We start from the raw sequence: 55,982 nt of genomic DNA, 5'->3' as shown, positions 1-55,982 counted from the left end.
ACTGAAGCGCCCCTTTATAAGAAATGGAATCAATAGTGAGAACTAATAAGACATCTTCCTACTAACTTCGGGTTTAACATGGCATCTTATGAGTTATGTAAAGAATACTCACTCCATCCCGGTCAAAGTGTCTTAGTTTGAAAAATACAAGGTTTAAGATAGATTAAGTTATTGTTTTTTTTTCTATTTGATTACTAAATGACAATAATGCCCTTAAAAATTGGGTTCATAAATATTATTTATTAATATTAGTTGTGTGTGTATAAGGGTAAACTTGAAAATTGGTTAATAAATTTTGAAAATGAACATTTATAATGGGACAAATAAAAAAAGAAATATGGACACTTTAACGGGACGAATGGAGTATTAGATTTGCGCCGTGTGTTGATTTTTGATACACTATTCCTTCATTCCACTTTGCTTTTGAAGTTGTAATCTTTGGTGGAAATACATGAAAATTTGCAAATCTGCCATGTTTGCTAGTATTCACAAACATGGAGGATTTAATATTAGTGCTAGCATTAATTTCCTTATTTATCGTTTGTAATTGTAATTGTGTATATATCTTCTTGAGAGATTACCGGAATATAAAAGGTCAAACCCTAGCTATTGTGCCTCATTGCCGCTGTCCTTAGCCATGCTACATCCCATTCTTGGCCAATTCATAAGTTGGATATTAAGAACGTGTTTTACAAGGTAACTTAAAGAAATCAACAACGTTTTGCCACTCCTGAGTTCGGAAATCTTTATACGGTTTGAAACAAGCTCTGAGGGCATGGCACCAACATTTTGCCACTAATCTCATCAAATGTGGGTTCAAAAGTGTAGTTTCCAACACATCACTATTCATTTAACACAAGGGAAATCAAGTGGCATACTTATTATTATTATACGTTGATGATATTATTTTAACCGCATCATCGGACACACTTCTGAGCGGTGTCCTCAAATCTCTATTTACCAAAGTCGCTATATCCGATCTCAGTCCACATCATCTTTTCCTGGGCATTGCGGTTACTCGAAATAAGGGGATATTTTTCTTTAGTAAGAAACCTATGCCGAAGACATTCTTGCCTGCACCTATATGACTAGATGCAAACCAACAGCTACAGCTGTGGACACTTCGTCCAAATTATGTGCCACTACCGATCCACTACTTTGTGGTTGTATCCCTTTATCGTATATAGTACTCACTATAGTGTTTGTATACACATATACAATATATATAGGGTTTGGATCAAATACAAATGGAATTAACGTGCTAAACGTGAGAATCAAGTAGAGTAATTATATATACAAGTAGAGTAATTTTGTAATTACTTTATGATAATTACTATACGATGTAATTATAATAAAATGATATTTTCAATCAAAGGTTATTTGTTCACATTGATATTACAAACAATATATACACATTTAGAATCTTATATTACGGAATGAGATTACAACAAAATAGGAATGATATCACAAAATGATTTTATCTAAAAATAACAAACTCTAATATAAATTGAAGATATTATTCCTTTGGAGGGAAATCTCTAACATGGCCCCGCAAGATGGACGATCGAAAGAGTAGTCCAATCTTGGATAATAGACTGTGAAAACGTGGCTTTAGCAGCGGTTTAGTGAGAGCGTCAGCGAGTTGATCATCACCAATATTATCCATTGAACTTCAGTGGTAGTGGATGCAATAGCTCGGAATTCTGCCTCGGTGGAAGACCTTGCTAAGGTTGGTTGTCGTATGGAACTCCAAGCTACCGGGTTTGATCCGAGATAAACAATATAACCAGTGGTACTTCTATATGTTGGCTTATCACTAGCCCAATCCGCATCAGTAAAGGCATGAAGATGAAGTGGAGAATTGTGTTTGAAAAGTAACCCGTGATGCAATGTGCCATGGAGGTAACATAACAATCTTTTGAGAGCAGCCCAATGTAAGTTGGTTGGAGAATGCATGAACTGTGAGAGTTTGTTTACCGCAAAGGAAACATCGGGTCTCGTAAGAGAAAGGTATTGCAACGCCCCAACAAAGGCACGGTATTGAGTTGGGGATGAAAGAGGTGTGCCTTCGGTAACGGTAAGACGGTCTAAAAAAGACATGGGAGTGGACGCCGGCTTGCAATCACTCATGTTTGCTCTAGTTAGCAAATCAAGTATGTATTTGGATTGAGATAAAAAGAGACCATCGGTGTGAGGGATAACTTCAACACCTAAAAAGTAGGATAAAGAACCGAGATCTTTTAAGGAGAACCGAGAGGCAAAAGATGAGATGAAGTCATTTACCAGTAAAGAGTCGGGACTGGTAAGAATAATGTCATCTACATAGACGAGGAGATACATGGGGGATTTAGTGAGGTGATTTACAAAGAGAGAAGGATCAGAAATAGTCGGTTTGAAGCCAACCGAAATGAGGTATGATTTAAGTTCATCATACCATGCACAGGATGCTTGACGAAGGCCGTATATGGCCTTGTTTAATTTGCAAACATGATTTGGAAAGGATGGATCGACAAAACCGGGTGGTTGAGTCATGAAGACATCCTCGGCTAAAGTGCCTTGAAGAAAGGCATTATTGATGTCGCGTTGACGAAGACACCAATTTTGAGAGGTCGAAAGAGAAAGGATGAGGCGTAGGGTGGCGGGTTTTATAACTGGGCTAAAAGTTTCAACATAGTTGAGGCCCGGACATTGGTGGAAACCTTTAGCGACTAATCGAGCCTTGAGTCGATCGACTGTTCCATCTGGTTTAAATTTGGTTCGGAAAACCCACTTGCAACCAATAAGATTGGGTGTGGATTCCGGTGGAACATGTCACACCCCAACCTACGACGGAAATGTCGGGGCGCGAACTAATTGTCACAGCTTTCAAGGTTACTATCATGCACAATATTTAAATGACAATATCTATTAATTGAATTCAATTATTAAATAAATCAAATACAAACAAACAAGTACATAATTCATACAAAAATACAAATTTTATATTTCTTGATTAAAATATTCTTCTAGCTAAATTCTTCACTAAGTCTTCACCAACCTGCATATGCGTATAAAATAAAGTTTTGTCAACAACACATGTTGAGTGAGCAACACACCAGTTTAGTTGTACATATAGTATATATAACAAAATACGTAGCTGCAACAAGTCATATGAGAATAACAAAATAACCAAATGAGCAAGTATAACAAGTATAACTGAGATGTCGAGAAGCACAAGGCTATAACGACTGGCGTATGATCATACTAGACTAAGATTATGTTGGACCTCTCCGAATGCGAAAGCATACAAAGCAAATAAGCACATAAACAAGTAAGGTATAAGTTGTTAACAATAAGACAATAGTTGTAGTTTTGTGTATAAGTATATATGAGAAAGTATATTTACGCATATGTCCCCAAAACGTGAGAAAATAAGTAAAATAGGGGAATGTGGTACTCACCTCGATAGACGAACAAAAGTAACAAGGAAATACTAAGAAGATGATTGTGGAAGTCACGCGTTGACGACAAAGCCTAATAAGGAAAAAGAATACGAAGATACGCTAAGTTAAAAAACTAGATCGGATAAGCGAGTTCGATAATAAAGTCATATTATATTCTTTTTAGTCATAAATAATTTAATATTTATTATATACAAAGATATTATATAAGTAAAACACATCTTTAATACTATTATTAGTTTATTAATCCATTTAAAAGTATATTATAATATTTTATTTTATAAAAATATTATTTAAGTAAATTACATCTTTTTAAAAATTATAAGTTCGTTAAAGCACATAAATATATATAAAGTTTGTCTTTCGTATATATGTATATTAAACCAAAAATATGAGTTTACGTGATATTATATATATGTCTACATACTGGACGAAAAACGAGAAAACACAAGTTCAATAATTGGTTTTATAAAAGACTGTTTTACTACTAGTTATTATTATAATTATTGTTTTATAATCATGGTTAAAAATAAAAGATACCAAAAATAATATCATAAACGGGATGGCAGGGGTTCGAACCTGCGACCTGCCATTCCGTAACCAAAGGTATTAACCAACTGCGCTGACCAGTGCAAGCGATAGAACTGCAGCTATTAAATATAAGACAGACGCGACAAAACATAATCAAGAACAAACCCTAACAAGATTAATCAGTTAATCCGATAACTTAGGGTTCGATTAACGTTAGGGTTAATGTATAGTATATCACGACGAGTTGAACCATGCTTTGAATTACCTTTAAAGATGCTTAATTATGGCTGATTGTTAAGAACAGAAGCCGACCACCACGTGACGAAGAACAGGAAACAAATGGCGACGAAAATCAAATTAAGTATAGGGTTAATGGTGGCGAAGGGTTGGTGATGGTGACTGCAAGATTAATTGAGTTAATAAGATCATTTATATGTATAAAGGAGTAGGATTAGGGTCGGCTAGGTGTATTATCATCTGCAGATTCGTTTATGATTCATTTGACGTAATTGAGATGTCGGTTTGATCAAATTAGGTATGTATAACGTGACTTTGATTCAATTTCCATATTCACAACGAGTATTGAGGTCCAAGAAATCTCAAATTTGGAATCGGGTTTGCAATACGGGTCTGGGTAAACGGGTCTGGATTTCTTAAATGGGTTATAATATAATATTTACCATTTAGACCCTGGAGTAAGATGATGGAAACAAATAAAGATAAAATTTTATGTTTGGGGTTAAAATGTATATGTTTCAAAGTTAAATTTATATAAACTAAATATAATAAATAATAATATAATAATCATTAAATCTTTTTGATAAACGCGATATGAATAGCCCGAACATAAGAGTGGGCCGGGTTTTATGAGTCCGAGTTGTTACAGAACAAGAGACCAAGTTGAGTTACGGTGTAGGGCGTCAAACTCATCTTGCATTGATTTGCGCCAAAGGGGACTTTTTAGAGCTTGAGTGATTGTCAAGGGTTCTTTGGGGTGAGTAGGAGTAACATTATAAAGGAAGAAATTGTCATTGCGATATTTGGGATTTGGTTTACGATTGGTACGAGTATGAGGCGGAGAAATGGGAGGATTGTCAAGATGTTGAGCTGGGCTTTGGTGAAAATTATTTTGATTATTAGTTGGAGCGGTGGATGATTGGGTGGAGTTTGAATATGGGCTAGGGGTTGTGTTGTGTGGGCTGGAATTTGGATCGAGATTCGGTGTAGTTTGGGCTTGAATATCAGAATTGTTGATTGGGCCGATTGGAGTAAAGGATGAGGAAGTGTGCTGGTCGTATATGTTTTGAGTATCAGATGAGGTGGTCTGATTGTTTGTTGTTGTAATAGGTGGGATATTATAAGTGGACTTAAGATGAAATTGGATGTTAAAGGGGATCCAATCATCGGGGTTGGGTGGAGGGGGGTTGACCGATTGATTAAGTTCTCATAGGGAATTTGATTTTCAACGAAATTTACATGACGAGAAGTGTAGACTTTTTCTGTTATGGGATCTAGAAGGTAGTATGCACTTTGAGTGGAGAGTAACCCACAAAAATACATGGTTTAGATTTAGGGAGAAGCTTGTGGGTAGAATAAGAACGCAACCAAGGGTATGAAATGAAACCAAAACTACGCAGTTTGTCATAGTTTGGTAATTTTTGAAATAATCGAAGGAATGGGGAATCATTGTTTAGAGTGGAAGTGGGTAGTCGGTTGATTAAGTATGTTGCGGTGACAAAGGAAAAGGGTCAAAATTTAAGTGGCATTTTGGCATGGATTGGAGGCTAAGACCGGTTTCAACTATGTGTCGATGTCGACGTTCGTCATAGCCATTGTGCTCGGGTGTATGTGGTGGAGAGGTTAGATGAGAAATACCACATGAGGCAAGATGTGATGCAAGTTTAATATATTCTCCACCGTTATCGGAGAATAATTGTTTAATTTTGCATTGAAAATAATTTTCAACTAGCCGTTGGAAGCTAATGAAAATATTTAAAGAGTCGGATTTCTTTTTGAGCGGGTATATCCAAGTATACTTAGTATAGTGATCAACAAAAATTATATAATATTTGAAGCCATCATAAGATATAATAGGGGAGGACCAAACATTAGAAAATAAGAGTTGTAACGGTGCATTTGAAGTAATAAAAGAGATATGAAATGGAAGCTTGTGGCTTTTATTAACGCAACAAGAATTACAAGATTCATTAAAATGAGAAACAAACGAAATAATTGAAGATAGATGTTTCAACACTTGTGAATGTGGGTGTCCGAGACGGTGATGCCACAAGGTTGATTTATTCTGAACATGAAAAGCAGAAGGTGGTGATTTAGGTCGGAGTTCATAGATTCCATGTTTAGCTTGTCCCCGAAGAAGCGGGAGGTGGGAGTGGCAATCCTTGATAACAAAATGAAGAGAAAAAAATTGGATTAGTATATTGTTATCTAGGCATAAGCGTGAGATTGATATTATATTACGAGAGATAGATGGAACACATAAAACGTTATGCAAAACAAATGAAGTAGAGCCAAAATGAAGAGTTAATGAGCCAACATGAGTGATATTAAGAGACGAACCATCACCGATGACAAGTTCTTCAGTGCCATCATATGGAGCATGAAGTGATAGGGCGTTGAGGTCATTAGTGATGTGGTGGGAAGCACCACTGTCAAATAACCAAGGGCGATTTCCAACTGTGGTAGCATCCGTAGCGGTTATCATGTGTGCCTATGGTGGATTGTTTCGGTTGCTTTTCGGTAAGGGTGGTAAACCGATTTGGGGGTACATCTTTTTAAAGGCAAGGCACGAAGTAAGAGAGTGACCTTTTGTAAAACAAAACGGACATTTACCCAAAAATTGGCGGCCTGTGGCGTTTGGGTTGGAGGTGGCTGGAGGTGTTTGGGGAGTAGGTAAGAGTCCACTGGTTTGTGAAGTATGCTTGTTATGCCAAGTTTTGTGTGTTGGGCGAGTGTGAGCAGCAAAAACAGTGGTGGGATTATGCAAGTTAGAAGCAGGGGATGGTTTTTGAGCCAGTGTCAACTCTTGGTTAATAAGTTTCTCATGGAGCTCATGAAATGATATAGGAGTGTCCCTTGCATGAACCCCTTTTGATATTTTTGTATGAGGACTGATCTAAACCATTCAAGATGACATCAATGAGATCTTCCGGATCTGGGGTTTTGCCGAGAATTGAGAGTTCATCGGCGATGGTTTTAACCGATTGCATATACTCGGTAATAGTTTGGTTCGGGCTTTTAGAAGATTGTTTAAGTCGATGTTGGAGTTGTTTTATATGCCCACGAGAGGTTGAGGAGTAGGTATCGGGAAGAATTTTCCACGCCTCAAAAGAGGATTTGGCATTAGTGATTAATGAAACCAGGGGAGGGGAAAGGCTACCAACAAGTGCTCCAAACAATAAACGATCTTGACGAAACCAAGCGGTATATTCGGGGTTAGGGGTAGATTTACCGTTGGTATCGACGACGGGTGTAGGTGCAGGTAGAGTACCGTCAATATACTTGAAAAGATCGAGGCCATATAATAAGGCTTCGAATTGCGTCTTCCAGCTTAGATAGTTCGTGGCAGTGAGTTTGAGGGATGGTGGGAAGGAGACGAGGGTGAGAGATGAAGGAGTTTGAAGGGGTATTGTGCCGATGGTGGAAGAAGTGGGAGAGCTGGTTGTGGACATGGTGGCCGGAAAAATATTAGCGATTGATTGGAATGTGGTTAGTGGCTTGATACCATATAATAAAATGATATTTTCAATCAAAGGTTATTTGTTCACATTGATATTACAAACAATATATACACATTTAGAATCCTATATTACGGAATGAAATTACAACAAAATAGGAATGATATCACAAAATGATTTTATCTATAAATAACAAACTGAAGATATTATTCCTTTGGAGGGAAATCTCTAACAGTAATTACATAAGTACTCTAGTTGCATATATAATTACTCTACTTGATTCTTATGTTTAGCACGTTAATTTCATTTGTACGTTAACCTTCCCCATATATGTATGTTTGTATATATATATATATATGTATGTGTGTGTGTGTGTAATATTCCAAGCATACAAAACATTAGGCTCTAAGAGCAAATCATGCAAGTCCTACAAACATTGTTCAACATTTGGCCTACATAAGCCTGCAAGAAATAAAGTGCAAATCCTAATATTGTCTTAAAACAAATTAGTGCCATGGCCAAATTAAACACACGGCCATACCAAACTGAAGTATAAGAAGAAAATACAACCGTGAAAATGTTTTTATTATACTTCCAAAACTAGTTATTAGTAGGTGAAGAAACACTAAGTGAACCCTGGACAGATTATAGATAATCTGGGGGTTAAGTAATGTTTCCCACGGATGAGGTCTAACTGAGAAGGCTGTTCTTCAGGAGACCTGCAAAACAAACACCGTAAGCTCGTCACTGAGAAGGGGGGGTTCCTCCTTGTGACCACCCTCCGGCGTGAGAATCAGACTAGATTGCTCTGAATATAAGTGTATATTAAGAGATTGCTAGATAACTGGGTAGCAGATGATCTTACCATTCCAAGATGTTGGAGTATTTATAGCCGAAGGTAGGTTTCCAAGCAGGTACAGCCGGCTGAATAGTATTCCTGTTCCACCAACAGTGGACTATGCACAGGCCATACTGGTTGGTGGGTAGGTTACGGCCAACAGTGACAAAGTCGGCTGCACTATTCCACCAACTGTAGATTATGCACGTCCCACCTACTGTGGATTGTACGCAGGCCATGCTGGTTGGTGAAAAGGTTACGGCCAATAGTAACACTATTCCACCAACTGTAGGCTGCGCATGTCCCACAGTAAGGGTTGGTGAGTAGGCAGCGGCTAATAGTGACAAACAGTACTAGAGGGTGCTCCTCCTCGCACTGTTGTCGGTGAGCTGTCACCCTGTGATTGGCTCATGGGTTGTTCTGGTCAGATCGTCTGTCCTATCCATACCTTGGTAGGTATAGTACAAAAGATCTTTCAGAATCATACAGACTGGCTCATTTAGGCGGGATTGTTCCTGCCTTGCTCATTCATTCATGTGACTACTGAAGTATCTATTGTCTTGTGCGTGTAGCCCTGCTGTCTGCGGGTAGCCTTCCCTGATGGCTTGTATCCGCAACTGCGGGAACAGGCGGGGTACTTCACCATTGGGAGGCTTTTCACGCGTGTACAGCTTGCGTACTGCGCGTAAGGTTCTATGAGCATGGTGGGTCCTGCGGGAGCAGATGGTCTTTGCGCCGACGTCCCTGTTCAAGGTGAGTCTTGCGGGACCAACTGGGTTCTGCTGGGACCTACCTCTTCATGGCGCCATCCGTGGGATTCGAACCCACGACCACGTGGTTCCAGCAGAACCCAGTTGGTCCCAGCAGAACCCAGTTGGCAGAACCCACGTGGTAGGTCCCAGCAGAACCCAGTTGGTCCCGCAAGACTCACCTTGAACAGGGACGTCGGCGCAAAGACCATCTGCTCCCGCAGGACCCACCATGCTCATAGAACCTTACGCGCAGTACGCAAGCTGTACACGCGGGAAAAGCCTCCCAATGGTGAAGTACCCCGCCTGTTCCCGCAGTTGCGGATACAAGCCATCAGGGAAGGCTACCCGCAGACAGCAGGGCTACACGCACAAGACAATAGATACTTCAGTAGTCACATGAAGGAATGAGCAAGGCAGGAACAATCCCGCCTAAATGAGCCAGTCTGTATGATTCTGAAAGATCTTTTGTACTATACCTACCAAGGTATGGATAGGACAGACGATCTGACCAGAACAACCCATGAGCCAATCACAGGGTGATAGCTCACCGACAACAGTGCGAGGAGGAGCACCCTCTAGTACTGTTTGTCACTATTAGCCGCTGCCTACTCACCAACCCTTACTGTGGGACATGCGCAGCCTACAGTTGGTGGAATAGTGTTACTATTGGCCGTAACCTTTTCACCAACCAGCATGGCATGCGTACAATCCACAGTAGGTGGGACGTGCATAATCTACAGTTGGTGGAATAGTGCAGCCGACTTTGTCACTGTTGGCCGTAACCTACCCACCAACCAGTATGGCCTGTGCATAGTCCACTGTTGGTGGAACAGGAATACTATTCAGCCGGCTGTACCTGCTTGGAAACCTACCTTCGGCTATAAATACTCCAACATCTTGGAATGGTAAGATCATCTGCTACCCAGTTATCTAGCAATCTCTTAATATACACTTATATTCAGAGCAATCTAGTCTGATTCTCACGCCGGAGGGTGGTCACAAGGAGGAACCCCCCCTTCTCAGTGACGAGCTTACGGTGTTTGTTTTGCAGGTCTCCTGAAGAACAGCCTTCTCAGTTAGACCTCATCCGTGGGAAACATTACTTAACCCCCAGATTATCTATAATCTGTCCAGATTATCTATAATCTGTCCAGGGTTCACTTAGTGTTTCTTCATTGGCGCCATCCGTGCATAAAAGCTAGAACTATTTTAGTTTTTTCACAATCTCTGAAGAAATGGTTAACGTTACTCCGGTTCAAAGGCCAGTAACCGACCAAGAAACCCCGGTAACAACCCCAGCAACTGGGGGGAACACCGGCGGTTATACAATCCTTACGAACACTACCCCGACTACCCAAGCCGGGGCAAGTGGAGTAAATATTCCATTGGGATTCTCCGATACCCAACTGGAAAAACGAACGAAGGTCCCTCGCCAAACACTAGATCAAGTGAAGGCGTGGGCCGAAGCACGGCAAAGAGAATTCCAAGCCGAATTGGACGAACGCTTGCGTTCAGTTCAACAGGCTGACGAATTCGCCAGTACTCGCCAACACCTCAATATGAGCAGTGACTGCGAGTACTCAGACGACGAGTTGGAATCCGACACCGTCGCGAACCCTCGCCATAAGGCGAAAGGGAAGCGTAAGGAAACGGACGTCCAACCAAAAAGGAATTTTGGGGAAGCCTTTAAACCAATCGCGGAGAGAAACCCGCGTGACTTTTCCAAAACCTTTAGACCAACTGCTACAAATGCAGGGAAGTCAAAGTTCGCAAGGGACATTGCGGAAGCAATCGCCCCGAGAAGTGCCAAACAAATGTCCAACATTGGCACTTATGATGGTCTATCCGACCCAGACGACCATTTGAACAGGTTCATTGCGGGGGCTACCGTCAGCAACTGGACGGAACCCACGTGGTGCTACATGTTCCAGATGACTCTGGTCGGAGTGGCCAGGGCATGGTTCGATCGTTTACCGATCCACCACATATATGACTGGGCGGACTTTCAGAACAAGTTCAGCCAGCATTTCAGCCAACAGAGGAAGTACACTGAAGAGCAGTGGACGATCCTCAACTGCGTGAGAGAGGAGGATGAATCTTTACTAGACTTCATCACTCGCTTCAATTCCAAAAAGCTTAGTCTCGGCAACATAAGTGAGGATCTGGTTCGCGCCGCCTTCATCCAAGGCGCCGAATACCCAGAACTTATCCGCACATTGACGGGTAAGGATGGCATGCCATCAACTTGGGATGCCATCATGACGGCGGCAAAGCGCTTTGCCGAGACGGAAAAGCAACTGGGAAGGGATCTTCCCCAGAGTACACACCTCTACACGCAGAGGACCAGAGAGAACAATGTCCGGATCGCCCGGCAGAACAAAAAGAGGAGGCTAGGTATTTGGCAGTCAAGGGTAAACTTTGACACCTCATCCAGCTCTCACCCTCTTGTTGGCGGAAGGGACAACACACACCCTTCAAACCGAAAACACCGGTGGACGCCACTCACGAAGAGCGTCACGGAGATATTTGCCACGGAAAAATTGCCATGGCCTAAAGCCCCATTGATCCGGCAGAAACCTAATGCGGATCAAAGCAAATCCTGTGATTTCCACGGGACAAAGGGTCATGGTACTGAAGAGTGCACATCCTTGAAGGATATTATTGAGACATTTGTCAAGGATGGAAGACTTGCACATCTTGTGGCATCGATCAGCAAGGGAGGAAGGAATGACAACCGGTACAGAGGTAACGGACGAAAGCCCGTCGATATCAGCATCAACATGGTTCATGGCAAGGTCAGAGGAAGAAAAAGACGGGTGGCAGAACCATGCGCGTGGAAGGAAGCTGAGGTGCGCTTCCCGCGAGTGCCAGGAGGCCCCAGCAAAGAAGGCCCCATCGTCATCAGAAGCCAGCTGGGGCACTACATCACTTCACGCACTCTTGCTGACAACGGCGCTTCGTCGACAGTGATGTACAGGCAGTTCTTTGATAAGCTGGATGATGAAGACAAAGAACGCTTGGAAACGGTCTACGCTTCAATGGAAGGGTTTGACGGAAGTACAGAAACACCCCTGGGTATCCTATCTTTCCCCGTTACTCTTACTGATGGGAATCATTCACGCACAGAAGACGTGGATTTTGTCGTGATGAAAAAGCCACATCACACGTACGACATCCTATTCGGAAGAGACGGGATGGCAAGATTCAACGCCGTGGTATCTTCAGTCCACGGCATGATGGGATGGCCAACAGCTGAGGGTGTAGCGATGATCTCTGGCATTCCCCAGGTATGCATTGCATCTGTTTCATCTAAACCCAAACCGAAAAAGGCTAAACCAACCATCACTGAACCAGAAAAATGGGCCTTCAATGGCAAATACCCCGACCAGGCCGTTACCATTGGACCAACAATCGTTGATCCCACTCGCACCTTACTCAAACGCTTACTGCAGAAAAACGCTGACATCTTTGCGTGGGCACCAGCTGACATGACTGGTGTACCCCGAAGTAAGGCGGAGCATAAGCTCAAGTGCGATCCGGCTATTACGCCAGTCGTACAAAAGCGCAGAGTAATGGGGCCTGAACAAACTAACGCGTGTAGAACCCAAGTTAAGGAACTCCTTGACGCAGGCATCGTACGCGTTAGTAGATATCAAACATGGGTTGCAAATCCCGTAATGGTACCGAAGAATGACAAACAATGGCGCATGTGCATAGATTTCAAAGATTTGAACAAAGCATGCCCCAAAGATTGTTATCCGTTACCAGAAATTGATCTCAAAGTGGATTCGTTGGCACCATTCCGCCTTAAATGCTTCTTGGATGCGTATAAGGGGTACCACCAAATCCACATGGCCATTGATGACCAGGACAAAACCGCATTTCGGACGCCCGATGGTACATTTTGTTATAAAATGATGCCATTCGGACTTAAGAATGCAGGGTCCACGTACCAACGACTAATGGACAAAGAGTTTCATGCCCAAATCGGGAGAAACTTGGAAGTCTATATGGATGATTTGGTCATCAAAAGCCTCGAGCCAGAGGCGATGTTGAAAGACATTGAAGAAACTTTCAACACGCTCCGAAAGATAAACATGAAGCTCAACCCGAGCAAGTGTTCATTTGGGATGGAAGAAGGGAAGTTCTTGGGAGTCATTGTTACTAAAGATGGCTTTAGAGCGAACCCTGAAAAGGTCGAAGCCATTGTTAAAATGGAATCACCTACCACAATCAAACAGGCTCAGACACTGAATGGACGACTAGTCGTACTTAATCGCTTCTTGGCAAACCATGCGGATAAGTCGTTTCCTTTCGTGTCAACATTGAGAAACTGCTTGAAGAAAACGCACTTCCGCTGGACACCAGAAGCGGAAGCAGCTTTTCAGGAGATTCGGTCACGCCTGATCGAACTCCCAACACTTACAGCACCACAAGCGGGAGAGGAGTTAATCCTATACCTTTCCGCAACAGATAGAGCAACCGGGGCAGTCCTGCTAGTAGAACGAAATGGCATCCAGATGCCAATCTATTATGTTAGCCGTGTACTAACAGACGTAGAAACCCGGTACTCTACCCTCGAAAAATTAGTCTTAGCACTTATACACGCTTCACGCAGGTTAAGACGATATTTCCAGGGCCACCCAATCACCATTCTCACCAACTTCAAACTCTCAAACGTTCTAGGCAAACCCGAATTATCGGGACGTCTAGCCAAATGGGCGATTGAATTGGGAGAATATGCAATTAAGTACAAGCCAAGACCAGCCATAAAAGGCCAGGTCCTGGCCGATTTTATTGCAGAAGTCCCCGCTTCGCGGGAGAAAGAGTGCCAGGAGGAGGCTCAACCCTCCCCAGCACAGGACGTCAATGATGTCTGGCGACTCTACACTGATGGAGCGGCCAGTAACGAGGGTTCAGGCGCAGGGTTAAAATTAACCAACCCAGCAGGCCAAGAATATACTTACGCTATTCGGTTGGATTTTCCAAGTACGAATAATGAAGCCGAATATGAAGCATTCTTGGCCGGTTTGAGAATTGCGCGTAAGATGGGAGTGAAAAACTTGGAAGCCCACGTGGATTCCATGCTGGTGGCCAACCAAATAAATGGGACGTACACGGCTGTGAACGACACCATGGCCCTGTACCTCGCCCAGGCAAAAACCCTTATGCGTGATTTTAGTGATTGTAAAGTCATACACGTCAAGCGCAGCGAAAACAAATCTGCGGATGCGTTAAGCAAGCTTGCATCACTAGCCTTCACCCACTTGGGAAAGGACATCCGCATTGAACTCCTCGAAGCACCATCAGTCCCGCACAAGGAAATTTGTGTCATCCAAACCAGTACAGAAACGTGGATGACACCAATAATAAATTACCTTGCAGCAGGAAGACTACCAGAGTCAAAAACAAGGGCAAGAAAACTACGCTGTAAAGCACTGAATTATCAACTAGTCAATGACATCCTTTACAGACGTAACTTTCTTGGCCCACTCTTGAGATGCGTGGACAACCAAGATGCCAACTACCTCCTTAGGGAAGTACACGAAGGCATCTGTGGGGTACACGCAGGTCCCCGCGCTGTTGTAGCCAAGCTAAACAACGCGGGATACTTTTGGCCGGGGATGCATACGGATGCACTGGCATACATCAGAAAATGCAGGTCTTGCCAGCTTTACGCACCTAACACGCATCGCCCGAAAAACGAACTGGTTCCAGTCACTTCTTCGTGGCCATTTCAGAAGTGGGCCATCGATGTGACAGGCCCATTTCCTACAGCAGCAGGAAATGTTCAGTTCCTAGTGGTAGCCATCGACTACTTCACCAAGTGGATAGAAGCAAAACCTTTAGCCCAAACAACCGCAAAGCATATCAAAAAATTTATTTGGGAATTTATAATTTGTCGTTTTGGACTTCCACAGAATTTGGTAAGCGATAACGGCACCAACTTTGCTGACAAGAAGCTACAACAGTGGCTAAAAGAACTTCAAATCACCCACACCTTTACCTCAGTGGCACACCCGCAAGGTAATGGTGAGGTGGAAAGAGCAAACAAAAGCATCGTTGATGGCATAAAGAAAAGACTCTCGGAGCACAGATCCGGCTGGGTGGACGAGCTTCCGCACGTCCTTTGGGCAAACAGAACGCTGAAGAAGGCCAGTACGGGAGAAACCCCGTTCAGCCTCACTTATGGCACTGAAGCCATGGTCCCGGTCGAAATTGGTCTACCCTCACCAAGGGTCTTGAGTCAGCCAGAAGACAATGATGCGGAAAGACGGTTGGATCTTATGCTAACCGAGGAACGCAGAGACTTAGCCGCAGTGCGTGAAGAGAACTACAAACGACAAATGCAAAAGTACTACAACACGCGGGTAAAACTCTGCAACTTCAAGGAAGGAGACTACATACTGCGCAACAACGAGGCTTCAAACCAAGAGCGCTCAGGAAAGCTGGCCCCGATCTGGGAGGGGCCATACATTATCAAAGAAGTCCTGGGAAAAGGCGCATACCGGCTTGAAAGGCTCGATGGCACTCCTATCCCAAGAACATGGAATGGAGCTCAATTACGCAAATGTTATATGTAGATCAATTCCAAACTTGTAAAGAAAAGGCCTAGAGCCACTTCTAATGGAAATGATTCTCCTTACACAATGTGTTGATAGCCTTGCCTTTAACTTATGAACTTCCCATGTGCCGGTATTCACCGCACCAATGCGTGAAGAAGTAAGTAGTTGCGTGTGGAAGGCGGCAAAACCAGCATAAACACAACGCTAAAAATGTTAAAAAGTTCTAAGGAAAACCTACACGCAGGTCAGACGTAAGTTAAGTTTAGTCATCCTTGTAAGTGCAAGTGACGGTCTTACCCGCACAATCACGAACAAGGAAGCAAAACTTCAACCTATCATCTACCACGTTCAAGGGTTAACTTATACTAAATAATAAGGAAAGCCTACACGCAGGTCAGATGTAAGTCAAGTTTAGTCATCCTTGTAAGTGCAAGTGACGGTCTTACCCGCACAATCACAAACAAGGAAGCAAAACTTCAACCTATCATCTACCACGTTCAAGGGTTAACTTATTCTGAACACTTAGAAAATCTCAAGGAAAAGATAAGGAAAACTTCCACGCAGGATAAATGTAAGTTTGGCCATCCTACTAAGTGCAAGTGACGGTCTTACCCGCACAATCATGAAAGAGGAAGAAAAAATAAACTTATAATTTACCATGTCAAAAAGTTAACTTATCTAAGTACTAAAGAAATTGCCAAGTGTAAACATGCGTTAAATAAAGAAAAGGACAAACACATTCTTTATTTCAACTTGAATATTACAAACATTGCTGGGTATATACCCGCATATAAAAGAAGTAAGAGCAAATATCTACGCTAGTGGTGGAAAGGGATCTTTTGGATCATGCTTCAGGACCACTCCCACTTGGACCCGCACCATCAGCAGAGTGTGACGGTTCAAGGAAAGCTCTAAGGACAGCAAGCCCATCATCAGCAGCAGCAATTTCATTTACCTTCTCCACCACCGGATGCGGGAAGGCAGCATAATGGTTCACTGCTTGGTCATAAATAGTTTCGGTGTCCGCATTATACAGAGGGAAGTTGGAAGGCGGGACGCCTTTCTCAGCAAACCCTAGACCAAGCAGGAAGCCGGTCCGTTCCCCATCCTCATGAGAAGCGTTGAGAGCTGCGCTCATAGCATCGTCGTAAGATGTCTCTGAAAAGACCCGATGCACAACCTACAAAAAATGTACAAGTATAAGAACTATTCTACAAGGGAAAGCGTGACGACATAAAGCTAAAATACCTGAGGCAACGCTTCTCGAAGAAGCCATTCCTTGGCAGCCAGAGCTTGGGTGCAGGCGCGTTCAGCTTCGTTCTTATTAAGATTGGCGAGAAGCACATCCTTTGCGGCGGCCTCTTCAACGCCCTTAAGCTTCCGCTCGGTCTGCGCAAGCACACCCCTCTGGTCCAGGATCTCTTGAAGCTTCTTCGCATCCTCCATAGCCAAGGCATCATGAGCCTGTTGAAGAGCCTCTAACTTAGCTTTAAGTTCTTCATTCTCCAGGCGGAGAGGCTCAGCAACAGCTTCAGCCTTGGTGGCCCTCTCGGTCGCGTTCCTCGCAGTCTCCTTAGCTAGCCGAAGCTGTTCGTTAACAGCTTGGGCAGCCTTGGAGCGGGCCTCGAGTCGCGCTTGAACCTCAACCTCGAGGGCCTTGAAGGCCTTCTCCTTCTCCGCAGATACCGCGGTCAGTTTTTGGTTCTCCTCCCGGAGAGCAAGCGCCTGAGATATTTCTTTAACACGAGCTGCTTTCAACTTGTCGTTTTCACGACAAAGCAGCTCGACGCGTGGCTGCATCCGGGCTAGGAGAACCCGAAGCTCGTTGGTTAGCCTACCCTCCTGGTAGCTAACCATGGCTTCCCCCAACGCACCCTGGGGAGCAGCGTGGCGAGCCCAGTCCACGCACTCCACAGGTGTACGAAGGGTTGTTCCTCGGCGTATGTTCCATCTTGGAACATACACTTCATTGGAATCCGACACTGCAAAAGAAACAAAGCAGTTAGGAAAAGATGATAAAAATTACATAAAGGACAAAAGAACCCTACGCACATGTAGGGTCGATCACAGGCCGATAGCCACCGAACCCATCACCTGAACCTAAGGGAAATCCATCCAAAAGGTCAGGCAGATGGGAAGGTAGCAAAGATCGGCGAGAAGCCCCGCGCATACCTGAAGGTCCAGCCGTTGAGGCCGATGGCGGAGGCGGCATGGTTTCCGCCGCAGTCGATGGCGGAGGCATGGTGTCCGTCGCGGACGCCGCCGAATAGTCAGCAGCAACAGTAACCGCCGGCTCGGTGAACGATGCTGTAAAAATTGCACTCACCGCCGGCGGTGACGTCATCTCGGCTGGAACAGTCGGCTCAGAATGAGCAACTGAACCAGCGGAAGCAGACGCAGGCGCCTGGGTCGATGCCTCAGGTAGGCTGACCAAGCCTACCGTCATTGGCGGAGAGGTTGTACTCGGCCCCTCACCTGGAATGCGCCAACATCCACACCTGCGTAAAGAAGAAAAGTGTTAAAAAGACTTGAAGATTACTATGAAAATAAAAGCTAAGAGTTATACTTACAGGGTTTCTTCCGCTTGAACGTACGGACGGGCGGGGACGAACCCGATGGAGCCGGTCTCTTGATGCCGGTCACCGTGGTTGTCATTAGTTCTCCAGAGGTAACAGTCGTAGCCTCCGGAATAGTGGTCTTCTCACCACCGGGCTTCCCCCCCGCCTCTTCACTATCTGACTCAGTGTCAGATAGGAGCACTGGATCGGCTGTGGAGGCCGCCTTCTCCTTCCCTTTCCCGCCGGCAGCCCGCTTCTTCCGCACTAACGAAGGACCATCTGCGGATTCCTCAGAAGAAGACAGGGTGTAAGGAATTCCAGCAGCGGGTACAGCACTGAGGGGTGGAGGGGAGAATAACGCCTTACCTGGTCGCCGGTGGCTCAGGATCTCGTGGCCCAGCGGATAAACCTCCACAAACTGATCCGCTGTTTGCTCCAGGATGGGCAACTCGTTCTCATCAAGAGCACGAGTACCCATCCGCACAGGATCGTCAGCTTCCCGCGGGTACAGGAGCGACTCCAAATTGTTCCCCTCTAAGAGAAAAGAAACAGTTAGAAGACAAACTCATATCAGCAAGAAAGACAAGACGTACCATAAGGAGTAGAGTTCAAACCGTATTCGAGAAGGATGGGAACCTGAGACGCCTCCTTCCACACCCGGCTCATCCCCAGCATCACCATCCCGGACTCCGCAAACCGGTAAACCGGAGATTGGACCAGGGATATCTTCGAGAACCATTCCGCCTCCTGGTAGTTGGGGGCGTGAAGGCTCGGAATTGCTTGGCCATTTTTAAACTTCATGGCAAGGGGGACGGCGCGGGCGGATATGTAGAAGAACTCCCGCTTCCACGATCGGAGACTACGCTCGGTCGCACAAATCTTTAAACCCTTGATACGGGTTGTCAGGGTGTACCACCCCTGGATGCACCTCCAGGTATAGAAGGTCATCAGGCGGTCCACATGGGGCTCGATGCCCAGAATCCGGCACACCCACTCGAAGTGGCGAATCTTGGCGACCGCCATAGGGTGCAGCTCGGTCAAATGAACACCGTGCCTCTCAAGGACACGGTAAACAAATTCTGTCAATGGGAATCTAAGATTCCCATAAACAAAAAATGCAGCATAAACCCCGATCTTGCCTCTGGGGGCATCGTACACGGTCTGGTGGGATTCAGGAAACTCAGGCTCGAGGGGATCGAGCATGAACTTCCTGACAACATACCGGTACTGATCGCCAGGCAGAGCACACTGGCACTCGCCAGCAGTACTCCTGTCGTCGGCCACAGCTTCAGCATCACGTGAAGACATCTTGCAGAGGAAGAAGAAAACGATTTCGAGAGAATGCTCGATTAAATAAAGGAGTATTCGCCGGAAATCGCCTTAAAGATGAAGAGAAGAGTGAAAAGTGTGAATTGCAAATAACCCTCTCCCCCTTTATATAGTAATCGCAATTAATGCGGTGAATTTAATGCGGAGGAGAGAGAAATCGAAGGTGCAAGGAAACTATGACACGTGGCAAAAAGCAAGCTGGCAACAGCTGTTGACAGGACGCGTGCCAGTAATTTCGAGGCCACGCGCCCGAAAAATCGTGCCCACGCGCCTGAAAAAGCGACTGGAATGACCATGTTCTGTCACGTCACCATAACTTCCTGCACGTCCTGACACAGTCAGAAGAAACCGTCGCACGACGTTTCAGATATCTGGACTGTTCTTATCCTTACCAACCTTTCGAATTTCAAAATTCAAAATTCAAAAAGATTCAAAAGTAAGCGGGAAAATACCCCTTACCTTGGCAACCAAATAACCATAAGACGGATGCGGGTACAGTGTTCAGGCAAAACCCTTCACATACCTAGCACCCGCAGGGAATTGACGCCAGGGGTACCTTGAAAGTAAAGTAACTGTAAGACGAGCGCGGGTACAGTGTTAAGGCAAAACCCTTCACATACCTAGCGCTCCGCAGGGAATTGAAACCAAGAAGGACCTTTTGGGCAATGCTTGTGGAAACGGAAATAACATCCCCGCATAGCGGGAACGTCGAGAAATACATTGTTTTGAGGCTCCAGGATGGAATTGGTGGTTCAAACATAATTGATCACTATGTTCAAAACCACTAAAACCTCAAGGAGAATCCACACAAGTGAGACTCAACGCTCCTGACTTGCGAGAAGGTTACATACCTACCCGCATCATACCCAAAGATCAAGCAAAAAAAAAAAAAAAAAAAATCGGGAATTTTTGCAAGTGACATTAGGAAATCCGCGGGAAGAATCCCCACGGAGAACCTTAAAACTAAAAACCTTTTCAAAACCCCTTGCTTAAAGTCCAAAAGTTCACCTCACTTTATTGAACATTCGTGAGAAGAACATTGGACTGGGGGGACTTGAAGAGGTAGGTCCCAGCAGAACCCAGTTGGTCCCGCAAGACTCACCTTGAACAGGGACGTCGGCGCAAAGACCATCTGCTCCCGCAGGACCCACCATGCTCATAGAACCTTACGCGCAGTACGCAAGCTGTACACGCGGGAAAAGCCTCCCAATGGTGAAGTACCCCGCCTGTTCCCACAGTTGCGGATACAAGCCATCAGGGAAGGCTACCCGCAGACAGCAGGGCTACACGCACAAGACAATAGATACTTCAGTAGTCACATGAAGGAATGAGCAAGGCAGGAACAATCCCGCCTAAATGAGCCAGTCTGTATGATTCTGAAAGATCTTTTGTACTATACCTACCAAGGTATGGATAGGACAGACGATCTGACCAGAACAACCCATGAGCCAATCACAGGGTGACAGCTCACCGACAACAGTGCGAGGAGGAGCACCCTCTAGTACTGTTTGTCACTATTAGCCGCTGCCTACTCACCAACCCTTACTGTGGGACATGCGCAGCCTACAGTTGGTGGAATAGTGTTACTATTGGCCGTAACCTTTTCACCAACCAGCATGGCCTGCGTACAATCCACAGTAGGTGGGACGTGCATAATCTACAGTTGGTGGAATAGTGCATCCGACTTTGTCACTGTTGGCCGTAACCTACCCACCAACCAGTATGGCTTGTGCATAGTCCACTGTTGGTGGAACAGGAATACTATTCAGCCGGCTGTACCTGCTTGGAAACCTACCTTCGGCTATAAATACTCCAACATCTTGGAATGGTAAGATCATCTGCTACCCAGTTATCTAGCAATCTCTTAATATACACTTATATTCAGAGCAATCTAGTCTGATTCTCACGCCGGAGGGTGGTCACAAGGAGGAACCCCCCCTTCTCAGTGACGAGCTTACGGTGTTTGTTTTGCAGGTCTCCTGAAGAACAGCCTTCTCAGTTAGACCTCATCCGTGGGAAACATTACTTAACCCCCAGATTATCTATAATCTGTCCAGATTATCTATAATCTGTCCAGGGTTCACTTAGTGTTTCTTCAGTAGGAGACGGTATGCTAGTGCAATTTGGAAATGAAATATGTATTTCACGTAACGAAGCAAGTTGTCCAACTTTGTTCCATTTTCTTCCACTTCATTTGTTAATTACAAATACACACAATAGGTAGTGGATGGTTAAGATTTGCATTCCTTCATGAGCTACCTTGAGAAGATGTTCCACCTAGTTCAGATGTAGGAGTGTTATTCAGGTTGTATTTTTGGGTTTTAGGTTTTGGGTTTCTCGGGTCGGGTTCCTCAAGCTTAAGAAACTTATTTCTAGTACTCATACACGACAGATGTAGGAATGTTATTCAGGTTGTATTTTTGGGTTTTAGGTTTTGGGTTTTAGGGTCGGGTTCCTCAAGCTTAAGAAACTTATTTCTAGTACTCATACACGACCCTAATTTCCCCAGGTCATTCAGGTTTGGGTTTTATGAATATGGGTTAATAGGGCATCATAATTTGACCTGTATATATATATATATATAAGGAAAAAATATCATCTTCAGATTTAAATTTACATAAGCAAATAACAAACCACGTAATCCAAAAGTACACAATCCTAAAACAAGTTAAATTAAAAACTCCAATAATAAAACTGATTGATTGAATTGAATAAATGGTCACATCTCTTAACGAAATTAAAGTAGATTGGAATAATAATCGATACGATGGAGTTGGAATGTTGAAATAGGAGTTGAATATTTTACCGACGATATTGGAATATCTGATATAACATAGAATGAAGAAGAATATGAATCGACGATATAATAGGATTTGTTACAATCAACTAGGTCAAACGTGTTATTTGGGTTCTTCAGGTTTATTCGAAACCATTAAAAAAATACTCGTTACTCAACTTGAATAAGTATGGGTTGGGTTTGGTTTTCATGAGTATGGCTAATTTCGGGTTCTAGTGTTAGTCGTTATTGGGGTCATGTTTAAGGTTGTGGATAAAAATGACAGCCCTACGCAGATGTAATCCCTTCATCAAATACTCTTTCAATCTCATCAAATTCATCTACCTCATCAACTAGTCTTGGCCGCTAGCCTTTTCCTCTTGAGCACCTTTTCTTCTTTGTTTTGGTCAAAATTACACAAGGATAATCAAGTAACCAAACTTTGTATGTGAGGTATGATGCTTGAATATGTAATCAAAACAATAAGTAAATGTTGCACGTGACACATCAATTTAGCAAGGAAAAAGTCCGCAAGGAACATCGGCAAAAAACCTAGGGAGGGAAAAACTATCCCCTACCTCAATTATATTGAGTAGAAATATGTGAGTACAAGTGTTGAAAGTGTTTGATCGCTTCTACGAGTACAAAAGAGTGTATACGGGTGTGTGTATTTGTCTTATGCGATCTAAAACCACTTCTATTTATAGTTACAAAAAGGATAATATAACAATAATAGGCAATAATGAGTATTAATTGCCCCAATGAGGATCTTGGAGCGGTTATGGTTTGCATATCTTTATCATAAACGGATTGTAACTCTTTCCAACGTTCATAATCTTCAATGTTTGAGCAAGTCTTTAGCTGGGCATTAATTGTTGACCCTTAACTGCAAGACCAAGTCAATGTTGAAAGGATAATGTTAGTTAACAATAATACTTACAGAGGATTCTGCCTGTCTGTGATCCTGATGCGCATCGAGGATTCTTCTGATGATTCTGCCTACAAGGATACTTGAAATTTCTACCCACAACACTCTTAATGATTCGGGCAAATTTAACATTCGTTTGAGGGTGACGGAAGCGATGGGACAAGAGATAGGAAATAATGGATTTGACAAATCAAGTCCAAGGTGACAAAAGATACAAGTAAGGAGACAATCGTAAGGATCAACTTCCAAGAATCAATAGGAATATCACAAATGTGTTTGACAATGAAGTAGCCAATTTTGGTTTCAATTTTGTGTTGCAGTGGGGTAACTTGATCGACTACACAAGCAAGTATTACACTAAGGTTTCCACCGTTCATGTAATGCACTAAGGTTTCCACCGTTCATGTAAATGTTCCATGATAAAATCTTTGCCCAAACTTCACAATCGAGTTGAAGATCATGGCTATAAAGCTCATGTGCATTATGACGGATATCATCAAGACAAATTAGATTAACTATCTTAGCGGGATTTAGTTAAGAAACGGTTTAAAGTTCAATTATGTTATGATATGAAGAGAACTTACAACGACTAATACGAGGACATCAATTATTTCACAAAATTCATTTAGAGTCCAAAGATGGTTTGTGTTGTGCATAGTTAGAGTTATATAGTTGTTTTCCTCATGCTAGTTAAAATGGAATAGAATTCACGAATTTGATTTGGATAGGTTGAAGGTTCAATTTCAAGGCAAAGGTTCCATTTAAGATTAATAAAGGCTTCTTCTAACATCAAATTCTTCGAAACATTGGTATAGAACTATCATACCCTACTACTACTCTACTAGGACTTCTCGTTTACTTATAAGCTTGCAATTTGATACCAATTGTATATTTGGATATGTGATTTGGAATGACAGTAGAATCTTCAACTTGTTAAGAGGATGAAACTTTGGACTCGCTACGATATTCATTCTTTTTCATTCCACATCCAATCGTAGTTTTTTTATGCGAGCCTGAATAAGACAAAGTTTCAAGTTTTTAAAACAACGTACTAAAATTTATAAGAAATGAGTTTCATGTTTGTTGAAAAAGTTTGTGACTCAAGATACATTCATCTTATAAATCCTAGAATTTGAGGATGCATCAAACAATAAAACTTTACCATCCAACTTCGTTGATCGATCATCGAGTAGAACAAGAATTTCAACACAGAATATGGAATGCACCAATGAAAGTAGATATATCCAAGACTTTTTCAAGAACAACAATGGTGGGTATGAGAAGCGAGAATGTGATGGCAAGTTGAAGATGAAAAGATGTGAAAAAGGAGTTTAAATTCAAAAAATCCTGAATTGGGAAATTTTGAAGTGCACGTGGTCACTGGATCGACCGTGGATGGCAGGATTTGTGCAAATATTGCACGAAGGCGGTTGATGGATTGACAGTGGGTTTAGGTTGGATCAATCGTGAGGCTTCTTATCAAATTTTGGAGAAGCACGGTAGCTAATACTGTCAACTGAACAACTGTGGGATCGACCGTGTGGATTCTGTAAGGATTTTGCTACTTTTTGGTCGATGGTATGGTCGTTTAATTGACCATGAACAATGACTTTTGAGTTTTTAACACGCTTGAATGAGATTTGAGGTACATGACGTTGCAAGTTGTGTTATAACATGCTATGACCGAACCTCATGATTTTAAGTGTTTCATTTTTCTGAAAGCCCAAACTGGTCCCGAACATACAATTTCAGTTGGTTTCAAACCGGTTTAATTTCTCGGGTCAGTTCGATTAACCGGTCTGTTTGTGGACCTTTAGCCTCTATTATCTAAATTTTTTTTATTCAAGCAAACTGAGAAGTATAACAAAAACATATGTTAGGTAAACTCAAAATTCACAACATGCATGTATTGTTTTATAAAGGTATAATAGATTAATTAAGTAATGATCACCTTTAGCAAACAAACTTACAATAGATGTAACCCTTTTATTTTTGTCCAACAATCTAGCTAGAAGCCAAAGTAAACGAGATTTTAATTGCATGTTGCTACAAAGCAATTCCTACTTAATTACTTTCATAATTCTTTCGGCCTTCTCAAAAGCTCTTGCTAACATATTGATCCATCCAAAGATATTTAAAAGCTAGCACTTAAGAATCTTTTTAGAATCCCAAAACTTTTTAGCATATGGTGAAAGTAGCTATCCACTTAAGACACTTTTTAGAGTCTCCTTCACATAAACCTTCACTTAAGTCGCAATCCATTTCATCGTCACGAGTGAGGACAAGTACAAAGCCCATTGTATTCAATTGTATGATAGATATATAGACTTTCTGCCTACACAAAAAAGGCAAATTAATAACTTTTGATTGGTTTTGCAGCCCCACGACTAAATTGGCAAACATATTGTCGCTTTAGATCCGGATTATTTATTTGTGGGTCTCTAATTGATATCTTGGTGCTATGAGATCACTTCTGTTTGTTGTAACAAATTAGTGATAATGGTTTCTTTAATTTCTTGATGGCAGACCATATGTTATTGTTTAATTATTCAGTTTGTCTTTTCTTCAAATTTACTCCTTTGTGAATTATTAATGATAATAATAAAATCATGTAAGGACAAGGAAAAGTGCTTAAAACTGTTGAAGTATAGTACTCAATTAGTTGAGTTAATTGGTTCCATGTCCCTTAATATGTCTTTTAATTTTTCGGTTTTATGGTTGCCCTTTGAGACACTCACTTTCTTACATCTCATCTTTTTATCATTTCATTAATAAGTTTTTACTTTATACCCTAAATTACGAGTTTAAGGTGCGGAATGCAAAATCAAATAAATCGATCATAATCCCAAAATCCCAGTTCCATGAATGATATCACTTCAATTGTTATGAAGTTTTGATTTATGTTTACTAAAAGTTAAATTTGTGAAAGGGTCAGCTCGATGGTTGGTAAGCAAGGGCCTTGTTCCGTTGAACTTCTTCGATAGGTTTATGAAATATTTTGCAATGGAAGATGAAAACATACAATGATTCTAGGGCATGTAACTTATAACTAGGATATAAGAATATATGTTAGAACGGCATAGGGTGTTTCATTATGAATATATATGGAGCAAGACTTGATCCAACTATCCAAGTGTAAACCTGCAACATGTTAGGATCTTGGTTATGCAAACAAACACACACACAATCAAATCTGCAGAAAATAAACAAACACAGAGATATAAGGATTTACGTGGTTTGACATAAGTTGACCTACGTTCACAAGGTACAACCAAAATAGATTATTGTCTCTCAGCACTCGTTATAAGGAATTACAAGTACAACATGTGAATATATAGAGATAGATCTAAGGTTTCTAACTTAGAGAGCATGATGAGTAAACGAGTAAACGACCTCAAATAAGAAAGAATAAAGGCCAGCACATAAGCCTCCCTTGTCGCCAGTCTCAGTTAAGTCCAATAATTATCTTATTGTTTTCATTAACCGGGCCCAGACCACGAATGAGCCTCAACAAACAGAACAATCTCCCACTCAGATGGTTGAATTCTTCAAACTACCACCCGTTGTGAGTACTTTTGTGCCTCTAGTAATTTCATAACGTTCCTTCATCTTTCCTATTTGCATTAACTCATCGAATTGCTAATCATTTTTGTATATAATATGATTACTATACAAAAGAAATATTTTGATTGTGTTTTATTAATTATTTAGAATACATTATTTACATCTTTAGAAACCAAAAATCATTTTTTTTAATAAAAAAATTTACTAGTAGAAAACAAAACTGTAATTCTCCGACAGTGAACCCTCAATGAAAATCTATTGGTGATGTTAACATATGAGTTTCTATGGGGCTAATATTCTATATTATTTTCTATATTATTATTAGGATTGCGTATGCTTTTCGTTTGTTTATGGTCAGTTTATTACATACTCAATACGTTAATTTTTATGGTAAAAGCTCATTGGGTAAACCCTCTTGGGGACCCTAGCTGTAAAAGGGTATATTTCACTCATTTCTCCTAAGGTTGTTCGGTATACACCAGTGGGGAAGACCTTCGATCCTACGTGTTTTCCTACATGGCACACCTCACGCGAGAAGTCTCCCTGACACCCCCCACCCCCCAATAAAATGGTCATGTGTGACTTGAGGGTACTGCTCGTCAGTATCATCATTCATCCATTTAACCAATCATTTTTTTTTAATTTTTTTTCTTTTCCAATTGTTTTTGCTATTATATAATGGAATGGTGGAGATTGTTGGAGAATGATATATTTCCTTGGTTGAAGGGTGATGTTGAATGATGGGAGAGATGCTGACATGACGAATAAGGGGGAACGGTGTTGAGGGGTGTATACCCCCTTAGCCTAACATCTTACTTTTCACTTTCTTTCTCCACAAAACTTCATCTTTTTCTTTATTTTGTGTTTGTAAAACTAAGATCCGAGATCTGAATGTTTTTAGTGATTTCTGTTAACTAACAACACAAATTGATCCGAGTAAAGTTGTGACTTGTGAGATCCATTTTATAGGACCTAAGTTCCACTATATTCCATGAGTAAGATTCGTCGGTGATACTTGCATGATCTCCATTCTCCATCAAGTGAGACTTCTAACATATACATATACATGCTACATCTAGGTGATCACTGAAAGCCCACTTTTATTGTGGCTATTTCTTTAATTTCCTCACAATATCATCTCACCGGCCAGCCAACCAAGCAATTTCAAATATCTTGGCATGCTTTAGGAATCTCTATGGTTACATTATGTACCAGTGGCCACGTAGACTAGAAACCCGAATCTGAAAACAGCTCAACACCATATCCAAAAATTTATTAAGAGAACTTGCAAATTTAACTTTACAAAAAGTGCTAGTATTCCAATTAATCCAAGAATGATTGGCCATTGAAAAAGGTAACTTTAGCCTCTTCTGCAATACAAGTTTAACATATACAGTATATGACATCGATCAATGTCAATAGACCGTCTTCACATGGACACACACTGATGATCACCAATTACAACCAAAAAAGTAATAATAAATATACCTATCTTACAACACATGTGTTATTATTTTTAATATATTATTTTTATAAGGAGCAATTATCTAAATATGACTGTTACCTTTTTTTTTTGAACGCCATAGTATTTGGGTTCAGTAACATGCCTCTTTATAGCATAATTTGACTATAATTGATCATGACATATATTTATAAGAATTTATGCACATGCATAACATTACCTAATGTCGTAATCTAATACTGTGCGAATTTTATGTTTATTCTGAAAACAAAACTAGCTGATGCTATCTTTATGACTAGACAAAATCCTAAAGTTCATGATCCTAGCATATTGACCAAGTTGATCTACATGTTTCTAGTTCAAACCAAAGATGGTGATTGGTACGTAGCATCGGTGTGTCGCTTATTGCTTAAAATTTGTAGACAGATAAAATCTTCGTTATGTCCCATATCCAATTATGCTAGGGTAATTTAATTCATTTCCAACAAGACAATCATGTATATGAACCTATAGTTCAAAACAGGAAAGTTTACGTGGTGTACCAAAGTATTAGAGTGTACTAGAGTAGGTCCACTATGCAACACAATGACACTCTTTTTTCTGTCTACTAATCAAAAAAAGATATAAAATATAGATATCAAACCTCTGATGGTGATGCTAATGGTATCATTGGAGAATTAATTAGTAAAAAAGCAAGTGGTATTAATGAATGGATGTGAGAGGCTATAAGCCTCTAATTTCAACTTTTCATACATTCCCACCCATGAATATAGGCTTTTTTGCTTGTATTAAAATAAGAATGCAAATGAATGATCAGCATCGAATGAAGACCTTTGTTGTTTAGAGTTTGGAAACCTAAATTAACAGCCAAAACTTTCACTTATATTATTTGCAACTTGATGGGGCTCTTGTTAATTGAAAGACAATTGATTCTTTGGTTTTTGAGGTGACTATTATTACTGCACCACTAAAAAATTGACTATCACAATCAAAACGTCATGTACGGGTACATACTGTCCACAGTTACTGACTGATAAAAGGATCCAAAAAGGTAGATCTAAGGTTTACTTGTATCATGACAAACTTAGCTACAACTTACGGTACATTCATCGACAGTGACAATTTCGTCGTTAATCTGCCCTGTAAGTGTACAAAGACCATCAGTAACACAGTGAACCATGTTAGTGATTTTAATGTAATTATGGATTAACTTATTGATCAATTTAATTGTAATATGAATCTAAATAATTTAATCTTTAGGGGCGAAGCCCTAAGTCATGGGGGGTTTCAAGAGGGCAACGCCCTTGATATCATTGTCCAAGGGGCGGCGGCAGCCCTTGGTGGGGGTCTAAGGGACAGCGCTCGGCCAACCTCCCCTGGCTAGGGCCGAACTAAAAATTAAAATCGTATTAGAAAATTAATTTCATTACGAATTTAATGAAATTACCAACATGAGCTTATTTTCAGTTTTGATAAATGTTGTGACCTGTTTCAAACCATGATATATTTTGTTCGTGATCATACAGTACATCTCTGGTTCAATATAACACACACAAAATTCATACTTGATTCTTGCACTCAAATCCGAGTTTAATCCCATCAAAATATTTGGGAACCACAAATAAATTTGATCTGATAGAATTTACACGACTCTCAGATATCCAAATTAAGCTCAAATATCCAAAGATAATCGTTTGCAGAAATTACTCAACAAACCATTTATTAAATCGGGCAGCCTATTCGTAAATTCTTTACCTAAATAGTATTTATAGACCGTACCCTTTCACCAAGGGATATTCGACGGACATGCCCGCCACTAAAAACTCCTTGTTATGCATATGTTAAGTTTTATGGTGTGCGCTCAACAAAGCTGTCTGCTAAAAGGATGTTCAAGGAGATAAAACGTTAAAACCCAAGCCAAGTTTATCATGATTAGTGAGATTGACTAATTGATCAACCATAATACTCTCTAAAAGGATAATTAAATGCTTTCATGAAATGCTAGTTAACGTTCTTGCTCAGCCTCTTTGCAACCTTTTTTAATTAATTCTTTTGGTACCTAGCTTTTTTGCTTTAATGAAAGGACAAATTATATGAAAGATATTGACTTTGCCTGAATTATTATTGTACATTGTTATTGCCCATTACAAACTCTTAAACTTGCTTTTGGTGTAATGAACTTACAATATATTCGTTGTAATATATACTATTATTTTTTTTGAACAGCTAATATTATAGTCATAATACATATACCCGTCTGTTATAGGATTCAAACTCTCGACAATCAAAGTGAGGGAGCACCCATTACACAAGCGATATTTGGTTTATAGTATATGATAAGCAACCCCCAATCAACAACTAACGTGTAAGGTACGTACCCTTTATGAAAAACCGATTACTCGGCTGTTCCATTGAGCATCAACTAGCTGGTATTCATCAATATATTTTCATATGGAAATCTTAATTAGCTACATATAATCCTTATAACAGTGATTAACAACTAACCTTTTAAGATTAAAAAAATTATTCAATCGTAATCGTTAATCATCTCGCATAAGATTTTTAACCACTAAAATCACCAACCACATAACATTTGTTATGAAAGGTTGACTGTTCTGATAGCTTTTCAGATTTTAGTATATTAAAGAAACAATTCCTAAGATTTCTAAGTGGTTTGTAGTCGTTGCAATACTTACCTCTCATAGTCATTTTCTTCGTTTCTACAGCCAAACTGAAAAATAATTTTAAAAAAACCTATAAAAAATCATTTATGTAATATTTCCCAAATGATAAATAGTTCATTTACTATATTTTTTAAAATCCCAAATGATAAACATGTTTTCATTTTTACAATTTTCATTTAATGATTGATAAAATGAAGAGTATATTGTTGGTGGGAATTGAACTCATTACCTTTCTTCTATTAAAATGTTTATGACTTACCAACTTAATTAGGATGAATTAGTGTTAACTTTCTCTTTTTCATAACTGGTATAAGGTTAAAATACAAAGTACAACAAAAATGAGAAATGTGAGAAAGAATCTAATTCATTGATCTTAAATTTGGATGGTGTAGATTAATTTAAAAAATAAAAATTGATGAGAAGGACATGAATGTAATAACTCACTTAGACCAAGTGTAGTCAAAACGTCCCACCATTGGACATTTTGCGCCATGTGGCATCTCAGTCAAAACGCTCCTCCCTTGGGCATTTTGCGCCATGTTTCGACTTATCTTCATAAGTAAAGTTAAATAAACTATATCAAAATGAAAGAAATGTGGGGGAAGCTGATAATTGATGTGATTTATCAAACTTGTGTAGCGGTTAAATGTGGAGGTGTTTTGCATTTGAACTTGGAAGGTTTACCAATGAGGATTATTGTAATCCAATCTAACATTGCAAACACACAACTAAGTGGAGAACAAAAAGGTCGTGCTACATAATGGAGATGTGTTTGCCTTAATGATAAGTGTATAGGGTTGTTCACGAGCTGAGCTGAGCCGAACCGAGCGAAGGCTTTCTCGTTGCTTGGCTCGTTTACAACCGAACCGAACAACTAAAATTCGAACCGAGCGAAAACCGAAACGAGCCAAAATCGAATCGAGCATTTTTCGATCGAGCATCTAGCGATTTCGAGCATTATTTATTTCTTTTTCACTTTAAAATGTTCAATAATAAACAGATTTGAAGGTTGTAAATAATATATTTTATAAATAAATTAGTAATTTTTAGACAAACGTGTAATAGATTGTAAATTTTTATTAAAAATACTTTTGAAGGGAGATATAATGATCATTTAAACAAATTTATACTATTTTAAAAACTTGAAGCGAACAAATAAAACTATAAAATTGACGGAATATGAAAATTTTAAAGGAGTAAAAATAATTTTAAGCATATATTTATGTGTTTTGCCTTATGTTTATATATTTTTTCATATAAAATTATATATAAAATATATTAAAAATATTCGAGCCGAACTGAACCGAGCGGACCATTGCTCGTTGCTTGGCTCGTTTACAAACCAAACCGAGCAGAGCGGCTCGTTTCCAATCGAGCGAAAAAATGAGCGAGCATTTTCCGAGCAATTTACGAGCGAGCGAGTTCGAGCGACAAGCAGTTTGGACGACCCTATAAGTGTATATTACAAAGGCAAATATTATAACCATATTCAGGTAGCCACTGAGGTTATAGTCTTAGAAAGTTGGCACTCGACAAAATTAACTTATAAGTTAAGAACACATCATGACAGCTGATCTCAACTATGTAGGTTATCTGTAGTGATCTAACACAGTCAAAGATAATGTTTGGATCCAATAACCCGAGGGCCTAGTAGAGATCAAGTTGTGAAATGAGACTAAAGCCCATGAAAAAGGGTATGTAAAGGAAAACCTAAATTAGTTGACTGGAGATTCCAAGATCTAAGTTTAATAGGACAACCTAATTATATATCCAAGGGTGGTCACTGTGGGGGCATAGCTTATGTATAAGTTTACACATAAGCTAATATATATATATATATCCTCCTAAATTATAAAGGGAGTCTAATTACTTCCTAGTCCATTCTTATAACAACAGTGACATGTTGTGAGGTTAAGCATAATACATGGTTAATAATTTGTGGATAATCACCTATGTGAAAAATAAGCGAGGTCGCTCGAATGAAATTGTGGGGTGCGCAATTCCTAGAGCTTTCACAGAACCAGGCTAGTGTTCCAGGACTATAATGGACACGATAATGAGGGGATGTGCCCGGCTAGGGAAAATATTGTGTGAAGTTTATTGTCGTCTACACAAAAGGGGGTTGGTTCAAGGACATTGCGTCTACTAATCGCTATGAGACTAAGTATACTTCACAAAGGAAGGTTTAAAGCTAACACCTACCTATCCTGCAATACCTAACTGTCGACGTTTCATTGTATATTGTATGTGTTTTGGTCAATCTCCATTCATGTAGGGGATTGTTGGAAAATTAGAAAACAGTGAATGGAAATTATTATTTTGAAATTATTATTATTAGACTTTTCACATGGTGAAACTCTTAAGTAGAGTTACTTAATGAACTTGATTAATTTATTAGAGTTTATGAATCTAATTAATTTCTAATTAAGAGAGATTCTTCATCATACATGACTCTTGTATATATGGTAGGCTAGGTGCTTCATATGAAGATGCTAGAAAAAAGCATTAGCTTGAAAATACAAGGAAAAATATATGCATACATGAAGAGTTCTTGGTGAAGAAGAAAGTCTTGAATACCCATATGTTGAGAACCTATATATAGACTAGTTTCTCGATTCGATTCCTCTACCTTTCGTTACTTTTATTTTTCCACAAGTTCTAACACTCAAAATTTACCTGATGTAACCCCGGGCGCGTGGACATCTTCGAAAGTACAACCTGCTTCGGTTGTTGTACCCTGGGAGACAGACGTGTTGTCTTATGTAGAGGCGTGAAATCTGTTTTAAGGGAAGCGTGTTGAACACGTGCCTCAGCCTCAACTGTCAAATTTTGTTTTGTTCATTTTTGCAGCCAAAGAAGTCGTTTCGTGTTGAACACATGCCTCAGCCTCAACTGTCAAATTTTGTTTTGTTCATTTTTGCAGCCAAAGAAGTCGTTTGTGTTAAAAATGGAAAATTTAATTTTAAGTTATTGTCAGGGAGATTACAAGAAGATGTTGTTGAATAACAAGTTGAAGACTTTATTATTTGAAGTTCTTGGGTTGAATCATTTAACATATTTATTATGCTTTTCATTGTTCATTTTATTTTATATTACGGTATTTATACTACTTATTTTCTCAAGTTAATAACGAGAGTATCGTTATTATTTGTATTAATTTTAATATAAAAAGTGACCATATACCTACAGAAAGATGCACTTGGAAATGTGAAAAAGTATAAAGCACGTTTGGTTGCCAAAGGGTATGTGCAACAATTGTGGATTGACTTTGAGGAGGCATTTGCTCCAGTTGCTAGGATTAAGACAATCAGGCTGATTCATACTTTGTCATCTAAAAGAAACTGGAAGGTATATCACATGGATGTTAAAGCTGCATTTATCCACGGTGATCTAAAGGAATATGTGTATGTCTAGCAGCCAGAAGGATATGTAAATAGGGAGCTGAGTCAAAGATCTATAAGTTGTCAAAATCACTTTATGGTCTAAGACAAGCACCAAGAGCTTGGAACTTGAGGTTAGATGCAGTCTTAAAAGAGTTGGGATTTAAAAGATGCAAGCATGAGTAGGCAATTTATGTAAAGATTAAAGCAAGTTATGCACTAATTGTGGCTGTGTATGTAAATGATCTACTAGTTATAGGAAGTGATCAAGAAGAGGTACAAGTGTTTAAACAACAGATGAAATCCAGATTTTGGATTGTTGTGCTATTACCTTGGAATTGAGGTTGATCAAAACAAAGATGGAATCTTTGTGAAGCAGTCAGGGTATGCTCACAAAGTGTTAAAGTTGGCAGGACTGGATGGGTTTAATGAGACGAAGACACCTATGGAACCTGGATTGAGATTGTTTAAAGCAGAAGGTGGAAATAATATGGACCCAACAATTTACAGACGGTTGGTCGGATCATTGAGGTACCTAACACAAACAAGGCCAGATATAGCATTTGCAGTGGGCTATGTTAGCAGGTTTATGCAAGAGCCTAAGGAAGATCATTTGAAGGTTGTAAAACACTTGATTAGGTATGTTGAAGGTACTGTTAACTTTGGTAGAAAGTATGGGAGGATAGATGGTGGTGGTTTGGTAGGATATAGTGACAACAGTCACTCGACAAATACTGATGATGGAAGGAGTACATCTGGGAATGTGTTTTATTACAATGGAGCTGCAATGTCATGGCATTCCCAGATGCAACAAACAATGGTGTTGTCTAGCTGTGAGGCAGAGTTCATGCCAGCTGCATCTGCAGCTTGTCAAGCCATTTGGTTAAATGGTTTATTGGAGGAAATTGCTAGAAAAGAACAAGGCATAGTGACTTCGTTGGTTGATAACAAATCAGCTATTTCTCTTATGAAAAATCCAGTTTTCCATGGAAAGAGTAAGCATATAAGTACAAGATATCATTTTATTAGAGAGAGTATAGAAAAATGTCAAATTCTTGTTGACTTTGTAAGTGGTAATATGCAAAGAGCAAATGTGCTAAATAAAACATTGGGTAGAGTGAAATTTGCAGATATGAGATTTTTACTTGGGGTAAAGAATCTGCAAAGCTGATGAAATAAAGACTTGGAACTAAATGGGAGTTTGTTAAAAACAGGGTTTAGTTTGTAATTCCAGGTGAAGTAAGGGTCTGTTTTGTAATTTTGTAAACAAGTCTCTGTTATTTAGTTGTTAGAGCTTGTATCATTTTAGTTAGTTTTGTTTCTCGTTTATAATAAAATCTTCGTTTGTTCGTTATTATCTTTCTTGAATCTCTAGTACCTGTTTCACGATTACCTTTTTTAACATTACAAATATAAGCTTTGAAAATGTTTAAAGGGTAGGGGAAAAAAGGTACGGTGATGAATGGTGTTATTTATGAGTAGCATTTACAAGATAAGCAATTAAAAGATATTATGTTTTTTTTAAACGGCAACTCACATACTCTCTAATGTACTCATAAATTACACATTTATTGACAATCACAGGACTTAAACCCAGTTTCCTACCGCACCCATTGGAATGGTAAACCCTTATCCAACTCCTTGATGCTATTAGGTTAAAACCCAAATTTGTTAGTAAAAAAGAAAGAAAGTATATTGTCTTTAATGAGTATCCAACATTGGAACTCGTCTCAATTTAAATCTATCATGTATATTGTGGAGGTAAAGTACCAAACGCACCATGAAAACAATAAGTCATCCGCAATCGGAAGGAGACCCCCACAGAAAGGGTATCCTCCGAGGGAAGGCATAGATCCGCCGCAGAAGAAATACTTGTCAGCTACGAGATAATAAGCACAACGGAAGACTCACCATGAGAAACATGGATAAACATGTGGCAGAGAACCACTAGCCAATAATCCACGCAATGGTACGAACGCACGGTGGACCAATAAGGACAGGCCAACGCGGTACCCGCCCAGGAGGAAAGAATCTTATACGCCATACTGCCCAACCAATCAGGAATGAGTATCATACACAACCATGAGAATAGAAGGTTCTATTGAGTGGTGCAGCTGGGCCAAACCCTTCTCCTTCCCTTCGTCTATAAATACAAGATGAGGTTCAACCATAAAAGGATCCACTCTCTCACCTTTTAATACACATATTCACTACTTACCATACTGATTATCACTCCAAAGGGTGGTTACAAGAAGACCCCCCTATTCCCCTTCTTGTAACGAGCTCACGGTGTTCGGTTTTGCAGGTCATATATGTCGGGACTCAAAACTATAATTGTAATATCACCGGGAAATATTAAACTGAGCCTGGTCGGTTTAGACATCAATCCATCTTTAGGCGAAAGCTGTTAAGGTTGAACTTAGTGTTTCTTCATATATATTGTGTAAGTAATGGTAGTATTAGTAGGTTTTATAATTCTAGCTAGGTTAATCTATAATATATATAATTGAAAACATAAAAATCCTACGTGTCGCGATATGGTCGCTCCCCCTTTTTTTGGAGTCATTAGATTTGCTTGATTTTTAAATGGAGGCTTCTCATGCATTTGACCTGAATTCACGGGCATGGTCTTACCAAACCTAGATATTTCTTAAACGGGTTATAACATCTAATTAAATTAAAAATTATTCTCACCAAATTATTGATGTGAAAATCCTATAAAATATAATATACTAAAAATTATTATATGATTTTTTTAAATATTATTTATAATTAAGAAACAATTTTATAGTAAAAAAATAAGCGAGGATTATAATCTTAGTTATTTGTGAACTTTTTTTTATCATCAAACTCTGAGTATATTATACATTTCGTTACAGTAAATAAAAATAAACCATAAAAAGTATATAAATATTAAAAACGAGTAATTTAAAACAGCCCCCGTAATACGGAAGATAAAAACTAGTATTATTATATATAAAAATACATATTGTTTATTTGGATCATAGAACATCCGTATCTAATGAAAGTAAAATATAATTAAACCAATACAACAGTACATAATTGACGGTTTCTTTATTAATTAGTTAATTAAGTTGTCTTTTTCAGTTATTCCTTTTCATCTTCCATGGTGGGTGACCTCATTGTTAACACTAGGGTGGAGCACTAGAGCCAATTAAGTTCAGTTTTTTCAGAACTCCATCATTTAACAGTGGTAATATCATATATGTGACTCGATCTCATGTCATGATCATGTGTAGGGAAGAATATTCGAAACACAGATGCAAAGACCGAAGATCAAGATCATTTGTTTGGGTCAATGTTGTGAAACATGTCACAATTAAGTTCAGCTTTTTCAGAACTCCATCATTTAACAGTGGTAATATCATATATGTGACTCGATCTCATGTCATGATCATGTGTAGGGAAGAATATTCGAAACACAGATGCAAAGACCGAAGATCAAGATCATTTGTTTGGGTCAATGTTGTGAAACATGTCACATGTTTCACAACATGATACATTCAGCATTCAAGACTTAATTGTACCTTGTAACTTAACTTGTCATTATTAATTTCTCTTCTTCAGATCCAAATCCAATCCAACTAGGTTAAAGTACTAAATTTATTATATACACCATAACACCAACTAAAACCGAATCTCATTTCTTTGATGTATGTTACTTTTGTTATTTGGATAATGCATCCTTGTATATAATAATTAGCCGTCGCAAACACTAGAATAATCAGGTAACGTTCTTTTACATGAAAAAATAATATAAATAGAGTATTTTTTATATATGTAAGCAGTAAGCAGGGGTGGCTCAGGCATAGGGCAATGTGGGTGATCAGCTAGGGCACTTAATTTTCGGGGGCACAATTATATATATATATATATATATATAGATAAAGGATACAATACGAAAATCCTTTATCGTACAATAGGTACGCGACATTCTGGAACGTCCATCTTCAATAACCATCATAATCCTTAAATCACAATTACGCGAGCCGGCCTCCGTCAACCTCTTCTCTCGTCGATTCCGTCCACCTTCACCGTCACCGTTCAACGATTCCGTGCACCATCCACCTTCGTGACCACCACCTTCTTCCGACACAACCATCAATCGTTGCTCACATGCAAGTTGATAAAATTGCCCAATTGAAATTGAAATTGTTGAACTAATTGAAATTAAACTTTAAAATTGGTCCAATTAATCATCAATTTGAAGTTTCAATTAATCAATTTTGAGTTTTGCAGAACCCCAGTTGCAGACGCTCCATATTTTGTTCATATGATCGAATCAATGTTCAAATTAACGGTCGATTGACGAATGTTTGATGATTATGAGATTATATGAAGTGATTTCAGTGTTCAATTTCATGTTTACAGGTGTTTAATTTTTTTTGGTTAGTTTTAGAAGTTCTGAACACTCAGAACTTCTTAGATTTCTAAACTTTATCAGAACATCTAAACTTTTTATTACAACATGAACTTCTTAGAACGTATTAGAACGGTTAAAGATGTTCATTGTTTTTTGAACACCCAGAACTTCAGTGAACGTATTAGAACGTTTAAAGATACTCTTTTTTGGTCAAAACTTTTAAAGGTCTTCAGTTTTGTTTCAGAACGTTTAAACATAATATTTTGAATCCTAATCAGAGCTCGATTGAGTGTGTTATTTCTGCAATTCCATAATCGATTGATGATTACATCAATTCGATTGATTAAATCATCAATTTTTGATCAATTTGAAGATTTCTTGATGTTTAACGACGTTCAATTTTGATTTGGTTTTTGACTTTAGAGATTTCGTACTTTAAGCTGTGATTAGAGTTTAGAAATTGGATTAGATTGAGCGACAAGTTCCGAATTTGGATCAGAGTTGATTTGTAATTGACGAATTTTGATCGCGAACTACTGTTGGGTTATTTAAGAAATTTCCACCGCGCGTTTTTTAATCAAACGCTCTGGAATGCCGCGTACCTAATGTACGATAAGCCATTATTGTACGTTAATCCACCCATATATATATATATATATGAAAAAGAAATATATTTATTTAATGTTTTACTTTAATTATACAATAACTAGGTTATTTTAATGGTAAATCGTGTGAGTTCCAATCAAAATGTTGCAATTTCTACTTTCACTCGAGACATTTAAGTTTTTTTCTTATACACAACCTAAATCATAACCAAGTAAGCATATTTAAAAATTTAATTGTTTAAACTAAACAAAAAACCCATTTACATAAGCCTAAATTTTTTTTGCTTATAATATATCGTTACTCGTTAGAGACTACGGGCCTTTTTATTTCGGCTCGGACGAGGCATATAAATTCTCGGAAAAGAAAAGAAATCCTTAAGAAGATATTAATTATTATAGAAAACATGCATAAAAAGGATTCCTAGTTGCGTGAATCAAAAGCTTCGTCATCAACGAAATTCCTTTTAAGGTCTGAAATTTGAGAAAGTTTTCTAGTACACTATAACCTTTATTCGAATAAAAGAACAGATTTGACACGAGAAAATGGCTTTGTGTTTTATTTTTTTTTAATATAAAACTGGTGTTGCATCTATTAAATCAAAAGATATGAAGCCGGGAAAATAACCAAGTACAAGGCCTGACTCGTAGCTAAGGGGTATGTTCAGAAATATGGGATCGATTTCGAAGAGGTGTTCGCACCAGTGGCGAGAATCGAAACCGTTCGACTTTTACTCGCGTTAGCAGCAAACCGAGGTGGGAAGTTCATCACTTGGATGTAAAATCCGCGTTTCTTCATGGTGATTTAAAAGAAGAGGTGTATGTGTTTCAACCAGATGGGTTCGTTAAGAAAGGTGAAGAAAGAAAAGTGTACAAGTTGGCTAAAGCGTTATACGGTCTACGCCAAGCTCCAAGGGCGTGGAATACTAAACTAAACGGGTCATTAAAAGAACTCGGTTTCACTCGATGTAAACAAGAACAAGCGGTTTACAAACGGTGTTCCGGTCAAAGGCTACTACTTGTTGGAGTTTACGTTGATGATTTGATAGTCACAGGTACAAGTGTGCAAGAAATTGCAAATTTCAAAAGACAAATGGAGTCAAGGTTTGAGATGAGTGACCTCGGGTTGTTGCATTACTATCTCGGGATCGAAGTCAAGCAAAGTGATCGTGGGATAATGTTAAAGCAAAATGGTTATGCAACGAAGATCCTAAAAGAAGCAAGTCTTTGGGAGTGCAACTCGACTCAATTTCCTACGGAACCGGGCTTAAAGTTGTCAAAGGAAGATGAAAATCTGAAGGTAGATCCGACCGCTTATAGAAAGATAATCGGAAGCTTACGGTATTTAACTCATACGAGACCTGATTTGAGCTACTCGGTTGGTTATGCGAGTCGGTTCATGCAATCACCAACTCAAGTTCATGCTCAAGCGGTTAAATATATTCTCCGATATCTAAGAGGTACACTAGACTTTGGTATTACTTACTCGATAGGCGGAAATAGTATGTTGCACGGGTATAGTGATAGTAGTCATGCGATGGATATGGATTATGGTCGGAACACCTCAGGTTTGATTTTCTACTATGGTACATCACCGATATCATGGGTTTCTCATAAATAAGGAACGGTGGCGTTATCATCATGTGAGGCTGAATTTATGGCAGCTACATCGGCTGCATGTCAAGCCTTATAGCTTCGGGGTTTGTTGTCAGAGATGACCGGAGAAAAGGAGGAGATCGTGACGTTGAAGGTGGATAATTCATCGGCTATTGCCTTGATGAAGAACCCGGTTTTTCACGGGAGAAGCAAGCACATCAACACACGATACCATTTCATTCGGGAGTGCATCGAGAGAGAACAAATCAAGGTGGAGCATGTCAGTGGAGATTTACAAAGAGCAGACATCCTTACAAAAGCGTTGCCACGGTTGAAGTTTAACGAGATGCAAAGCTTCATCGATATCACAAGATTAGGGTGGTGATTGTTAGTGTAATCTTGCGTAAGTGCGGGGACCTAGTTGTCGCACTTACAAACCTAGGGGGTTTTTGAGTTAGTTTTTCTCCTATTCTTGTCAAACAAGTAATTGTATGGTTATAAATAGGGGTTATTTGTAATCAAGTAATAACAACAATATATCAATCAATACAATAAAGGTTTAGACTTGAAATCTTATTGTCTTCAATATACTCATGCATCAAGAAAGGTACCAAACAAGAGTTTGGCGAGAGTGGAAATTGGTCCCAGATTTCTATGTGAGTACCAAACGATCTTCTTCAGTTGTTCGGGTGTAGAGTGAATCCAATTTCCAAAGGCCTTTGTCAATTTAAAAATTTAAAAATACACAACCTAAATCATAACCAAGTAAGCATATTTAAAAATTTAATTGTTTAAACTAAACAAAAAACCCATTTACATAAGCCTAAATTTTTTTTGCTTATAATATATCGTTACTCGTTAGAGACTACGGGCCTTTTTATTTCGGCTCGGACGAGGCATATAAATTCTCGGAAAAGAAAAGAAATCCTTAAGAAGATATTAATTATTATAGAAAACATGCATAAAAAGGATTCCTAGTTGCGTGAATCAAAAGCTTCGTCATCAACGAAATTCCTTTTAAGGTCTGAAATTTGAGAAAGTTTTCTAGTACACTATAACCTTTATTCGAATAAAAGAACAGATTTGACACGAGAAAATGGCTTTGTGTTTTATTTTTTTTTAATATAAAACTGGTGTTGCATCTATTAAACCAATATGAAGTAAACTTTATAATATCAGTCTTAAATTTCTTAAGTATCCAACTTCTATGCCTTTTCATCTGGGGAACTTGTAATGGCCTAATTAGGTGGTAGGGTGGTTTCGGTAACCAGCTAGCGGGTAAGTAAGATATGTTGCTCGGGTATATGCACACCGCCGCCAGTCACACGGTAGGCCGGGAAGCAAGTGTCCTTGGTTACTTCTTGCCGAGTGAATTGTGATTATTGTTCCATTGTGAACGGCTATAATGCCGTTTTGATTAAATAAAAAAACTTTTTTTAACCTCTAAGTATATATTTGACTCTTTTGGCCAACTTAATTCAACAAAGACATATATTTTTTTGATCTACTAATACTTTACACGCACAAATCCTAAAAATCTATATAGGTTCTAGAAAAACAAACGTTTGTGGAAGCAAGAGATTACAAAGAACTGGCTCTTAAAATAGGTTTTCTAGTTTAAGAGAAAGCGGTTCGAGGTCGACCCCTATGCCCGCAAATTAAAGTCATCTGGAACAAACGTTTACACAACCACAACACCCGCAAGTGGTCTAACTTGTGATTTTTTGGATTTATTTAAAGTTGAATCGTGTAATTTGTAATTTCTAATGAAAATTTACTTTTTAGTTTGTTGTAAAAAGTAAAATATATGTTTTTTCTTTAAAAAGCAATAAATGGTCTAGGGTAGTTGAAAGATGAGTGGCACCACTAAAAATAATATAGGATAGTTCATGGTAAACTAAGGCGGCAGTGTAAGATTGATAGAGTTTTGCATCTTTCTCTTCGACGCATCAAGTATCAGATCTTCAATATCAAATATAACTCGTAAATGCAGGAGTGATTAATTTGATATTTGTAGAATTGAATTTAATTGAATTTCATGTTGTATACGTAAGTTTTCGCTCGCTAAACCAGTTTGATGACTACGGTATTGAGTTGGTCATTAATCGATATTATTGTAGCCACATTGACAAAGGTAGGGTTTGTTAACATTTTAAAGACGTCATTGCCGCTCAATTTCGGGTAGAATCAGTCAATAGACTTAGATAAAATCAAAGCAAAGCAAATTTGAGAATATCTTCGTTAACAATTAGTATTGAAATCAATCCGAATAAAGCTAGTGTTATCAATAACTTGAAGTATACGAGTACTGGTACTAAATGTGAATTATAAAGTTTATTTTATGAAATATTCATTAACAATATATTCAAAATTAGGTTTGATTGTTGTCTTATTTCCATTCATGTCACAAGGCCACACCATCTCACTCTTCTACAGTTCTACATAGCCCGCATCCTCTCCAACCGCCACATACACATCATCATCACCACCTCCGCCATTAAAGCCGCCTTGAAAAAATGACTCCATATCTGTCATTGATGTCCCCTTCCCGAATAACTTTATCATTGTCCCTCCTGAGTAGTGGTCGCCGGATAATTTTGTGGAAGCCACTTTGAAAAGGTCTTTGAAAGTCTCCAATCGATCAGTTAATAATCTCCTATGGGATTATTCAAAACATTATGTTTATTATTTTATATAAGATATCCTAATGTTAATAGAAATACCAATTACACTTCAATATTTAAAGAAAAAATGTTATATAGACATGGTAACATGTTGGTAAATAACTAAATACACCGTGTTAAAAAAAACTAACTAAATATACCCGAGATTAGAAAATCTTTTGAAACTTAAGTTATCTAATTCAAACTTAAAAAAGAAAATGAATATATTGAGTGATCTAATTAAAACAAAATTGGAATTTTGTTACTATTTTAAAAGTTTTCCATTTAGGTACATTGTATGCTTACAAAAATATATTTATATATTTACATGTGTGTAAGAGAGATTAAGACCTTATAATATTTGATATTTCTATAAGTTTGTAATTATTTCATAATCCGGCTAAAGTTTTGACTTCTTATTTATATATATAGGGTTTTGTACTTTCAGTTTTGAATTTGGATTAAATGCACATTAAAAAGTCATATGATTATCATATTAAAATCTTACTTTCATATATGATATGGATCGTAAGCGTAACCTCACATTTATTTTGAAATATCCTTCAATGTACTAGGACCTAGCCACCTAGGTATATATGTTCTTTCCTTTTTCCCTTCATGTATCCTGCTTTCATATTTCTTTTTTCTGATTTATGTTCTGTAATAAGAGGGTATAAAATCAGTTTATCTTATGTTTGGTCTACTGTCTACTGGCCATTGTACGTAATACTTCCTCCGTCCCATTATAAGTGTCATAGTTTGATTATTCAAGTCTTTCTTATTTAACTTTAACCGACAATATTTTTGTTTGTGTTATAATACTTGATGTAAAGTATATGAATGGATTGGGTTTTAAATGTATTTTACATTGATTTAATTTTCATCAAATATTATATGACACAAACAAAAATATTTACGATCAAAGTTGCAAAAGAAAGACTTAAAAATTCAAACTAGGACACTCATAATGGAACGGAGGGAGTACAAGGTATAAATAACATCTATTTTCATTAAACAAAGTTTATTTTTATGATTTTATCAGCAATTCAGAGACAAAACTAATATTCCCTCGAATCAAGTCAATATTCTTGGGATTTATTCTAAAACCAAATCATCTAAGTTGGCTTTAACAAAGTCTAGTTATCTAAGATGCTCAGTCATGTATATATAATTCTATTTTTTTTAATCCAATGGTTGACGAAATTCCAAAACCTTTAGGTCAAAGTCCTTTCACACCCTCTTGTGATTCCTCCAGCAAAGTTAGTTTCAAAGTAATATGGTTGGCTCTTTGCAACTTTTCTTGGGGCTCTCAAAACCCATTTGTGAGACATAAAGACCTAGATTGGACAGAGGGTAAAATGGTCCTTTAATCCTTTTATTTTATTAGATTCATAATATTAAAATTCTAAGACTCAATTTTTTTAAAAATGCAAATTTCATTAAAAACCAGAGCGGCTCTCTCCTAACGAGAAGCTAGCAGAGACCGAAAAACAACAAAACAATTACAAAATCATTCCTTTTCAGCTATTCCAATCTAAGTCCAAACGTTTAGATTTATTTTTAAAATAAAGTTTTAACACCTTGATGTCTTCGAATGTTTCGATAACAACGGGCTTGTTCTCAAAATTTACTTGTTCCAGGCTCTCCGAATACACCAAATAACCAACAGGATAATTGACCGAACCATTCTTCCCTTATGATTAATTTCTGGAACTTGCTTATGGATCTCAAAAATTGTCCGAATCGACGAAGCAAAATTGGTAGGAATGTTGCACCACCTGCTTATGTTGTTCCATATCACCCAAGCCACCAAACAGCCCGAAAACAAATATTCTACTAAATCATTCGTGACATACAACGGTTACATATACTCGGACCGAACATAACCTTTCTCTTAAGCATATTATCACACGTTGGAAGTTTGGTAAGAAGCACCCGCCAAACAACCAAATTAACCCTCATGGGGACCCAACTATTCCACTCCAATATTCGTACACGAGGGATGGTAATAGTCTTGTATAATTGCTTTTTCATAGAAGCAACCAAAAAACAGCCCGAGTCATCTGCTTCCCACACCCATCGATATAGCGTAATACTCACCCTACAATTGCTTCTTAAAAATAAAAAAATATACAAAATTTTGTATGAATTGCAATCTTAAAAATGTGTACAAGATTATTATATCTGTAAAACTAAGAAAAAACAAAACTTATAATAACTTATTATGATAAACATGTTTGTGTTTATATTTGTGTACAACTTTAAAACTTTATGATTTTCAGAATTTTAAACTCTTGTATTTATAATAAATAAATTCGATTTACATGCTTATGAGTTTTTAGCACGTTTCTTAAAACTTATAGAAAATAGTGTTGAGTATATTATATTTGTTACACACTTACAGTGACATGATAGCTTTTTATGGGGTTTTCTAAACCTATTTCTTCAATGGTTTTTTACTAAATGTATTTCCTCTCTCCCTGGCTAGATCTGTTACATTATTTTCTTCTATTTTTACGATAAATACCAAGGTTGCAAAAGTCGTTACGCGGACCCTAGGCGGTTGACTGGGGAGTTGGGTGTACTCGGAGTACTCGGAAATGGTAAATATAAAGAAAATTAACTTTTGAATACTATATATATGTCAAATATCAAAAGTTTGCTAATAATTATAACAAAATAAGTGAATATCAATATATATATATATAAGATAAATGCATTTTTAAATAATAACTTATTCTAAAATTATTTAATCATAAGTTAAAAAAAGTGATATTCTTTTTTTAATATTATAGAAATATGAAACATATGTTATTTTGTTATGTCAAAATTGGCCCAAGTTGACCGACTAGATGTGATTCTGGCTAAGGTTGACCGTCTTCGATCGATTCTTAGTAACTAGGCGGAGTTACAAAAACTCCCCTCAATGACATACCTTATAGCAAGTACTCGGCCTTATAGGCCTACTTTTACAACATTGGTAAATACAGAGTTATTTAACATGTGATAGTGATGACATTTGCCCTCCTAATAATGATGTCATTGTCATTCCAATTCTATAAGGTTAAAGGAATGATTTGTGGAAAATCATATATAAAAGTGGGCATATCATGAATACAAAAAAGAAAACAAAACCATTATATTCTTCAACACATATTTAAGACCACTCTTCTCCAAAGCCAAGACACACAAACTAACCAACCCTTAATTAACAATGGCTGCAATTAATCACACCAATCAAACAACACATCCTCCCAATCTATGCTCTCTTTCTACTTACTTCCAGACTCTTTCGAAAACCCCGGAAAGGCTAAGAAAGAGGGTTTTAGCCACATGGACACCAGACCAAGAGCTAAACCAAATGAGGCTAAGGTCTGGTGCTGACATGAAGAGAAAACTCACATGGTATGACCTTATTGCCCTTGGTATTGGTGGTATGCTTGGTGTTGGCGTTTTCGTCACAACCGGACCTGTTGCTAAAGAGAAATCCGGGGCTGCGGTTATTGTGTCATATGTTATTGCTGGAATATCAGCTCTTTTCTCTTCCTTGTGTTATACTGAGTTCTCCATCCAAGTTCCAGTTGCTGGTGGTGCCTTTAGTTATCTAAGAGTCACTTTTGGTATGAAATAGGAATATCAATTATCAAATGCAGCTATATAATATTTATAATAGATTAATTAAATATTTACACCTTTTAAAAGAATTATATATTTCTTTCTTTTTTATATTAGTAAGAATGATTGTTTCAGGAGAATTTGTGGGCTATTTTGCTGGTGCAAATATACTAATGGAGTATGTGTTATCAAATGCGGCAGTTGCAAGAAGTTTCACAGAATATTTATGTACTGCTTTTGGGCAGGAAGACCCAAATGCGTGGCGAGTGGAAGTAGATGGCTTGTTGAAAGGTTACAACATGCTGGATTTTCCAGCTGTTGCTCTCATTGTTCTGCTCACTCTTTGCCTATGTCGGAGGTTTGATTCTATTACACCATTTTTGTTCACTGTGAGGTTTGAACCCTCACCATTTAGGAGCGACTACACCTTAACAAGCGCCTTGATATAGATAACATTTATTCGCACTCTTTGGAATTCCTTAATTTATTTAATAAGTTCTATTATAAGACTTCGTATTGTGTATGAACCGGTATATATTTATGCAGTTTGGTACTTATAATTTAGAAATATAAACCTTGATTGTTAAGAAATGGTCTAGAAAGAATAAATTTATGTTCTTATATATACTTAGTGGTTATATATATATATATTATACTATGCAGACTATGAATTTGGAGGGTTTTGTAAATATTTTTGAGGGTTTAAAAGAACATATATAATATGATCAAACCATTAGAGGAAAATACAATAAAACTGAAAAAGGTATCTCATTTTGCTCTCATGGCTAATATTTAATTCATTTGTGTTGTTGCATAATCAATTACAATATGATTATTTCTCAAGGCATAGACCTAGTGGATCTTGTGTTATTGGGTTGTGAAAATGATACAAAAATAATTATATATATACATTTTTTCCATTTTGGTATAACTAATGTATTGAATGGATTAATGTTTTGGAATTTCAGCACCAAGGAGAGCTCCATGCTAAACATTATAATGACAATATTTCATGTGGTGTTCTTTGGATTCATTATAGTCTCTGGTATATGCTATGGGAACACAGAAAACTTAATCCAGCCGGAAGGGTTAGCTCCTAATGGTGTCAAGGGGGTCATAGATGGAGCGGCCATCGTTTATTTTAGCTACATAGGCTACGATTCGGTCTCCACAATGGCTGAGGAGATCACAAACCCATCAAAGAGCCTTCCACTGGGCATAGTTGGCTCAGTTCTTATCGTTTCTGTTATCTATTGCCTTATGGCTTTGTCTTTGTGCATGATGGTTCCCTATAACATGGTAACTAGTTCATTTTTAATTCTCAAAAAGTATATATAATAAATAGACTCAATACTGAAAGAACAACAAAAGAATGATTAGTCTAAGTTATTATAGTTGGATTTTGTGTCTTATAAATAGGAATTCTTCAAATGGTTATTCATAGATATCGAGTAATGCTTCATTTTCGGTCGCTTTCCAAAACATTGGATGGAAATGGGCTAGCAACATTGTTGGAGCAGGCGCTAGTTTGGGAATTGTAGCATCTCTTCTTGTAGCAATGCTTGGCCAAGCTAGGTATTTGTGTGTCATTGGTAGAGCCCGACTAGTGCCGTCTTGGTTTGCAAAGGTGCACCCTAAAACGGGTACCCCTCAGAATGCAACAATCTTTTTAGGTAAGTGCCCTTTGTTTTTATTCCGTTCATTATTAAGATTTATATTCAGAGGCGGAACCAGGAGGTCAAGAGGACCCACTAACTCACGTCGCTACAATTTACTAAATTTTTATATATATAAAGTCTCATTTTATCGGTAGATAAGAGAAAATTTTGATGACCTCCTGACCAAAAGGTTCTGATAAAACCATCGTTTATTTCATCAAAACACGGTTGATGGAGAATTGTTTTAACGCGTTTCTTTGATGAATATTATTATACAGGTTTTTGTCAAGCGTCGATTGCGCTATTCACAGAACTTAGCATTGTACTAGAGATGATCTCAATTGGTACCCTCATGGTGTTCTACCTTGTGGCCAATGCCTTAATCTACCACCGCTATGCCATCAAGACCAACAACCCGCCAATTTATACAATTGTTTTCCTCTTGATCCTCTCAAGTGCCTCCATTGGTTTCTCCATATCTTGGAACATCACCCACATACAAAAATGGGGATTGCCACTATTTGGCACTTGTGTGATCGCGTCAACTGCGATTTTCCAGTACTTGATGCCGTTTAGTGGTAGTCATGACAGGTCAGATCATGAGTGGCTGGTGCCATTCATGCCGTGGCCGGCTGCGCTCTCCATATTTTTGAATATATTTCTAATGGCCACTTTGAAGAAGTTGTCATATGAGAGGTTTGGTTTGTGGACTTGTTTAATAACTTTGGTTTATATGTTGTATGGAGTTCATTCAACATATCAAGCTGAAGAAATGGATATGGAGGCTGATGATATGAGACCAGATTGTCCCAATTCTAATGGGGAACAACCTAAGGTTGATATTCAAGTGCAATAGTGAAAGAAATGAGGTTTTTGCACTTGTTACTTTTTTGTTGTTTAACATTTCGTATTAGTTGGACTTTATTTCTTGAATTATTAGAGAAAGTTCAAGAAAACCTGTCTATTTTTCTCTATTCATGCTTAGGATGGAAGTTAATTAACTGAAAAGTCTAGAATTTGAAGAGTTTACTAGTTTGTCTGATCATCTATTTTTCCAAATATTAATTTTTAAGAAATTTATAATACTACAGTTTCAATTTCAGGTGAAGTTGGGCTTTAAGTGATTGTACAACATGCTTTTCAATTAGTTATACAATTTGGACTACTTAATTAATGGCTATATAATTTCTTTATTATCTAAAGAATAAGGTCAAGCCAATAAAAAAAAACTCAACATGACAATTAAAAAGCGTGGGAACGGAGTGAAGGTCGGGAAGAATGAGAGAGAGAATGTGTATGGTTGAAAAATGATCGTAACATCCCACGTATAACTACACTCTCTTTCTTTCATATCAATGTCACATTATTTCTCACTTCATCTATAACTTATTCCTAAAGGAGAAAGGCGCTTCTGTCAGGGCTGTCTCGTTGGTAAGCTAAATGAGGCAATGGCTTTAGGCCTCCAGATTTGTAAGGCCTCCAGATTAAATAAAAGTTATGTATTATGGGATTTTTAAAGTAGAGTTCTTTTAGAATTAGTAACTCAATGATGAGCCACAAGCTAAGGATGATTGCTTCATATCCATTATCACGCTATATCATCCATATTCTATAATTCTTGTATACTCTCTAGCGCTATACGCATAAAGAAAAGAAAATAAAAAGACCTCAACATTTTAGTTAGTTTTAGGCCTCTGAGAATGTTGAGGCGGGCCTGGCTCCCGTCGGGGAGATTTTCCATGTCATCACAAAGCTGTAAAATATTGTCACTCTTGACTTCTTCGGGTTTCCCTCTCCAAGCCCACCCCCCCCACCCCACCCCACCCACACACCCACACACACAACGCCTTCTCGATAATTTCCACATAGGACAATGTTCCCCAATCAACACCCTTCAACCTATGCCCAATGTGTATTAATCTTTCACATCCCTAAAATTTTATTTAATTAAAATTCAAATTAAATAAGCCAACTAACAAAATTTACATCAATAGATAAACCAACCTCGAAAGCAAAATTGCAAACATATGGTTACCTTTTCTGGCGTTTTTAAGTAGAAGCGCCTTCTTCCACGACCATTAATTTGGCTACCAAGCTCTGATACCACTTGATGCAAACAAATGGATTCCAAGAACACGTGACTGGCATCCAAATGATTCTTAAATAAAATTCTTTACTCCACTTTGGGCTTCACTTCGTTCATCAAGATCCAAGCACGCATGACTTTTCATCCCGTTGATCATTGTCACAACCTTACGTTAGTGTATATATGTTAGTGTAATCTTGCCCCATCCTTCACACCCCATTTTCCAACATACTTGAGTCCACTGGAGGAGCCCGTATATATGTTAGTGTAATCTTGCGTAAGTGCGGGACCAAGTTGTCACACTTACAAACTTAGGGGGTTATTGAGTTAGTTTTCCTCCTATTCTTGTCTAACAAGTAATTGTATGGTTATAAATAGGGGTTATTTGTAATCAAGTAATAACAACAATTTATCAATCAATACAATAAATGTTTAGACTTGAAATCTTATTGTCTTCAATTGGTATCAAGAGCTACAGTTAGGGTTCATTACCGGCGGTGAGGATCATCGATCAAGAAACAAAGTCCGGCAAGAAAGGCAAGTCATTCAGATATTGCAGGTTCTTGCAACGGGTTTTAATAGGCATCGGAGATCAAGAGTCGGCAGCAAAGAACCAATTCCGGTGGCTTGTGTTTTGGAAATCCGGCGTCATCAAGAACAAGTTCGGCTAAGGAGATCGATCAAGATAGCAAGTCCGTTGACCTGCATATAAGGTATCGATCGGACCAGAAGTTGAAACTTGTGTATCTCTCGTTCCAAGATTCAATTTAATTGCCTGTGGGTTGGTCACGAAAGTCAAAAAGGTTGTTTCTTGAAAATAAAAAGGGTTTTGTCACAAACTGACAAAAGTGCAATTAAAAGGGTTTTATTAGTTTTGTGGACACAACGAGTTTTTTTTAGAAAAGCAGAACACAAATTTTGTTTTGTTTTGATCACAAACCATTAGGTGTTCAAGTTTTTCAAGGAAAGTTGATTCAAGATTCAGAGTACCAACGAACAAGAAAAGATGGGTGATCAACCAAATAATCAAGTCGGAGAGCCAAGCAATCAAGTCGGTTTTCCCAAAGAACCGAGTTCCCTCTCGATTCAGTTTCCGATTCTTACGTCCACTAATTACACGATTTGGACGGTAAAAATCAAGGCTATCTTCAAGGTTCAAGGGTTGTTGGAGGCTATCGAACCAAGAACGGGAACGGTGGTTGACTCGAAGATAGACGGATTGGCGATTGTGTACCTTTATCAAGGCGTGCCGGAGGCTTTGGTGATGCAAGTGGCTCACCTTTCCACCGCTAAAGAGATATGGGATGCACTTAAGACTCATTTCGTTGGGGTTGATAGGGTTCGAGAAGCACGTATTGAGTCTCTTCAACATGAGTTCGATGTACTTAAGATGAAAGAAACGGACACGATTGATGACTTCTCGACCAAGATTAGCCAAATTGCTTCCAAAGCAAGCAATCTTGGTGAACCGTTTGAAGAAAAGACCCTTGTGAGAAAGCTTTTGAAGTCCGTTCCGAGAAAGAGGTATATAGCGATTGTTGCTACTATTGAACAGTTTGCCGATATAAAGACCATGACATTCCATGAAGCCGTTGGACGCCTAAAAGCATTTGAGGAACGATCTGGAGATGATGACAAACCCGTGTCCGGTAAGCAAGAACAACTCCTATATACATATGAAGAATGGAAAGCTAAAAGCAATCAAGAAATGGGTCGTGGGAAAGGCAAGATGGGAACCGAATCAAGTCAAAAGAACAAGGGAAAGGGTAAGGTTGTGGATCGGGAAAAGAAAGAACCCCGGGTGAAGAATGATCGGTCAAAGATTAAATGTTATCGGTGTGATGAACTAGGGCACTTTGCCACGTCATGTCCTAATCGAAACAAGGAGACGAACGATCAAAGTAACCTCGCTCAAGATGGTGGACCGGTTCTAAACATGATGACGGTAGCTCGGAGTAAGGAAGATGTCGTTTTTCTAAAAGAAGGTCGGGTTTATCCAAAGCAATATGCTTCAACCCCATGTGATAAAAACACATGGATTCTTGATAACGGGGTGAGTAACCACATGACGGGAAATCCGGAATGGTTTTCTAATATCTATCGTAACAAGACCGGTAAAGTAAGTTTCGGTGATGGTTCGTGTGTTGAAATCGAAGGTCGGGGCACGATAGTAGTAGAAGGTCAAAGGGGAGAACAACGAGCCTTGAGTGACGTTTATTTTATTCCATCTCTCAAAAATAATATTATAAGTCTCGGGCAATTAGACGAAGGAGGATGCAGGATCGGGATTCAAGATGGTATCTTATGGATATTCGAACAAGATGGAAGGCTTTTGATCAAGGTATCGCGTTCCTTTAACCGGGTTTCTAAAATTAATTTAAAGGTCGTTTCTCCGATTTGCTTACAAGTCAATTTGCATAATGTTGCATGGATATGGCATGCTCGATTGGGGCATTTGAATTTCGATGCCCTTCGGGGTCTCTCGAAACTCGCGGATGGAGTGCCAAGAATCGAACACCCGATGCAAATTTGTGATGCATGTATGCTAGGCAAACAAACAAGATCGGATATCCCGAAAGAATCCAATTATCGTGCAAAGGTATCGCTCGAGCTCGTTTATGCCGATGTTTATGGCGCGATTACTCCCGGGACACATGGTGTCAACCGATACTTTTTACTTGTTGTTGACGACTACACCCGCTATATGTGGGTTTTCACGATAAAGACGAAAAACCAAGTTGCGGGTTTACTCATTGATTTCGTGAAAAGGGTGGAAACAAAAAGGGCAAGAAACTAAAAACCATACGCACCGACAATGGGGGTGAGTTTACATCCCATGTGTTGGAAGATTACTTTTCAAGTATAGGTGTGGCACATCAGTTTACGGCCCCGTACACCCCACATCAAAACGGGGTGGTTGAAAGAAGAAACCGAACCATACTTGGTACGACTCGAAGTTTGTTAAAGGCGGTGTCACTACCACAATACCTATGGGGAGAAGCGGTTCATCACTCGGTTTATTTACTAAAACGGTCACCAACAAAATCTTTGAACGATTCGACTCCGTACGAGCGTTTTAAAGGAAGAAAACCTAACCTTTCACACGTTAAAGTGTTCGGATGCACGGGGTATGTCAAAGTCCTTGGTACCGGTCAAAAGAAATTGGACGACCGAAGTGTTGTGATGATTCACTTAGGTACTCAACCTGGAACAAAAGCCTATCGTATGTTTGATCCGATCAAAAGACGAGTACACGTTACGCGGGATGTCAAGTTTGACGAGTGTAAAAGGTACGCGTGGGCCGATCTTAACAAACAAGAGGGCGAAAAGGGTCCTGAATGGACCGAGTTTATTTTTAGGTGCGATATTGAACCCGAACAGGAGCAGGTGACAACCGGTTTTGACACCGGGTCTGTAGACCGACATGATACAGGTGAGTTGGTTCGTATCAGAAACGGAAGTGAGTCGTCAAGTTCAGAAGGTGGCAGCTCACCTGTAAGCCCGACTAGGCCAGACACTAGCCTAAACGAAGAACCGTTACAAGTTATTCAGCCTCGTCGAACTACTCGAAAGACGGTTTTATCCAAGTAATTTAGCGACTTTCTGGTTGAAGGTATACCGACACCCGCCAAGCAAGACCCGACAACTGATGAGGTAAATCTCCTATTATTATTCGATGATGAACTGGTAAATTTTCGAGAAGCGAATAATGAAAAACATTGGAGAATAGCAATGGAAGCGGAGATCGAGTCGATTGAAAGAAACAAGACATGGCGGTTAGTCGAAGCACCACCTAAAGTAAAACCGATAGGTTCAAAGTGGGTCTATAAAATCAAAAGATATGAAGCCGGGAAAATAACCAAGTACAAGGCCTGACTCGTAGCTAAGGGGTATGTTCAGAAATATGGGATCGATTTCGAAGAGGTGTTCGCACCAGTGGCGAGAATCGAAACCGTTCGACTTTTACTCGCGTTAGCAGCAAACCGAGGTGGGAAGTTCATCACTTGGATGTAAAATCCGCGTTTCTTCATGGTGATTTAAAAGAAGAGGTGTATGTGTTTCAACCAGATGGGTTCGTTAAGAAAGGTGAAGAAAGAAAAGTGTACAAGTTGGCTAAAGCGTTATACGGTCTACGCCAAGCTCCAAGGGCGTGGAATACTAAACTAAACGGGTCATTAAAAGAACTCGGTTTCACTCGATGTAAACAAGAACAAGCGGTTTACAAACGGTGTTCCGGTCAAAGGCTACTACTTGTTGGAGTTTACGTTGATGATTTGATAGTCACAGGTACAAGTGTGCAAGAAATTGCAAATTTCAAAAGACAAATGGAGTCAAGGTTTGAGATGAGTGACCTCGGGTTGTTGCATTACTATCTCGGGATCGAAGTCAAGCAAAGTGATCGTGGGATAATGTTAAAGCAAAATGGTTATGCAACGAAGATCCTAAAAGAAGCAAGTCTTTGGGAGTGCAACTCGACTCAATTTCCTACGGAACCGGGCTTAAAGTTGTCAAAGGAAGATGAAAATCTGAAGGTAGATCCGACCGCTTATAGAAAGATAATCGGAAGCTTACGGTATTTAACTCATACGAGACCTGATTTGAGCTACTCGGTTGGTTATGCGAGTCGGTTCATGCAATCACCAACTCAAGTTCATGCTCAAGCGGTTAAATATATTCTCCGATATCTAAGAGGTACACTAGACTTTGGTATTACTTACTCGATAGGCGGAAATAGTATGTTGCACGGGTATAGTGATAGTAGTCATGCGATGGATATGGATTATGGTCGGAACACCTCAGGTTTGATTTTCTACTATGGTACATCACCGATATCATGGGTTTCTCATAAATAAGGAACGGTGGCGTTATCATCAT

General features: G+C 39.0%; 1 protein-coding gene across 1 annotated transcript; it reads left to right on the top strand.

Annotated features, from left to right (window-relative positions):
• Positions 1–46,203: 46,203 nt before the first annotated feature.
• LOC143543206 (cationic amino acid transporter 6, chloroplastic-like) lies at positions 46,204–49,918 on the top strand. Its single transcript, XM_077035575.1, has 6 exons — positions 46,204–46,279; positions 46,741–47,368; positions 47,499–47,721; positions 48,332–48,662; positions 48,808–49,036; positions 49,300–49,918. The coding sequence occupies exons 2-6, from the start codon at positions 46,963–46,965 to the stop codon at positions 49,875–49,877; spliced, it is 1,767 nt and encodes a 588-aa protein (XP_076891690.1). The 5' UTR covers positions 46,204–46,279; positions 46,741–46,962; the 3' UTR covers positions 49,878–49,918.
• The last annotated feature ends 6,064 nt before the right edge of the window (positions 49,919–55,982 follow it).

Source organism: Bidens hawaiensis, unplaced genomic scaffold (assembly GCF_021521415.1).
Source record: "Bidens hawaiensis isolate Kalapana, Puna unplaced genomic scaffold, B.hawaiensis_p1.1 tig00013078_1, whole genome shotgun sequence".
NCBI lineage: Eukaryota > Viridiplantae > Streptophyta > Magnoliopsida > Asterales > Asteraceae > Bidens > Bidens hawaiensis.
The sequence above is the reverse complement of the archived record's forward strand: the minus strand, read 5'-3'. Positions and strand labels throughout refer to the sequence as shown.

Excerpts from the sequence above, each read along its gene's own strand:
- LOC143543206 (XM_077035575.1), top strand. The coding sequence starts at position 46,963 with ATGGCTGCAATTAATCACACCAATCAAACAACACATCCTCCCAATCTA. Across the intron at positions 47,369-47,498 it reads TTATCTAAGAGTCACTTTTG|GAGAATTTGTGGGCTATTTT; the intron begins GTATGAAATAGG and ends TGATTGTTTCAG. Across the intron at positions 47,722-48,331 it reads ACTCTTTGCCTATGTCGGAG|CACCAAGGAGAGCTCCATGC; the intron begins GTTTGATTCTAT and ends TTGGAATTTCAG.